This window comes from Lactuca saligna, chromosome 9 (genome assembly GCF_052625555.1).
Source record: "Lactuca saligna cultivar CGN05327 chromosome 9, ASM5262555v1, whole genome shotgun sequence".
In the NCBI taxonomy this organism is placed as follows: domain Eukaryota; kingdom Viridiplantae; phylum Streptophyta; class Magnoliopsida; order Asterales; family Asteraceae; genus Lactuca; species Lactuca saligna.
Genome location: NC_136425.1, coordinates 181,755,768 through 181,827,856, shown reverse-complemented (window position 1 = coordinate 181,827,856; position 72,089 = coordinate 181,755,768). Strand labels below are relative to the sequence as shown.

At 35.3% G+C, this 72,089-nt stretch overlaps 3 protein-coding genes across 6 annotated transcripts; 2 read left to right on the top strand and 1 right to left on the bottom strand.

Moving 5' to 3' along the window:
- Positions 1–12,843: 12,843 nt before the first annotated feature.
- On the bottom strand, positions 12,844–15,061 carry LOC145015754 (tubulin alpha chain). 2 transcript variants are annotated; one of them, XM_078974227.1, is made up of 4 exons: positions 14,849–15,061; positions 14,072–14,306; positions 13,160–13,991; positions 12,844–13,077 (listed from the first exon to the last, which is right to left on the bottom strand). In XM_078974227.1, the coding sequence occupies exons 1-4, from the start codon at positions 14,939–14,941 to the stop codon at positions 12,879–12,881; spliced, it is 1,359 nt and encodes a 452-aa protein (XP_078830353.1). In that variant the 5' UTR covers positions 14,942–15,061; the 3' UTR covers positions 12,844–12,878. The 2 variants fall into 2 exon arrangements, with proteins under 2 accessions (XP_078830353.1, XP_078830352.1); XM_078974226.1 differs by having other exon boundaries at positions 12,844–13,991.
- A 20,124-nt stretch (positions 15,062–35,185) lies between these two features.
- Positions 35,186–38,241, top strand: EGY3 (ethylene-dependent gravitropism-deficient and yellow-green-like 3). The gene is made up of 6 exons (XM_078976408.1): positions 35,186–35,916; positions 36,011–36,208; positions 36,286–36,510; positions 36,598–36,836; positions 37,008–37,162; positions 37,702–38,241. Exons 1-6 carry the CDS (start codon positions 35,359–35,361, stop codon positions 38,055–38,057), a joined length of 1,731 nt encoding a protein of 576 aa, XP_078832534.1. The 5' UTR covers positions 35,186–35,358; the 3' UTR covers positions 38,058–38,241.
- A 5,800-nt stretch (positions 38,242–44,041) lies between these two features.
- LOC145018821 (methyltransferase) lies at positions 44,042–47,236 on the top strand. 3 transcript variants are annotated; one of them, XM_078976667.1, is made up of 8 exons: positions 44,042–44,262; positions 44,367–44,440; positions 45,123–45,265; positions 45,359–45,405; positions 45,668–45,776; positions 45,855–45,916; positions 46,664–46,778; positions 46,866–47,236. In XM_078976667.1, exons 1-8 carry the CDS (start codon positions 44,110–44,112, stop codon positions 47,012–47,014), a joined length of 852 nt encoding a protein of 283 aa, XP_078832793.1. In that variant the 5' UTR covers positions 44,042–44,109; the 3' UTR covers positions 47,015–47,236. The 3 variants fall into 3 exon arrangements, with proteins under 3 accessions (XP_078832793.1, XP_078832795.1, XP_078832794.1); XM_078976669.1 differs by having other exon boundaries at positions 44,242–44,262; positions 45,128–45,265; XM_078976668.1 differs by lacking the exons at positions 44,042–44,262; positions 44,367–44,440 and adding an exon at positions 44,504–44,945.
- The last annotated feature ends 24,853 nt before the right edge of the window (positions 47,237–72,089 follow it).

Below are 72,089 nucleotides of genomic sequence, written 5' to 3'. Positions count from 1 at the left end.
CCACGATAACACAGACGTCCCCTATCGCAATCGGGACCAAATCAATAGGAAACGTAATGCCGAAGATCTCGAGTAAACATCCTCGAAAATCACCTCAGTGGCATACACTGCTCTCTCGTCAGCTATGGAAACTCTCAGAGGTCAACTCAATGCCTCTCGACTAATACTAATGTGCTGACTAAAGGCTAAAGATACAAAAGACCGACTCGCACCCAAGTCAAATAACACCAAGGCAGGTACAAAATTCACAAGAAAAGTACCTACGCATATCATAATATAAGCACAATATCTCAACATTAAAAATAGATACATGAAAGTATACATACCATCCACAACATCGGGTGCTGCGCGGACCTCCTCTGCGGTCAACTGGAAGGCTCTCCCCCATGCCTTCGATGCCTCGGCCTTCACCGACCGGCTCTCTGTAGCTCTGATAGGAGCAGGGGTAGATCCCTGAGATGCTCCTTGTGCGGACCCTCACAACTGCGGACACTCTGCCTTCCGGTGTCCGATCTGGTTGTAGTGGAAACAGACTGCAAACCCCTTGGGGCAATCCTTGGCCATATGCCCCTCCTTGCCACATTTGTAGCAAGACCCTACTCTGCACACCCCATCATGATTCTTGCCACACTTGCCACAAGTGCGACCCTTCTGGTTCCCTATCCTCGAATCGGCAGGCTTGGCCCACTTGGCTGCCGGCTGAGACTGTGTCGGTCGCCTGTCCCTCCCCTGAGACTCCGCCTCCTCCTTAGCCTGAGTCTCCAGCTTTATCTCCCTCTTCCGAGCATTTGCCTGAAGCTCGGAAAATGTCAGGTATGACGAGTTCACTGCGAACTCTCGTATATCCCTCCTCAAAATTCTCAGATATCGGCTCATACGTGCCTACTCGGAAGACACGTGCTCTGGGCAGAACATCGCCCTATCATGGAACATCCTGGTAATCACTGTAACAGACTCAGTACCCTGCTTGAGGGTCAAAAACTCCTGGGCCAAACGCTCCCTCTCCACCTGGGGAGCATGCTCCTATCGGAACATAGCGGTGAACCTCTCCCAGGTCACTGCAGCAAGCTCAGCAGGCGAATAGTGCGCTGTCACAAACTTCCACCAGTCCTTCAATCCTAACTGAAGCTGGTTCAGCGCGAACCGAACCCTCAAATACTCTGGACATGAGCATGTGAAGAAACACCCCTCAATGTCCGAAATCCACCTCATCGCCGCAATCAGATCATGCGTCCCATCAAACTCTGGTGGTTTTTTGTTGCTGAACTCCCGAAACAACAACGCATCACCACCTTGCGGTCTAGCTGCAACTACAGCTGCAGTGGCCACAGAAACAGCAACATCAGAAAGAGCAACATATCTCTCATCAAAATTCTCTATCAGCATGGTCTTGGTAGACCCAAACATCTCTGGTATCTCTGCCCTGATGACCGCAGCCACCTCCTCGTGAATGATCCTACGAATCTCCTGATCATTAGCACCGCTGCTCTCTGGTGTAAGTCGTGTCCTAACCATGATGTCTCTAAAATACAACATAAGAAAATATCAGGGACTCACTCGAGTATACATGCACTCGATAACTCTACCCTACTTGATCTCTGATGCTCCAAGGATTCTTACTTGGACTGTGCACCGCTCCTGTGTCTTCAGTAGTACGGGGCCGATACTACTGTCCACACCGCGTCAGTATACACACCAATTCCTCCTACTAGGATCCCAAATTCCAAGTACTCTACTCTCACTAAGCATAGTCTACTCTCCAGCAGATCTCTCATAAGCCTCTCGCTGCTATCTACCTCCTCTCAAGCATCTCCTAGCAGCAACCCCTAGGCTAAGGCATCACAAATCAGGCCACTCTAGTCCTAATAGAAATACCTAGCCTTCTCTAGCATGCAAAACATATCATATCGTCTCATAAACATATAACATAAGGGTCTTTTGTGAAATCACCGTTCGGGCGCTGGGTGATTGTACACATGGCTCTACTCTACTCTTTTCAAATTCTTTTACTCTTTTAGAAAGCTTTGTTTCACTTTTTGAAAAATATCTCTCAAATCCTCAGTTTGAGTTCAGATACACCCGAAGGTGTACCCGAATCCCTCAAACCAAGGCTCTGATACCAACTTGTAACGCCCTAAAATTTCAAACGAATTTTCACATTTTAAAAAAACATTTTATTTCACAATATTATAAAACTCATTGTTTCATATATTCAAACATAAGTAGAAATCCCAAGATCATAACATATAAATAAAACTCCGTGTGTGTGTGTACTGATCATGTCGGCACTTTCCCACGATCCTCACTAGTACCTGAAACACATAACACAAAACACTGTAAGCACGAAGCTTATTGAGTTCCCTAAAATACCACATATAACACATATTAGCCACTCAAGGATATAACTCTTGTGGGCCCTTGGGCCCTAACTCTATGGACCCCCTAGTCCTAGCTCTGTGGACCTTCCGGTCCTAACTCTGATATACACACAGCATAAGTCACATAGAAATAATGCAGTGCAATACATCACTTAGATAGCATACAAGATACTCTATCACATAACTATGGTTACCTACTCAAGGTAAAGTATAGTGAGAAGACTCACCTCGGATGTCTTGGGTAATACCTCGCTCGCGTATACACTAATCTAGCCTCTGCCTAAACACATAACAATCATCTCAATCGATAACAGCTCTCCAGGATAGACTAGACTCTCACATGTCCTTTAAGAAGGCTAAAAGACCATTTTACCCTTCAAACGGTCCACAAGTCCAATTGTTAACCTAACCCAAAAAGTCAACAAAAGTCAACAGTCAAATCTTGACCAGACTCACTGAGTGCACAATTATGACTTGGCGAGTTCAGTCATGAACTCAAGTCCTCTAAATCCCCAATGACTCATTGAATCTATACCTTAAATATGAAGTCCCTGGGCTCTGAAATCTACAGAATAGCACCCTCTTCAGCTCCCTCTTGCCTTGGTCACCTTCTTCTTGCAAAAACACCAACACAAGGATCAAAAATGGCCTCTCCTCCCTCACAAACGTCCTAGCTCTCTTAGGGTTTCTCTCAAGGGTCTGGTAGCCACAACTGAAGGCTATAAGATCCCTTAAATAGATCCTAAACCCGAGAAATTAGGGTTTCACTTAACATTGTGGACTCGCCGAATCCATGAGTCGACTCGTTGAGTCTGGTCACCAATCTGGATAAGAACCCGCGGTCCTACTCGGCGATTCTAAGCATCAACTCGTCGAGTTCCTCCCCAAGCTCAAAATAAATGAATAAAATAATATACCTGGAAATTCGGATGTTACAAATTTAATGGTTGTATTATAACCACAACAGTTGCAAAATAACTTGGCTTTAGCTTTTCCTTAAGGTCGATCCTTTGAGTCTGAAGATGTTAGCAATGGAAATATCACTTCCAACAAGCTATATATAGGATGTTATCATTTATTAATGGATGAATAAAGAGGAGAACAAAAGGAAATACGACATCTTATAGCTAGATGTTTTAAATGAAAGAACTCACCACTAGTTTCATACAACACTTAGTAATCAATTGCTAACCTCTATCATTTTTTATGTTATGTTTTTAGTTTTTAGGTTCGTTTTATGCACACATGAAGTCGTTATTATAGTATTATTGTAGATTACAAGCTGATTTGACTAAATTTCGGTCCAAGTAATTCAAATACAATTTAATTAGGAGTTTACTTATTACCCATGAGGCCATGATATCATATTTCATAATTTTAAAGGCTAATATTTATTTTTAATCAAATGTGATCACAATATTAGTTTAATAGTTTGATATTTTATTACCCTAACCATGGCAATTTACATGTTTTGTTTCAGAAAATATCTCAACCGTAACATAAAAATAGCCAAAATAATATATGTATCTGCTAAAACATATAAATTGATTAAGGTTCATGAGATATTTGATAATTTAGAGAATGCTAGATTATGCATCAAAGGAATTTTATTTTGTTTTTTGTTAGTTTTCGATTACAACTGCTAACATGACAATGTTGAAAGCATTGATTTCAAGGCAATGCAAGATTGCTTGACTCGGCCGTGAGAACTTAAGAAATCAGAGATTTTTCCTAAGGGCATCCACAATGTATTGAACTTCACAGAGTTCAATGGAATGTCACATCATCTTTCTACAATTCATACAACTCTATCATTTTTTTCCTACAATGCATTGAACTTCACAAAGTTCAATAGAATGTTACAAAATGTAATTTATAGTAAATATTTAAGAATTACAAACTTTATATTTTCCCACTGAAGAGTTCAGTGGTCATTGAACCCCAAATCTATTGAATACCAAGGTGGCATCTCACAATGGTAGAGTCTCATCCATTTAATGACACATAAACTTGTCACATCATTCAACTCTCGCATTAAACTCACCATTGTGGATACTCTATGAATTAAGAGATTTGTTTTTCAATTTACTTATGTAATTATTTGAGCGACAAGTGTTAGGTGGTTTTTTTGTCTTAAATTTTAAAAAGGGATAATGATTTAAAAGGATAATATAGTTTTCAATTTGTACACATTTGGTCATAGAGTTTTTTTTTCGTCCACATTTGCACCTTCAACTTTTTTAACTATATACATTCAGTCCTTATGACAGACTACTCCAGGTAAGCTGGAGAAAATAACTTAATAAGGTAATATATTTCTCACTTTATACACATTTAGTCCTTAATACTATTTACATATTTAGTCATTAATATTTTTTTGTTGCAAAATAAGTCATTGTTGTTTTTTTACACATTCATTGCTGATGACCAATTTCTTTATGTTTTTCTCACGGTATCCTACGTGGGACAATCATTATAGATGTGTTCGGGGATGTTGATGCTTATAGCCACCATGTCATCGCTTGCTTGGTTGTTTATGTATTATGGTTTAGCTTAGGTCTTGTATTCTGAACGTCATAAATTCTTCATACGATCTCAGATTTTAACGATTTTTATATCCATGCGTTCATATTTGAGTCTGCTATAATTTTTATTTAGATTACTCTCGTTAAAAAAGTAATATATTTTACTTATGATCATTATATACATGTGTTCTTTATAACTTTATCTATAAACATTTTTTTATAAAATCGTAAGCAGTGTTGTAAAACTCGCCGAGTTCCCCGATTACTCCTCTGAGTACTCGCTATTCGGCCCCTTACCGAGGAGAGTTGCAGAATCCCGAGTACTCCCCGATCAGCTCCTTACTGAACTGAGTAATATTGCAAAACCCGGTCAGTTCGGTGATTAATATGTATAATATACTTAATGACATTATTTAACACACACACACATGTGATTATTGCTATATATATCTTAAATTTTCAACAATTATTCATGAAGTGAGACCATTATGTATTTTTGTTGTTTTTGTATATTCACATGTATCTAATCTTGTTATATATTTCAATCAACTTTTGATTTTAATTTATGATTTCGACATATATAATTCCCCTAAAGATATTTCTACATGAATTACCGAATCCGAGTACTCCCCGAGTACTCGTTCGTCGGTAGTTGGCCGAACAGATAGCGAGAAACGAGTTTTACAACCTTGATTGTAAGTAAAAAATATATTACTTTTTAAAGGGACTAATCTAAAGGAAAATTATAGTAGACACAAATACGAACATGTGAATATAAAGATCGTTAAAATCTGAGATCTAAGGAACCAGGCAGCCAAGGCTGCAGTGCCCATAAGTATTAACAACCCTGAACACCTTATTGTTTTGAAAAAAAAAAACCCAAAGAAACGTGTCATAAGTACTGAATGTGTACAAAACAAATAACTTATTTTGCAACAAAAAAAATATTAAAAACTAAATGTTAAAAAAATATATTAAGGAGTAAATGTGTAAAAAGTGAGAAATATATTACCCTATTAAGTTATTTTTTCTAGTTTCCTTGAGTAGTCGGTTATAAGGATTGAATGTGTGCACCTAAACAAGTTCAAGGAGAATATGCGGATCAAAAGAAAAAATAAATGATCATATGTGTACAAATCGAAAAGTATATTATCCTTTACTTTTATGGTTAAATTTGAAAATATTGATATGTGACGATTTTTTAGTATTTTCTTAATATCTACGTTTTATATTTGATGTAAAAATATAGAATATAAATTAAGGAAAAAGTCAAAAAAAAAATTAAAAAAAAAAAATCATTGATAATTTAAATTTGAAAACCGATATTTTTTATGTTTATGTATTTGTTATAAACATCTAAACCAAAATGTAAAGAACTAAACATTATTTACTGCTGTGATTCACGAAGTCATGGGGGTTTTCAACTTAGTAAAACATCACGTTCATAAATTTTAAAAATATCTTTATGTGCCTTTTAGATGTAGATATTTGTTTTAAGAAATTTGATCTTGTAATTTTTTTTTCCAAACCTCAACAAGTTTATAATAATCTTAAAGTTTATGAACTTAGAAAGATTAAAATATCCAAGAAATAACCATTAAAGAATACAATGGAAAGCTAATTTACCACAGTCGCAATGGACCTAATCATCAAAATATATATTTTTTTTTAGGGAATAATGGAGTAAAAAGCATTCGTTTTTATTTAGAAAATATAATTAATCTCTTTTTTTTTTCAGATAATGTTTTTTGTAACTTTAAACTAACCAAACGTTTGACAAACTGTACATGACCATTTGTCGGTATGTTCGTTTATGTTTGTTGTTTAATAAACAAATGAACATGAACATGAACATGATTTGTTTGTTTAATTAAACAAACAAACATTAACAATGATCATGTTCGTTTACTTAGTTTCATGAATGTTTGTTCATGTTCATTTATGTTCCTTTGTTTATGTTTATTTGTTAACATTTGTCTTTTTCGTTTATGATATTATATATGTTCGAACTTCCATGATTTTTAAGGATTGATGAGTAATGATGATCTTAAATGTTAGACCATGCATTGAATTGTTATTTATCATTAATGGCGTGGTGAATTTATATGTTACGAACCTAAAGTCAGAAATTTTTAAGCTTGACTTTTTGTGAAGATATTTGGATGGAGATGATATTTAAACTTTATTTTTGAGTTATTTTCGGATTTTGGAAGTTTTACATTTTAAGATTTATGTATAAATATTTTATTGATATATTGTTGCTCGTTTGAATGGTTATGCTAGTTATATTTGGTAATCTTCATTTATATATGTTATGTTATATTTGTTGATGCTCGTTTTGTGTTCGTTCGTTCATTTATGTTCGTTTAACATATTAATAAACAACCACAAACAAACATAAACAAGAGATATTTTTAAACAGACAAACACAAACAAAAAAAAATGTGTTTGTTTATGTGTTCATGTTCGTTTGTTATATTAAAAAAACATCATTATCATTAGGAATAACATGTTTTAAAATATTATTCAAAAAACATCATTATCATTAGGAAAAACATGTTTGATGTTGATTTGATATATGTTTGATGTGTTCGACATCCGGTTACCAACCATCTTCTTCCATACATCGGTATGCACCATTAGGGCAAGAACTCCCCAGCATTGGACAAAATTAGAGCACTAAATTTTTTATAATTGCAATGTCTTGTTCCTTAAAGTTGCATGTCTCTAACAAAAAACCACATTTCTTCAAGCCAAATACGACAGATGGTAATGCAAACCCTTGCTATTGTTGCTATATTTATCGAATTTGGACATCGTGGACCAAGGATATTAACGACAAAAGGTTTATGCTTTGTTCTACAGTTTTTTTTTTAAGGAAAGAATGGATTAGGTAGGAAAAAACCTATTCTTGAATTTTTTTTAGGGGAAATGAAGGGAATGAAGGGATTAGGAAGGAACACGTACCCATTCATCCCCTCAGGATGTATTCACCTGAATTTGGGATGATAAGGAGAAGGCAATGAGAGGATAGAATTAGACGGAATTTACCCTTTCCTCCCTTAAAAATGTATCATTTTCTTCCAACCTAGGATTATAATTTTCATGTTGTTTCATTCCAACTCAGAGACACACCTAATTAATTATTATTTTTCTCTTCTTTTTCCTTTATTGTTTCTTTTCTTTACCTTATCTTAAATTTTAAAACTCCATCTACAACCTAGATTTAAATTTAGAATTTCAACAATGAGATAAAGTACAACTCTTTAATGCATAAGTGCAACTCAACTTCAAGTTAAGGGTTATGAATCCCCACATTTCATCATTGAATATGGAATCAACCATTCCATGGGTTGGATGGTGATTCCTTGACGTTCTAAAACATGGTACAAACATCAAAACTCAATCGATTTACAAATCAATCATTAAATTCATATTTAAGATGGTATACGGTTAGAAATACCATAAACTTCACCAAAACTACAATAATTCATGAATTTCAATCTATAAATCGGATTTGACTCTATCACTCAAAACTTTAGAATGAAATTGGTAGAGAAAGGAAGATGAATATATTTTCCAAAGATAGATTATGAATGGAATTCATTAAGGCCTTAACCAATATTTCAAGCTTCACACATTTACTGTTTTGAGAGAAAATCGCCATGGAGTAGGGTGAGGCTTGGTTGAATTGTGAATGAGGAACAAGAAGGAAAGAGCCCAAATATCACACAACTATGGAAACTTGACAGCTATAGTCCTTCCTTACTAAACCTTTACTTACTTGTTCTCATATGAATTAGAAATCTCGCCTACCACCATCTAATTTCATTGGGTAAATTACACCATCGGTCCCCCGTGCACATGCCAGAAAGCATTTTTAGTCCCTATTTCCAAAATTTAACTTGGACAATCCCTTATTGTTATTTATCTTGCACGATTAGTCCCTATGCACGTTAACCGTTAAATGCTTCCGTTTAAGCTACCTACGTGCCTTGCACACAGGGGCATTTTTGCCTTTTCAGGGTTTGTATACATGACCCATTATTGTGCGACTTCGATAACCAATCATTTCTCATTTCATCCTCCGTCGACCCTTAGCATTGCACAAGAAAACCCTAGTTTTCTACGACAGTGAACTGGAGGATTAGGCAAGAATGGGAGGAATACGATCTCCAAAGATCATACGGTAAAAAAATTTACATTTTCAGTTGATCATCCATTAGACGTTCCTAAAAGATAATAAAATTTAATTTTTGTTTTATTTTTTGGGTTCGCACCTGACAATCCATCTATGTTCTCGATACGATTCAACTATGGTGGAGTTTTTACGAAGTTTTCAGGCCGTAAATACATAAAGGGGAGATGAAATATATTGATGGCGTTGATAGTGACTTTTTCCTGGTGCATGATATGGATGAGATAATGGAATTGCTTGATTGTGTGGAACCAGGTAAAAGTATTTACTACCATTTCATACGACCAACTTGGGATTTAGATTTTGAGTTGTATGCTTTAGGATGTGACGAAGATATAAACCACTTTAGGTCATATGTTTATGAACACAAGGTGATAGAAGTGTATACTGAGTTTTGGGAAACCAAGATGCATACGTATCAAATGTCCCCAAACCCTGTAATGATAAAGATACAAAAAATTCATGAGTCCCTTTGTCGTAAAAGATTGTTATTGACATGGTCAATCTCAGGGGATGGTCCTAGTGAAGAAGCCCATGTTTTTTAGAATGTAGAAACTATGGACCAGCCCCTAGTACATTACCTGAAAAAACCTTGGAACGACCCCCTGTTACATTTAGTGAAACAGTTGAGTCAACCCCTGCCTATATACCAAGAATTGAAAGCCCTTTGACTGAATCAATGATGGGAAGCACATGTCCTAATGTTGATATTGTGATGATACATTTGAATGGTGTGAACCTTTTGGTGGGACTCCTATGGAAAAAGATGAACCAAATAGTGAAAAAAGCAGATGAAGACAGTCAAGCTAGTAAAGACAGTGATGATAGTGAAGACAATGAAGATAGTGAAGACAGTCAAGATAGCGATTACATTGTTGATGAAGATAATTTGTTAAATGATCCAGAGGTTGATATGAAGAAATTTCACCTTAACATTGACAAAGAGGTGGAGTGGGTTAGAAGTTTTCCTGATGATCGAGATGAAGCAGTAGAAGGTGATGAAGAATTAGAGGTTATAGACATTGAAGAATTAGTATCTGCATCTTCATCAGATGAGGGTGAAGCTAGTGAAAAATGGAAGAAGATAAGAGATTTACAAAGAGCACATAAGAATGAAGCAGCTGCTGTCAAAGATCCATTTTACATCCACCAGACTTTTAGCACAGCCAAGGAAGTTAAACAAAAAATTTATCTTCATTCCATACAGAGTAGAAGGGAGTTAGACTTCGTCAAGAATGATAAAAACAGGATTATAGTGGTTTATAAAGGGATAATACCAAACCTTGAGATATTAGAAACATGATTAGAGTGGTCCTATTCCACCTAAGCATTGGTCCAGATCCCACTTCTCAGGTATATAATATTATGTTGATAAGTGTATAATTTCTAAATATAATCTAATACAGTTGTGTTTTATCAGGGAGGGCACATTGTGATTCTTTGTTGAATAATATGTGTGAAAGTTTGAATAGCAAGATAATGAAGGGTCGTGATAAGCCAATTGTCAGTTGCTTGGAGTTTATTAGGGAGTATATCATGAGGAAAATTGTCATGGTTCAAAAAGAAATTGACAAAACTAATGGCCCATTAACTCCTACAGCCACTAAGACCCTTGGAAAGAAATGTATGTCTTCAAAGTTGAACCTATTAATGGGAGGTTTTTATGGGAAAAAAGCACATGTCCTACCAAGTTGATACCACCAAAGTATCGTGTCCTTATTGACAGACCAAAAAAAAGAGAAGAAGATCTGCAACAGAAGATGATGGAGTGTCCACAAAATGGAAATCTGTAACATGCACAAAATGTGGAAATGTGGGCCATAATGGAAAGACCTGCAAGGGACAATCACAGACTGGGAATGGAACAGGAGAAGGTGCAGCAGGGAATACAAAAGGAGAAGGTGCAGCAGGTTGCAATGTAGGAGTTAACAAGAGTGTAGGAGCAAATAGAAGTCAAGGTGCAACAGGTAGCAGTGGTGGTGTAAAAAAAGGAGTTGGGAAGAAGGGAAAAAGCCCCATGCTTTGAGAATTTGTAGTTTGGTATCATGATTATGAAGGATAACTATGTTTTTCTTAGGTATTTATTGTCATATTACTTTGTTGTTATGTTTTGTATTTTGATACTTTGCTACTATCTAGGATAACTATATGTATGTCATAACACTATGTTGCTATTTTGGATGTCCCTTTATGTTAATGGTAAATGGTTATCTTGGATATTTTAAGTTTTGTCCTTTATATTGTTATATTGGATGCTACATGTATTGAATGGTATATTGCATATGTTGCAAATACCACATTTTCATTAAATTTAAACACCAACTGATAACATCACATCATGATTACACAACATATTGTAACTGGAATTGAAGTTTTTTAATAATACAAATAACAATACAAAATACACATAACAAAATATTAACAACTTCATTACTAAACCTACATTTTATATACAAGGACTGGAAAAAAAACAAAAAAACAAAAAAACAAAAAAACAAAAAAAAACAAAAAAAACAAAAAAAACAAAAAACAAAAAACAAAATAACAAAATAACAAAATAACAAAATAACAAAAAAAACAAAAACAAAATAACAAAAAAAAAAAAAAAAAAAACCCCAACAACAACTAATAACTAGGTAAAGCTTCAATTTGCAATTTTGTTCTTCAAGTTTCATCATAAACACCATACAATCCTGATCATAATCATTCACCCATCCTATGAACTTGCATAATGGTCCCTAAACCAATTAAAGTAGATGAAGAATTACGGCAAAATTAGAGAAGATGAAGAACAAAATTAAAATCATTAACCTTACCTTTACTGTACAAGCATAGTAGAGTTTCCCAGGGTTTCTTTTGCTATAAGATGTGTGAATCACTACAGTGGCTCCACAATTACATTTAATATCGATCATTGTTATCTATTTGGAAGAAATCGATCGAACAAGGGGAGGAGACGAAGGAGAGGATAGCAGAGGAAAGAGGGTTGCAATGTTTTATAAGATTTTAAGGTGCAACGACATTAAGAATGGACACAAACCCTAAAAAGACGAAAATGTCCCTGCGTGCAAGGCACGTGGGTAACTTAAACGGAAGCATTTCACGGTTAACGTGCATAGGGATTAACCGTGCAAGATAAATAACAACGAGGGACTGCCCGAGTTAAATTTTGGAAATAAAAACTAACACGCTTTATATCATGTGCACTAGGGACCAACGGGTGTAATTTACATAATTTCCTTTTAACCCTTCCCTGCCATTAATATAACATTACTACTTTTTTATTAAATGAACTAATCAAAAAAGAAAAAGTGAATCTCAAGTTTATATCCATAATTTAAGTAATATTTTCATTTTGTTCGTTTAAGTTATGAAATAATTACATGAGTCTTTTTATTCAAAAGTTTATCATTCAAAACATTATTATTTTAACATTTTAGAATATATTTTTATTTTAATATAAATAAATTTTTCAAAATTTTCTACTTTTCTCAAAAAGCTCAAACTTTCTAGGACTAAAAACATGATGTTAGGATTAACATATTTTTTCTTCCAACATTGTTAAAATGAGTTCCTTTCCTAGCATCTGCAATATCTGCAACTATTGCATTGAAAGATATGAAATGTCATTCTTTATGACATCGCAATCCAAATCCTCTTCATGGCTACACCATATTTTAGGTTGTCTTTTCATCAAATGATCATAAGTAGTTGTCACATAATATAATAATATTCAACAAACTAAAACACTAGAAGACACGGTAGTAGTATTACTTGTCACATAGTCACAAACACACAAACCAAATCCAGATAAAAACTCATAAAACAAAACACAAACAAACAAAGAAACCATTCAACTTGTCTCTCAATACTCCTCACCTTCATCACCTTCATCTTCAGCACCTTCAGCACCAACCTCTTCATAATCCTTCTCAAGCGCAGCCAAATCCTCTCTCGCCTCACTAAACTCCCCTTCCTCCATCCCCTCACCCACATACCAATGCACAAAAGCTCTCTTCGCATACATCAAGTCAAACTTATGGTCAATCCTCGAAAACACTTCAGCAACTGAAGTCGAATTACTAATCATACAAACAGCTCTCTGCACCTTCGCTAAATCACCTCCGGGAACCACAGTAGGTGGCTGGTAATTAATCCCACATTTGAATCCAGTAGGACACCAATCCACAAACTGAATCGTCCTCTTCGTTTTGATAGTAGCTACAGCAGCATTCACATCCTTGGGAACCACGTCACCTCTGTACATCAAACAGCACGCCATGTATTTCCCATGTCTGGGGTCGCATTTCGCCATCATGGAAGAAGGCTCGAAAGCACTGTTGGTGATTTCCGCGACTGAGAGTTGCTCATGGTAAGCTTTTTCAGCGGAAATCACAGGGGCGTAAGAAGAAAGCATGAAGTGGATACGTGGATATGGGACGAGATTTGTTTGGAATTCAGTCACGTCGACGTTCAGAGCACCGTCGAAGCGGAGGGAGGCGGTGAGGGATGAGATGACTTGGGAGACGAGGCGGTTGAGGTTGGTGTAGGTCGGGCGTTCGATGTCGAGGGAGCGGCGGCAGATGTCGTAGATGGCTTCGTTGTCGAGGAGAATGGCGACGTCGGTGTGTTCGAGGAGAGAGTGGGTGGATAAGACGCTGTTGTAGGGCTCGACTACTGATGTTGAGACTTGTGGAGATGGGTAGACGGTGAATCCGAGCTTTGACTTTTTTCCATAGTCAACGGAGAGACGCTCGAGGAGGAGGGAGCCGAGACCGGAGCCGGTACCACCTCCGACGGCGTTGAAGACGAGGAAGCCTTGGAGACCGGTGCAGTTGTCGGCGAGCTTTCGGATGCGATCGAGACAGAGGTCGACGATTTCTTTTCCGACTGAAGAAATGAAAGTAGTTTAGGGGGATTGAAATAGAAGAAAAGGGATTGAATTTGGTGAAGTGAAGATGTGTTCTTACTTGTGTAATGACCACGGGCGAAGTTGTTGGCGGCGTCTTCTTTGCCGCTGATGAGTTGTTCGGGGTGGAATAGCTGACGGTAGGTTCCGGTTCTGACTTCGTCGATGACGGTTGGTTCTAGATCGACGAAGACGGCTCGGGGGACGTGCTTTCCGGCACCGGTTTCGCTGAAGAAGGTGTTGAATGCGTCGTCGCCTCCTCCGACTGTCTTGTCACTGGGCATCTGACCATCAGGCTGCAAAGGAGATCAGAACATTAGATGCCGATCAGACATTAGACAAGAGTAATTGACCTTTTTCATCAGAAAATGAAAGATCCGATGAAGACATAACAAAAACTTCGCAGACGACAAATAATCATAGCCAATGGAACAGTAAATTATCTTAGATCTAACACGAAAGATAAACTTGCTAAAAGATCGACTAGAAACTCAAACGAATCAGAAATTCAGCAATTTGTTCAACATGAAAGTAAAAATAAACACTTTCGAAACATAAAACATGCAGATCCGTAAGTTTCTAGTCTCAAAAGCATGCAGATTTGAGTTAACAATGTCTGATATTATAAAAATATATTCAATTGGCATAAGATTCGAGATTGGCGCCAGATCTAATGAAAAAACACCAAATTAATGAAAATGACAATCGGAATCACAGATCCAATGCAAGAAAATCAGATCTACAAATAAAATCAATGCGAGCGACCAAATCTTGAGAAATCCCGCAAATTCGATGCCTTACATTGCATATACAAAGGAACAGAGAGATCGAGACAAACCTGAATGCCATGCTCGAGGCAGTAAAGTTCCCAACATGCATTTCCGACCTGAATACCGGCCTGACCGATGTGAATCGAGATGCACTCCCTCATGGTCGCTGATGAATTGACTTGAGAAGATTAAAATTGAAAAATGTTGATTTGATTTGATTGCGAAAAACACTCAGGATCAAAAGGCGTTTATCAAGACGCCTTCAGATGCAAATTGATGCGTTTCGAAAACCTAGGGTGTCGGTATTTATAGCTGGAGATATGGGTGAGTTGGAGGCCAACCATGGTTAGATAACGGACGGCAGATAAAGGACATGATTGTTAACCATGGTTTATATCAGGTTGATGGTTAAGTATGGCGCATGTGAGTCTGGGTTGGCATTTTGATTTTTAATAACATGCTTTTGCCGCTTGTTTTAAGGCCTTTCATTGACACCCCTCATGTTTCAACAAATGTTACAAAACACCCTTTTACACATATTTTAAACTTGTTTTCATGTATAACCGGAGTTGTGGCGGCCCTGAGGCTATGCGAGTGGTGTAGTCACATTGGGTCTCCGATTTTAAAGGATCTCTGAATTTATGGACAGCTATATAGTTATTGTGTTTGTATTTTCATAAAATGCATTTTTACACGCTATTATTTGAGAAAAATTGACAGTATCGATTAGTTATATACATAACGTAACATTTGCTTACAATCTTGAAGTAATTTTAAATACGAAAAAAATCAACAAAAATCATCAATCAAAATCTTGTCATAAATTGTATAACTTATCAGCATATTAAAGAAAATATTTATATAAAAAATTGCATATATATATATATATATATATATATATATATATATATATATATATATATATATATATATATATATATATATATATATAATCTAAGTTATAGAAAACGTTTTAGCTTTTTACAAACTCACAAAAAAGATCAACCCTAAAAAACCTAATAATAATGTTTGTAGATTGTCAGTATTGCCCGTCTCTCTCGCTAAAACTTGTGGTTTTGCTATCTTGAACCATGATACAATGTTGAGTTGTTGGTCGCCGCTTTTTCTCCTCTAAGTCTTTTATGTGATTCCTTAAGTATAGGATGGCATCTTTTATCTCTTTAAATTTCTCAACTTCCAACCGTACTTGTCTACTTTCCTTCCTAGGTTAAATGTTAATTCTTATTTGAATAATTTATCTCTGAATACATAATAAAGTTAAGGAATAATAAAGTAGAGAAACTCAAAAACAATGTTCTTGGTTTGTCTTTTTGTATAGGACAATGTTTTGTAAGTTGTGTTTATTAGTCTATCACTATGCTTTATTGATTTAGCATTACAATGTTTGGTATATAGGGATCAGAATAATGCATTAACGGATTTTAAGGTTGGGGAGGGGGGATGGATTTCTCATTTTTTGGCTTCTAATATTAATATAATATAGTATAATATTTAGAAATATTAGAAAACAAGAAACTTGTTTGATGCCCTAATTGTTTTAAACAATAACTTGTTACTATTTTAAACATTAACTTTTTAATAATAATACAAATATACATTGTTAAATTCGAATTTCAGGTTGTTCGCACGACGTGGCAGAGGACTAGCCACGTCGTGACAATACATATTATCAATTTGTTTTTGTTTTTCTAGTTTCATATTCTATATGCAATTAATAGAAAAGCATAGATCTGATACCACTATTGAGAATTTAGGTTACAATCAATATGTACGTGTGGAATTTCACTTAACTCTTAAGGGTATATGTAACCTAATGGATACATGTCTTTTCTCAAATAATAACAACATACTTATGAAACAAAAACTTTAAACCCTATGAATCAAATTCATGAACTGAACCGCATACCTATAGCTTAAGTCGAATTAAGCTAATAAAAAACTCTTGATAATCTCCTTAAAAAACTAGCTTCAAAAGTATGTGAGCCTCTAATGCATCACACCCAAAACTCGAGGAAACCCTAGAATCGAATAGAAAAGAAGGGAGAAGGAAGAAATTTGATTTCTTTAGGTAGCTAGGGAGGCGCCCTATTTATACTTGCCAAATACCTTAGAAACCCAAATTTTGAATAATAAAATAATAGTACTTTATGTAACGCCCGTAGATCCGGACTAGTCAATTTAGAGACGATAAGCATCAAAAATGATTTTTTGATGGAAGATTATTTAGAATGATTAATCTTAACCAAGTTGTAGTATATTCCACAAGGTTTCCGTGCATATAAAGAACACCAAAATCAGAGTTATAATAGAGAAGTGATGACCTGTCGAAGTTTCGCGACAGAACCGGCACGACACAACGTAACGTAAATAGTGAATTTACGTTAAGAGCGATATTTATCCAAAACAATCTAAATGATAATTGAAGATCTCATCGATAGTATTCCAACAATAAAAAGACAGATGAAAACGGAGTTCAGATGAAGGAGTTATGAGTTTATAACAGAGTTTTCCTGTTCCGGCCTACTAAAAATAATATATAAGTAATATAATTATAATATATTAAAAATAAATTCACCTTTGCATCGATATAAAGAATATCGAAAACGGAGTTCGTATGCGAAAGTTATGAATTTCTGAAGTTCGGGGCGCGAAACCCCAAAACTGTCAGAGACCACGACGTGGCCAGCAGTGTCACGACGTGGCAAGTCTCCTGGCACCTTTGGGAGTCTCCCAGATGCAACTTGGGATGACGCATGCAGTGATGATCAAGCCCACGACGTGGCAAGGGCCAGTTTTGCCCTATAAATAGATTTGAAGGGCCAGTCGAGTTTGGTTGCTCATTCTCTCATCTCTCTCCCATATTACATCATTTTACGTGCAATTTTAACCCCCTAAAGCCCCGGTATCAACCCCAAGACCCGAAGCAAGTCCCAAAGCCCGAAGATCCCGAGAAGAAAAGAGTTCCGAGCCGAAGCTCTGCCCGCGAGAAACCCGGTGTGTGAAGTGATCCCGGTTTCACCGAAGAATACTACTTCTACAAGTTGTAGTGATGTCCGATCATCTTCTGATCAAGTGAGTGTATAGTCACTTTCATCTTACAAATAGATATGAAGTATTTTATAAAATACGTGTTATGTGTATATATATTGTTGTTTATACGTGTGAGTATGTGATCACTTTCTTCTAACATATATATATAAGTCTTTGCTATGAAATACGTGCTATGTGTTTATATATTGCTGTTTATTTGAGATGAGTGCGGAATGGATGTTTTATATAGGTATTAAATGAGTTAATATGTATATGTATTTTATATCTACAAATATGTTGGGTAGAACATGGGTAGATGAATTAGATGATGTGTGGTGATAATTAGGTGATGAGAAATAGGTGATGATAATTAGGTGATGAGAAATAGGTGATGATAATTAGGTGATGAGAAATAGGTGATGATAAATAGGTGATGTGAGATGAGAGGAGATACCATAACCTTGATCGGCGATGTGGTAATTTGGCGATGTAGTCATATACCAGAGTATAGATGGCTACCACGGACTATTCTAGATGACCCCGTGGAAACACCAGCAAGCTCATAACCTGTAGGTGATGAATTACGAGTCCAGGCGATGTTGTGGCTACGTATTCATGCGATGATACTCTAACCCTTACTATGAATTACGAGTCCAGGCGATGTTGTGGCTACGTATTCATGCGACGATACTCTAACCCTTACTATGAATCACGAGTCCAGGCGATGTTGTGGCTACGTATTCATGCTATGATAGACTAACCCTTACTATGAATTACGAGTCCAGGCGATGTTGTGGCTACGTATTCATGCGATGATATTCTAACCCTTATTATGATTTACGAGTCCAGGCGATGTTGTGGCTGTGTAATCATGCGATGATACCCTAACCCTTACTAGACATATATTGAGGGAGTGATCCCCGAATTAGTATTGTCTATGCAATGTAGGCGATGATCCTTAGGAAAAGTTCTTAGGAACAAGCATATAAGGATATAAGATGTAAGGAGATTAGCGGTAAATATGATATAGGAGATGACCCTTAGGATAATATCTTTAAGGGAAATTAAAAGAAGATAATGGGGATGGGTAATTGGGTTGATTGTTTGATGATTTAATATATATGATATAATATTGTGGGTTGAAAACCCTATATGCTCACCAGGCTCCCAAGCCTGACCCACTCAGTTTAATTGTATCACAGGTATCGATACGAAGCTGCTTTGCACTGAGAGATTAAAGGAGATGTAAATCACTAGAGTAAATGAATGTATGGTCTGTTTATGCTTATGTGTCTGTATTGGAACATCACATCCCGAGGTTTTATTATTTAATGAAAATACATTCTCTTTGAGAAATGTTTTGATAAGTTTTTATCATATCTTGTTTTGGGAACAAATTCCGCAACCGTTTTCTTTAAACGATTACTCTGATTTTAAAAACAAAGCATAAAAAAAATCGGTCTTTTCTGGCCATGAAATTGGGGATGTCACAGTTGGTATCAGAGCATTAGTTTAAGTGAACTAGGAATTTGTAGGAAATTTCTAGACTTAAACTTAGAATGCTAAGTAATGATTGTGAGGAGTGTGTCTAAAATATGTTAGGTAGTACACCTAAATTGACACAAGCACTAGTTTATTTTAGGAATGATGCCTAAAATGCTTTTATGTGCTAATTGTTTTATGTGATAGCTAAACTGATGCTATTATTTGTTAGGATCTATGGTCTTTTGCCGACCGAATCTGTAAACCTTATGTGTATAGGATTCTAAGCGTATAACTACGATATTAGAACTAGCATGTAAACGTTTCGAGGTGATAAGAGATTTATACGTTTATCGTAATAAAAAAAACTTTCTTATCTTAAAAATTCTCGCTTGGTACACCAAATGTCTGCTTGGATGTACAAGAGGTCATGGTGAAGACTCGTAGATAAATTGAGTAAATGAAGGAAATGAAGAAGGCTTATGATAGTGGATGACACCTATCAGAAGATATCGTAAGACTGGTATCTTGCCTTTAGAGTATGTCTTATGAAATAACAGTACGTTTAGAGGAGTACGGTACTTCTGAAGTACACCTTCGATTGACAGGATGATGGAACGATTGGCGAAATTCTTGAAGTTGTCTCATCGTTTGGTATTTCCATCACCAATTGAGTTGAAGTAGAGTTGATGATTGAAGATTGAGCAATGAAGACGTCCTAGTAGAGTCTAGGGAAATTGTTTATGACTATTTGGACACATTCGTATGTGTTAAATTGTTTTGTGATTTTTCTTGTATGGTGACTTGGTCGACTGCGGGACAATACTTGGGACGAGTATGAGTAAGTGTGAAAGGTAGTAGATGCATATACTACCGGAAGCACATGACTCACACTTGGATCAGGGAAAGTCACAAGGTTACCAAGAAGCTAATAATTGATTCCGTTTTGTTCAAGTGTGTCATTACCCTTGTTTCGGTAGTGACTAGTGAGATGGTTGTTATTCCGACCCTAGTGGTCATATCAAATTGAGTCCGACTACGATGAGTTTGTTACGTGGTTCATAGAACCAAGTTCAAGGTAGCATCTAACTCAAGTCAGAAGATTCAAATCAGTGCGATCGATAGCATCGCACTCGTTGTTAAGGAAGCTTGTAGCTAGAAATGCTACATGTTAAAAATGTGATTATATCACATTAGAATATGAAGGAAGGTATATTCCATTATGGAATTTGACTCTAAGAGACATAAGTCTAAGCGTTGCATCATACGATGAGAGGTCATTAGAACACGACCCATCGATTTGTTACAATAGATAAATGAAAGTATTTATCCTGAGAAGAAGAAGGAGTCCACAATAAGGACTTATTTTGTAACTTGGAAGTTATGATTGAAAGTACAACATAGTACGATAAGCAGATGCAAGATTGGGCATCGTCTGCGGTCAAGGAAGCCATATAGTTACATACTCTTTCGAGGAAACATAGAATTTACGGTTATTACCTAGGATGAAGAGATAATGTGTGGAATCATTATGCAAACCCTATTTCGTTGATGATTCCGGGATGTAATCATCCTAAGGGGGAGATAATTGTAACTCCCGTAGATCCGGGCTAGTCAATTTAGAGACGATAAGCATCAAAAATAACTTTTTGATGGAAGATTATTTATAAGGATTAATCTTAACCAAGTCGTATTATATGTCACAAGGTTTCTGTGCATATAAAGAACGCCAAAATCCGAGTTATAACGAAGAAGTTATGACCTGTCGAAGTTTCGCGACAGAACCGGCATGACACAACGTAACGTAAATAGTGAATTTACGTTAAGAGCGATATTTATCCAAAACAATCTAAATGAGAATTAAAGATCCCATCGATAGTAGTCCAACGATAAAAAGACAGACGAAAACGGAGTTCAGATGAAGGAGTTATGAGTTTATAACAGAGTTTTCGTGTCCCAACCTACTAAAAATAATATATAAGTAATATAATTATAATATATTAAAAATAAAGTCAAAATTAGCCAATGGATTCTAAACGAGAGTTGTAGATCATAATCTCACCTTCACGTCGATATAAAGAACGTCGCAAACGGAGTTCGTATGCGAAAGTTATGAATTTCTGAATTTCGGGGCGCGAAACCCCAAAACTGTCAGAGACCACAACGTGGCAAAACTATCGAAACTGCTTTGCACTAAGAGATTAAAGGAGATGTAAATCACTATAGTAAATGAATGTATGGTCTGTTTATGCTTATGTGTCTGTATCGGAACATGAAATCCCGAGGTTTTATTATTTAATGAAAATACATTCTCTTTGAGAAATGTTTTGATAAGTTTTTATCATATCTTGTTTTGGGATAAATTCCGCAACCATTTTCTTTAAACGATTACTCTGATTTTAAAAACAAAGCATAAACAAATCGGTCTTTTCTAACCGTGAAATTGGGGATGTCACACTTTATCCCTATTTAAATGGTGTTTCCTTATATGAGTTGGAGACTTCTAAACACCCATAAGAGGGGCTTCAAAACCGCCCACCTCATGGAAGGCTCTGTTGTAACCCTCGCGGATTTGGGCTAGTCAATTTAGAGACAATAAACGTCAAAAATGACTTTTTAATAAAACATTATTTAGGATAAATAATCTTAACAAAAGTTATATTATATGTTATGATTTCATACATATAAATAACGTTGAAATCTGACTTATAACGAAGAAGTTATGACATGTCGAAGTTTTGCGGCAAAATCGGCACGACATTGGGAATCGTAAAAAGTGAATTTATGTATACTTTTTAGCCTCGAAGATCTAAACAAAACTCATAGTATACATTAAACCGAGGGCGTGCATAAAAAGAATGTCCAAAACTGACTTCGTATGAGGAAGCTATGATTTTTCTAAGATTTAGCATAACAGTGCACAGCTCGGAAATCGAATTTTAAATTGGTCAATTTTTAGCCAAAACAATCTAAACAAGAACTGGAGATCTCGTTAATAGGAGATCAACAATAAAAATACAGTCGAAAACAGAGTCCGTATGCCAAGGATATGGACGAAACTTAGTCGCTAATCTTCAAGCGCGCTAATTTCGATACAAAATTGTAAATTTGAGATAGAATGAGAATTAGCCGACAGGGTCTAAATGAAAGTTGTAGTACTCGTAAATACCAACGCGTGTATATAAAGAACGTAGAAAACGGTGCTCGTACGCGGAAGATACGAATGAAACTTAGGGTCTACTCTATGATCAAGCCCCTATAAATAAAAAATGAATTCTTCATATTTTCTTACACCATTCCTCTAAACTCTCTCTAAAATCCGTATTTCTTTCTTGTTCAATTTCTCCAAGTTTTAGGGAGCGATAGAGAAACTCTGAGTCGTCAAAAAGCCGACAAATGAAGTTTTTAGAGTCGGAGTTCTGCCTGCGTAATTTCCCAGTTTTAGTTAAAAACCTGATAAGTTAAGTTACACTATTATGTTTTCAACGTAACTTATATTTATAGTCATAAGTCGTTATTATGAACCTATAAAAAATATATGTGCTAAGTATTATAAAATATAAAGTGTTATTATAATATCTTTTAACTACTTGCGATACGGGGAATCTGGTTTGAATGATCGCATAGAGTTGTTGGATTTCAGAAGTGTTATAATGTCAACATGGTCCTACCCTCCGGTGTTTCATGCCCGGGCCTTGTCTGTACATAGTGGTTGAAAAGTATTGTTTAACACTTATAAAACAATGTCGCTTGTAAATAGTTGCTATTAAATGTTAGACTAAAATCTAGCGGTAATGATACTAAGTTTCGTCGAAGGAAAATAGAATTGTTAGAAGCGAAGTGTTGCTTGAGTTTGGAATGATCATTTTAAAAAATGAGTGCATAGTCCCTTTCATGAACATGATCTTAATACAAGTATTGATTAGAGTATTAAATATATGTTTGTGTGTGAAATATTTGATATTGCCTGAAATACATGTTAAAAGCATATATGATAAATATGATGATTTAGGATACAGAGTAAACCTAAATTAATTAAGAGGAATATTGGGTAGTATCTCCTTATGAGTACGAGTGAGATATACATAGAGAATAGAACTTTAAAACTTGGCATTGATCCGAGAGCATGGATTTGACTTAGTCATTCGTCCTTGGTCTGAGAGTATGGAGAGGACATAGTTATTTGTCATTAATCTGGGAGCATAGATTAGACATAGTCAATCATCCGTAATTTGAGAGTATGGAATGGGCATAGTTATTGATCCAAGATCATGGATTAGATATACGCGATCCGACAGTATGGTTTAGGTAAAGATGTTATTTTTTGATCTAAGAGTATAGACCATGTCGTCATAAAGATCAACGGGGTGGGGTAAAATTGTTTATATGAGGTAAAATTGTGTATATTGTAAGTTCTAATATATAACGTTGTGAGATTGAAATCCATATGTACTCACCAGGTTTCCTAACCTGACCACTCAGTTTATTTGTATCACATGTGTCGATACGAAGCTACATTACACTGAAAGATTAAAGAAGATGTAAATCACTAGAGTAAATAAATTTAAGGTCTGTTTATGTCTATGTTTCTGTATTGACGATGACATCCCAAAGTTTTAATATAAACAAAATACATTGCTTCGGAAATGCCTTAATAATATATTTATCTTATTTTCTGAGAAAAATTCCACAACATTATTCTTTAAAATTAATGCTCTGATTTTCAAATAAGCATAAATAAAATTTTTAAAATGACCGTAATTTGGGGATGTCAAATATGGATTGTCTCTTTTGCTCAACTATTGAATAATTATAGTCCAACCCTTATACCTCTAATTAATTCTAATTAACCTATAATTAATTCTTAATTATTTATTACTATTTTTAATTAATATATTAATCATATAATATATTAATAAATCGTTTTTTTATGGAAAACACAATATATTCCTAAACTACTCTTAAATCCACATATGTCTCAGACGAGACTTGAACCCTCATCCTCAAGGAGGGAGGGCAACACTTGATACCGCTAGGCTAGAAGTCCTTTGGTTAATCAATCATTTATCTCTCTCGTTTGATCAATCCAAACCATTTTTCTAGTTATGAAGGCAACCTAAAAAGGATTTTACTTTTGTTCATAAGTATTATACCAATTTCGTTATAATCTTAGACACTTAAATTCAACATATATTTTTTTCAAAGACTGTTACTCGCTTTTTTGTAGGTGTTAGTGACCATCTTCACAAATTGGTCCAGAATATTGGTTGATTTGCATGGTTAAGTTGTGTCATCTATAGATAATATAGAAATAACATTAGAACATGTGTTTTATATCCTAAAAATATAAGGAAATATTACTTATAATAAATATTAAAATTTTAAAGTAATGGGGATAACAAGGGTAAATAGGTCCTCGAACTAGCTATTATAACGAAAAAAAGTAAAAACTAAGCATACTATAAATTTTATTAAGTGATAAATGAAATATAAAATAACTAGAGGTTATTGGTATGTAATGTAGGTGTTCAAAGAGGTGCGAGTTCATTTTAGCCTACATCAATAGTATTACTCAATTGATTGTTGGTACAAGTAAGTTACATTAACTTGTTTATTATGTTAGCTATATTTGTGTATGTGTTAGTGTTCTTGACCATGATAGATCCTTCAGGGGAAATGGTCAAGGCTTAGATGAGCATGATAGAACCTTCAAGGGAAGTGATCGGTTCCCATAGTTGTAGTGTTTAAGATAATGAGATAGATCATTCGGGGGAATCAGCCTACTAGTATAGAGTTGGTACCAACAATCCTATAACGTCCCAAAATTAAAAAGAGATTTTCAGTTTTAAAATCAATTAACCCATTAAATATTTGTCTCAAAAACCATTGAAAAACATTTGATTAATTGAAAACCATACATTATCATAGTTAAGTTAACAAAATCGTAAAAACGAATATCTTTGATGCGTGTGTATAGTCTCGTCGAGCTCTTCTCACAAATGACCTACAAAAATGTTTAATCCACAACTGTAAGCATAAATCTTAGTGAGTTCCCCGGTATATCACATATTCCACCATAGATACAATGCATCCACATAAAAATCCTCGACTCTAGTGTCGAGCAACCAATCTCATATCCACATACATATACCATACCCAACGAGCCCATCCCAAGAGTTCATGGGCCCAACCCAACTCACATAACGGGTCTTGCTGAAGGATTAAAGGGGCCCAACCTAGACTTCACTGCCAGGAGCTACATCATGGTCTTCCTTACTATTGCTAGGGGTCAAATCCCGGTCTTCCATACAATTCATAAAGTCTTATATAGTCATGGATAAGATAGACAGTCGAACAGATAATCTACTAGAGAGCGAACAATTAGACGAGAACATCGCAATAAGGCATTAGACTAAGAGTTCTTAGTCTATCTAACATAGACTACATAGGAAGCAAACTATCATTATCACATAATCATGCAATATAAACACATAACATATACTAGCATATTGCATACCCTTGGCAACTAACCTTCCTTAGTTACCCTGCCATTAATAACTTCTCAATCATGTCCTTTGCTGTTTAATCATACATAAACTTGATAATTGACCTTCCCCTATTATCCTCACTAAACATAACTCTTAACAGTATCATATAATCAATAGGCAAGACCCTACAAACCTAACATATCATGATACCAAATGTCCTACTCCACACATGTATAACAAGGAGTTCACCTAATCAACTAGCATACATGTACTCAAATAGTATATTTATACTACCATGCAAAGGATATATAATGGGATACATAGCATAGTGAGAAACTCACCTAAACCAAAGAATAAAAAAAGCACAACAACACTTTCTTTCCTTGCATTTCTCAATCCCACGAATTAACTGCTACCAAAAATAGATGAATCCTTAATCAACAACCCAAATACTCAAAGTTTGACCCTAAGTCAACGGTCAATGGTCAACAGTTAACCAAGTCAACAACCACCACGACATGGATACCTCTTTGCCACGTTATGTCATAGGCATGACGGGACAAAATAGACGACATACGGGACATCACTACGTCATGGACCCTCATTGGCCACTTCATGAGCATGTCCAAACAAAACTATCATGAAGTTGGGCTCCTCAACATTGTGATCATTCCTTGGCCACGTCGTGGTTACTGACAGATTCTACAATTCTTCATTAAGAGCTTAGTCCAGTCACACCCCCAAACCAGAACGACGGAAACGTTCGGGGGTGGTTGACGTCATGCGTAGTATCACAACAGTTGTATCATAGTAAGCATAGTAAATGATGTGTGTGAACAAACTAGTTTTAATCCTAACAATCTCAAATAAAAAAAACACACGCAGGTAGTGTACCTATCGATAGCAGTTTAGTTCAAGCAAGTAGGGTATTGAACACAGGGAACGGTAAACAATTAAAATAAATGCTAATATTATCTAAATAAAACAATATAAAAGGGGATTTCTCTAGTTTTGCAAGACTAGAAACTTAAACAATCAATTAACACTCAAACAAAGACAACTAACAACTAAGAAGAACAAGAAAGGACAACTAGAATCTATGATAAAAGAGACTTCTGTTCAAATTCGATTTACTTATTCCTATGGTTGATTTCGTGGTAAGTGCAATGAATTAACATGTCAATGGTCACCGATTCCTAATATGATTGGGTTCATGTTCATTATTACCAATCCTTTAGTAGACAAGTTAGTTTAAAAGTGATCAAGTGATTAAATTAACAAGTTTCCTAGTGTTCAGCTCGTATCAAGACTTATAATAATAATTAATCAAATTTGTTCAATTCAATCAATTCATGTATGGTTGTTCATCACACATGCTTACACATTGTTTTACATTTTTCCCAGTTAACCCTAGTTTCATATTTACTATTCCTAGGCTTACAATCTTGTTTTCACAAAACTATAAGAATCAAGTAATCAAGAAGATATTCATGCAACTCAATCACTTATTTGTTAACTAAAAACATTTATCATCAATACATAAGGATCTTTAATAAGCTTAACAGGATGAATAAATAAATCAATATTAATCCAACCACTCAATCAAACCATGTTCATAAGATTATCTCATCCAAACAGAAGTAAAAAGCTTTTAGCTCATATCTACATCAAGTAATAACCTAAAATCAAAATCTAATGATTCAAATATGGTTCAAAACAAATATTAAGAAAAGAAGAATGATTATTTGCCTTTGATTCTATTGTAAATTGTCTCTTATGTTGTAATCTCGAAAACTGAAGCTTCAAGAACCCTTCTGGTCTTCAATAATCACAGCTAGCCTCCAGAAAAAGTTAGGGGTCGAATGAGAAGTGTTTCTATATGAAAATTCTGAAAACAGGGCCAACTCGACGAGTTTTCACCACAAACTCGTCGAGTTTTTTTTTGATAATCCACGTATACAACGTGTATGGCAAGGCATCTTCGAATCTGGAACATTCTGACCAACTCGTCGATTTGAGGCCCAACTCGTCTAGTTCTCTTGGAATCAACATTTTCTCAAAACACAAAAGTCGTCCGAAATTGTGTCTAGTTTTCATAACATTTTGAATCTCGTCAATCGGAGTTACGGTTCATGAGATATGGCCAAAAAACTGACGAGGGGTCAAGCTGTCCATCAACATCCTTCTTTCTTCAAAATTCAAGATCCAAGCTTTCAATCGCCAATTCTGCTTCCTTTTCCTTCTGAGCATGTCTTTATTGCTGAAAATGAAATATTTAAGCTAATTAAGCACCTTTTGTTCATTAAATGAGATAAAAACAACATAAAATATTAAGATAATGCATGAATTTTATAACTAAATATGCTCATATCAGTAAACACAACCAAACATTAAATACATATATGAAAAAGATTTACATTGTCTTAGTACAAAGTTTTATTTATTAGTAAAAGAAAAATAGAAAAACGTGACTCTACGCGCCGACTTCACCAAAAGATCTGGAAGTACCTGTCTACTAATTCCCTGAGAATACAAGCAGTTTTGAAAGAATATCAACATAAAGCTAGTGAGTTCATAAGCATATAGTTTTGGTGGAAAAATGTTTCTTTGATCCTTTTGAAAAGTATTCCTCAAGAAAATTCTATATTTCTTATGAAAAGTGAGTTTGAAAAACCGAGTTATCCTGGGAAAATCCTATATTTTCCCTAAAAGTTGATGGTTGGTTATCCGTTCTGAGCCGAGGTGTACAAGTATCCACCATACTTATATCGATAAACGTAGTTTTCTTTTAAAAAACCCTGGTTACTCCCAGGGAGGTAAGTTAGCCTTATTATATAAATGAAACTAGTAAAAGAAAACGTATTGAACTAAATCCTGAAGGTACTATCAATACCCTCCAATAATCAAATCGGTTATTACTTTGAGGTTAGTTCATTTGATTCATAATTACAAAATTAAATCTCTGCTATCTAGGTTGTGAGTTTTATAACCATACATTAACTTGATATGGCACGTAACGGGGCCGGTATCCTTTATGAATTTTTTCACCCCAGGCATGTCTGCCTAACTGTAGATAGTGTTAGTTAGTCCCGTATAGATCTATGCACAACAGTCACGCTCTCCCTCCAAGAGATTCTGGTTACAAGAGGTGGTCCTACACTCTCGAATACGGTGGGAGTGTTACCAAGGACGCGTCTCCAACTTAGACTAGCAAATTTACAAGTAATAGTATAGAAAACCCTTTTTCTGATTAATATGAATCCTTTATAAAAAGATACATTATTCTACAGGATTCATAAGTTCATTACTCTAGTTTTGGAAATTGTTCTACGAGTTGATTTGTTAATCATTTGGTAAAACTGTTTTCCATGTTAAAAGCATTCTGAAATATAATTATCTTAAGCAAAATAATATATTTTGTGCACAAGTTTCCTTGTACTTTTGCTTGTATCCCCCCTGAAAAACATGAAAAACTCAGAAAAAACGTAGGGGGTATGAACTCACAGTTTGAAGTGGGATTCGAAGGTAAGTCGGTAGGAATACTGAGTGCCAAAAGAAACCTCGGGCACAAACGGATCCTATTTAACATGTAGTAGCATATACATGTATTAAGTGAGGTAATAACACTTATTAGTTACGGAAGGAAATCACCATAAGGTCTAGGAAACACTTGAAACTAAGTGTTAGAATCGTATGTGATTTGAAAAATGGGGAGTTTGCGGCCGTAAAAGGAGTGTACGGTCAGGGGTTTGCGGCCCAACAGGGTTTACGGTCCATGGGTTTACAGCCTATGGGTTTTCGGCCCATGAGTTTACAGTCGTAAACACTCAAGGAAAAGTGTGATGTGTGGCGTTTCTAGGTCCTTTCTATCCGCTTGGAAGTGTTCTAAGTCCCATGCATGGCTTAAGGAAGGGTTTAAGACCAATAATTGACCAAAACTGGAGTTCTCGGCCAATGAAGGGTGTACGGTCGTACACATGGTTTACGGTCGTAAACCCTCTGTGTTCATGTGTTTTAGGCTGATTTCTAGGTGATAATCAAGGTTTTCTAGTAGATATCAAGTATAGAGAGTAGTTACTTACGATTAGGAAGCTTGAAATGTGGTTTTTAGCCACCAAGAACTAGTGTGTGTTCTTGGTGAAAGAGAAAATCTAGAAAGAAGATGAAATTCATGAGATGAAACATGGATTCATCACTAGAATAAGGAATGTAGCAACAATCAAGGTGGGAAAACACTCACATCTTGAAGATCTTGAAGAATTTTCGATGAAGGTAGAGAGAGAGTAGAGAGAGAAAGCCTTTGGAGCGTGTAAAGTGTGGAATGAAGACCACTCATCCCTTATATAGGGGTGAGTTTTTGGCCAAGGGGTTGGGGTAGGGGTGTACGACCGTAAACTCGAGTTTGCGGCTGTACACTCCTCTCGAAGGGGTGTTCGACCTGAATGCTACGAAATGACTCGGAAAAAACTCGTTCCTGGACCCAAACCTTAATTGTACTGAGCTTAGAATATTCAGTTAGGCCCAAAATAATACTAACGAGAACAAAAATAAATCCGAATTGATTTATTTTTAAATGGTTCGTGCAAAAGAAATTTCGAGTTGTCACAAGTCCTTACAGGTTATGGCTCAAAACTTTAGATCTAATCCTTCTTATTGACTTAATGGATAAAGTTTCCATCCTTATCCACTAGGACCTCACTCCAAGGTAAGATCTAAAACTCTAAGTCCATTAAGTTCTTATGATGTCCAAAACTTTTTCATGAACACAAGATTGTCCCAAACATGGCTCCTTTCTCATTCTCAGAAACCTAATGATAGTTTGAGAGCCACAACAAGCTCAATAGTTCCTCAAACTCCAAGCACATCCATGGAAGGGAAAAAAAATCAACCAAAATGAAATCAAACTTGAAATAAGAAGAACAAAAGGTCAAGGTATGAATTTTATACCTTCAATAACTCATAAATCAAAAGAGGGCGATCAGTGATGGGTCCAAGCTAGCTCTTTGCTTCCTTGCACCAATAAAAACTTCCTTCTTCCTTAAGCTTCACCAAAATCTAAGAACAAGCTCTTCAATCAAGCAAACAAGCTCTCAATCATGTGTGGAGCCTAGGTTTAGTAATGAAGAGATAGGGACTGATGGAAAAAACCTAATCCATGAATTAAGATGCTTAATTATGAGAGAAACCCTAAAAATTATAGGCTTAGGCTGCTACCGCCACGACGTCGTGGTATCCAATAAAGCACACGTTCCTCGGATGTCATGCCACGTAGTGGCATATCATGCACTACGTCGTGACATATGGTTTTCCTCAAAAATCATACCTTTGACTCCTTTAGGCTACCAACTCATCCATTTTGGAAAACGGGTGTTACAAATATATGTCAGGAACTTATATGTTTTGTGCTTATATGAATGTATATGTTATGTGGAGGTATATGATTAATATAATAGATAAGTAATGTGTATCCTCAACTTGCCCCTCTTCCTGAAACGGATCACTCCTTTCCAAGGAGACACCTTCAGGAGCATAAAATCCCCGACCTAAAACTCGAGCTCCGACCGACGCCTATCCGCGTAACTCTTCTGGCGAGTCTGAGCGATCAATAACCTCTGTCTGACCCGCTGTATCTGCTTTGTCTTCTGAAGCATTATCTCTGTACTACCCATCACACGTTGCCCTACCTCACCCCAGCAAATGAGGGTTCGACACCTCCTTCCATACAACAGCTCAAAGGGTGGCATACCAATGCTCGAATGATGGCTGTTGTTATAAGAAAACTCAGCCAAGGGCAAATACGTGTCCCAACTTCCGCCGAAATCCAGTACACATGCCCGAAGCATGTCCTCGAGCGTCTGAATCGTCAGCTCGCTCTGTCTGTCAGTTTGTGGGTGGTATGCGGTACTAAAATGCAGCCTCGTACCCAACACATAACACATACGCCACTCTAGGCTACTATACAACCCTCTGATCGATGTGTCTCAACGGGACCCTCTAGTCCCGTAGCTCGTTGGACCCTCTGGTCCGGTCATAGCTCGTTGGGCCCTCCAGCCCGGTCTAAATCGTTGGACCATCCGGTCCGATCTACACAATTATACATCATACATACAACACATATCACATAATTGCATATATGGCACATAATCTCATACATAGCACATAAGACCTTCCGGTCAAATCATAATACCACTCTAGGTAACGTATAGTGAGAAGACTCACCTCGTGTAACTCGGTAACTCGGAAATCTCGGACTCCATGAAATAGGATCTAGCCTCAGCGTAATCATACGAAAATAAACATTCGGCATCAACACATTTCCCAAGGCTAGACCATTCCCTCTCTTAGCACTCTCAGGAGGGTAAAAGACCATTTTACCCCTCTTAAGGCTCAAATACTCTAAAGTTGACTAAACCCTAAAAGTCAACAAAGTCAACTGTCAACCCTTTGACCAGACTCGCCGAGTGCACTAATGTGACTCGGAGAGTTCAGTCATGAACTCCCATCCTTAAAATCCCAAATAACTCACTAAGTCACTTCCCCAACTCAACGAGTTACCATCTGTGTGATTTATGGGGAAAACCTATCCTACTCGCCGAGTCTGTTCTTGGACTCAGAGAGTTTAAGCCATGCTCAAACTGAAATGACCTTCTGAGGTCAGATCCGCTCCTCTAATCCATAGATCTAACCTCCCCAAGCTCAATAAACACGTAAAGATTCAAACTTGATATGCATGCAACATCCAAATGACACTACTTGATGATTTAGACCCAAATACAACACTCTAAGTTCATCTCTTCCATAACCCAACATAAAGCAAGATGGATAACCTTCTCTGGACCACTATGGGTCCATATATGAAATCTAAACATGATAAGGGACCTTATTCTCAACAAATCAACCCAATAAAGGGCATAAGAAACCCTAGATCCATGGATGCTTTAACAAAATAGAAAGCGGGTCGATATGCTACCTCAAAGATGATGCCCTCTGCTTGAAATCCACGAATATGTAACCTCCTTGGCCTCCTCCAAGCTGGAATCAACTTCTTCTTGCAAAACAAACCCACAAAGGTCCAATAATGGCTTCTTCTCTCTCACAAACGTTCAAGCACAATAAGGGCTTCTCTCAAGGGTCTGGTAGCCGCAAATGGTGGCTATAAGCCCCTTTAAATAGGTCTCAAACTCTGGGGATTAGGGTTTCATTAAACAGCGTGGACTCGCCGAGTCCGACATTAAATCAGTTTGACCATCCGTGCTCCTACTCGGCGAGTCTGAGCGCCTGCTCGCTGAGTCTGTCTCCAAAAACTCAATATTAAAACATAAAATAAGATACCTGGGAGAACGGATGTTACAGTTATTTTTTTTATAACCGACAATCGTGTTGTGCTTTAGTCGAGACAAAAAAAAATTATATAACACGAACACAACAAATACGAAAATGATAAAATATAATAAACGTTTAATTGATTTAATTTATAAACACGTGTTAATATTATGTCAATTTCGTGTCGAAGTTTGAACACTAAGGTAGTGTTTGTTTTTTGTCTGCAGATCTGCGAGACGTCTTCTGTCTGCGCCGCGCAGACCACGCGCAGACATTAGTCTTCGCAGATTGTTTGTTTTTTTGAAGACTGCAGACCTAAAAATGTCTGCGCGCACTCTTCTTGGCGCAGATGTGGACCAGAGTCTTCTAACATCTTCAGACATCTTCTAGCTTAAAAAAACATATATATCTTTATTTTTTTAAGTTTTTTTTTTTAATTTATATTTTTTCCAACTTTCTTAATGATAAACAATATGAAAAAAAATTACAAAACTTAAAAAAAAACATTTGACGATACAAACATGATATTTTTAACAAATTTATAAATAAAAATTTATTATAATAATAGTCGTTGAAGTTGTTTATATAAATATGAAAAAAAAATCATAATATATTCTTATATTTTTTTACCAAAATTTTGTAAAACTTTATTTAATAGAGTATCATCAATTTCTCGAGAAAATATTTATCGTACGTTTTTAATAGATTTATTTGAAAAAATCGAAGTTTATTTCCATCTATTTATGTATCAAATTCTTTGATCACTAATTATAATGTTTAGTTATAACTTTGCAATCAAAGTTGTTGGTTTTTATCAAATATGTATATGAATTAATACCATTTTTATTTTTATTTTTTATATAATAATACATAAAAGTTGATCTAGATTCGTTATATATTTATAATAAAGTCGTAAAGATATATAAAAAATTCGCTTTGAAGTTTTAAAAAATCAGTTTATTTAGATTTCAGTTTATTTTAATAGCCCGCAGATGTTAAAAAACAAACAGTCTTCTTTTTTCAGACTGCAGACGTTTGGTCCACCTCTTCTACTGTAGAGATCTACAGATGTGGTCCGCAGACTGCAGACATTTTGCTTCAGAAAAAACAAACAGCACCTAAAAGGGTGTTTGAGATTTTATTTTGAATCTTAAATGGAATTTTTATGCAAAATGACTTGTTAACTTCTGGTGAAAAAACTAGTTTTTTAAAAAGTGTTTGTCTTACCTTATACATGTTTTAAGGAGAATTTAACTTCCACAACTAAAAAAAATCATAAAGATCTTTAAAAAGTTAGAAATCGTAACTTATTACAATCTCTTTTTTGAAAACGCTTATAAGAAGTTATTTTGAAAATCCTTATTACATTGTCAAACACTTTTTTTTTTAACTTATTGATTTTTCAAAAAATCAAAAAGTCAATAAGTTGTTTTTAAATGAAATCACAAACACCCCCTAACTCGACAAATACGATCTCGTTATGTTTTTTTTAACACTTGATATGAACATAAAACAAACAGCATCGATTTTTTTTTTATTATTTTGTGTATTTTATCGTGTCGTATTATTTTGATTGACACTCATATTTTTTCAATCTTATGTGCTATATGGATACCACATAGATATTACGTATATACCAGTCGAATGTTAACTTACGATATAGATATAATTTGAATAAAATTAAAAAAATTAATTATTGTTTCTTTTTTGACTTTTAAAGTTTTTATTCATTAACTTTGATCTTAAGTATTTTTATTTGTGTTATATATTATTTAATGAAACTTATAACAATAAAAAAAGATTTAAAACACAATTCATATATTATCAAGTATTATATATCTAAAATAAAATATATAATGATAAAGTTAAAAAATAAAAACTTCAAAAATGAAAAGTGGACAGTAAATATAAAACGGAGATAATAAAAAATAACAAAATATTAAAAAAATAATAATTGATTAGTGTTAATCATTTTCCTAATTTCACTAGGAGCGTTCATATTTTCTATTTTAGCCCCTTAAATAAAGCACACAACAATTGCAAATATAGGTGCGGTCTTTGTCATTTTCTTGCGGATAGCCAAGAAGCAGACATCTGTAACCTTTCTCTAACATTCTAGAGCAATCGGATTTCTAGATCAATCTCCGATCGATCCAAAATCCCATTTCCTTTAATTACTCCATCATGTTGCTCTGCTGTTCTCGCCTCAACGATTCTCAAGTAATCTTGCAACAATGGTCGTCAGTTGCTCCATTCCAGCGATCACCCACTCAGTTTCTTCATTGTCAGGCACACAACACAAGAAAACTAATAACCCACGAATCATAATCAATTCGCTTCTCAAACATCCTTCTCATCACAAACCCCATCGTATTTTTACTCTCTACAACCCCAAAAGACTCAAGATTTCAGTCAAAGCCGAGAGGGAAACCGAAGAATCAACTGTAACTGTAGCTTCGGTTGAACGCGAAAACGAAAATGGTGAAACCCATTTGGGGTCTAAACCCAGCGAAGAAAATGGAGCTGAAAGTGAAGGGAATGAGGATCAGCAAGAATTGGATTGGAAGACTGATGAAGATTTCAAGAAATTCATGGGTAATCCGTCGATTGAAGCTGCTATTAAGCTCGAAAAGAAAAGAACAGATAGGAAGCTAAAAGAACTCGACAGAGAAAGAAGCAGCGATAATCCACTAGTGGGTTTGTTCAATCAAGTGCTTCGTGATAATTTATCTAGAGAGAAACAGAGGCTCGAGAAAGCAGAAGAGAGTTTCAAAGCTCTTGATCTCAACAAGGTGAAACCTTTCTCCCCCAAACGAAACAATCACGATTCCATCTTCAAAACCCATGTGAAATCTGATCATATACTATATATTTTTTGAATTGCAGCTAAAAAACTGTTTTGGGTTTACTACATTTTTCGCAACCGATGCTAGGAGATTTGGCGATGGGGGGATTTTTATCGGGAACTTGAGGAGACCCATTGAAGAAATAATCCCGACATTAGAACAGAAACTCTCGGAAGCAGCAGGAAGGGAAGTCGTGTTGTGGTTCATGGAGGAAAAGTCTGATGACATTACAAAACAGGTAACTCGATTGCTGATCATATCATCACATTACTTCTTAATGATTGAATGCTTATTCGCCATTCGTATTGCCACAAGGTGTGTGTTGTTCAACCGAAATCAGAGATCGATCTTCAATTCGAATTAACCAAATTAAGCACTCCTTCTGGCTACATCAGTGCAATAGCTTTAGCAGTGACCACTTTCGGGACGATTGCTTTAATGAGCGGCTTCTTCCTGAAACCCAATGCAACTTTCAACGACTATTTAGCAGACGTTGTGCCACTTTTCACCGGTTTCCTAACAATTCTAGGCGTTTCAGAGGTACCAATTCTCTCAATTTCTATCATACTTTGTCAAATTTGACCGATTTAAGTACCCAAATGAATGTGAATTTGATATGTAATGCAGATTGCGACTAGGGTTACAGCAGCACGTTATGGTGTGAAACTTAGTCCATCGTTTCTTGTGCCCTCAAATTGGACAGGGTGTTTGGGGGTTATGAATAATTACGAATCTCTTCTTCCTAATAAAAAGGCTTTGTTTGATATTCCTGTGGCTAGAACAGCTAGTGCTTATTTGACGTCACTAGCACTTGCAGTAGCTGCTTTTGTTGCCGATGGAAGCTTTAATGGAGGAGACAATGCCCTGTAAGACTCTGTTTTTTTTTTCTTTTTCTTTTTTCATTAAGGGGTTTTTTCTTGACTTAATAGAGTTAAGCACTTAATCGGGACAGCTATACATGGCATTATCTTTTTGACTTAATGAGTTAAGCCAAAAAATAAATCGACCTTACTTAATTAAGGATTGTTTGTATGCAGGTACATAAGACCTCAATTCTTTTACAATAATCCGTTGCTTTCTTTTATCCAGTTTGTAATTGGTCCATACACAGACGATTTAGGAAATGTGTTGCCTTATGCTGTGGAAGGTGTTGGGGTTCCTGTGGATCCTCTTGCCTTTGCGGGGCTTCTAGGTGAGGCTCCTTGAAACTTTTTCATTATCGGATAAAAGGGTATTTTGGTCATTTTCTAAAGTTCTACGAGTTTAACAAAACTCAATTTTGAATGGTATTTTGGTCGTTCCCTAATATTCAACATTTCAATTTAAAAAGTAAATTACATTTTTGGTTTCTGAATATACTTGCTTTGCAATTTTGGTAATTATTTGAGATTTCTATACAGCCTTTGTTTTTGTTCCATGTGAAATTATTCTATTTTTGGGTACAAAAGTTTTAAAATTAGCTACATTTAGCAAACAAAATAGTCATTTTATTTGACAAAATCACTACAAACTTTAAATGATATTTAAAAAATATTTGACAAAATCGCTACAAACTTTAGGAAATGTGACGGAAAAAAAGGAGGGAAAATTTTAAATTTCTAGAAACTTTTAGGACTTAAATGGGAAATCATAATTCCTTTTACTTTTTCTATTATATCGTTCTTTTTGTATTAAAGTAAAAAAGTAACACTCATATATAGCTTACCAGATAAAATTTTATCTGATACACAGGAATGGTGGTGACTACATTGAACCTGTTACCAATTGGAAGACTCGAAGGAGGCCGAATAGCTCAAGCCATGTTTGGTCGGAGCACGGCGGCACTATTATCATTTGCCGCCTCATTCCTTTTAGTCATCGGCGGTTTTAGCGGTAGTGTCCTTTGTCTAGCTTGGGGGCTATTTTCGACTTTTTTTAGAGGTGGTGAAGAAATACCTGCAAAAGACGAAATTACCCCTCTAGGGGATGATAGGTATGCTTGGGGGTTTGTTCTTGGGCTCATATGCTTGCTTACACTTTTCCCGAATGGTGGAGGGACCTTCTCTAGCACGTTTCTTAATGGCCCGTATTTTAGGGGCGATTTGTGAATCTAGTAGTGTATGTTGTTGGTTGGTATATTTTTTGTTGAAAAGTTTCGTGTCTTTTTTATTTTATAGGGACTTATGTTCTCTCATTGTACTAATACAATTGTATCATGTACAATCTTTGTACATAACTTCAAAAAAGTTTTATGTCCGATTAATATTTTTACAATGCACATTGAAATGAAAAGAGTTTATTCTATAGGGGATTAGTATTTTTATAATATAAAAATCTATGTATATAGTCACATTTATTAAACACTTCTATGAACATCTAGTTATATTTTAGAAATGATTTCGAATATAGAGTTTAAGAATTATGAATAAAAGAATATGAAAGTGTGGTGTGATTTTAGCTTCAACGTACAAAATGTGTTTAACTGGATAAATAAAAATGAAATAATCTGGAAGATAGGCAACATGCTGCTTCCTTCAACCATTTGGGAAAATGTTAATGTACACTATTCTTGAATATCCAAATTATTATTTATTATTTATATTCTAACCCTTGTTTATGTAACAGCTGTCCCATACTCCCATCAAAATATTATAAAATAAATGATTTGACATCAAAAGTTCCCATGTTTTGAGCGCACGATATTGTACCAAATATGTGACCGACAAGTATATATGCCTTAAAAACATGTTTGTCGTTGCCTGCATTTGAAGATTAGAGTTTTTATTGAGTTTTGATTTAGATTATGAAGAACCATCCTTTGATTCCTCATATTTGAAGTTCAAAAATGTAATTAAGAGGTGTTTGGCAAGGACTTATTAATTTGTGAATTTTCTAACATGAGTTTTTAAAAAATATTTGGATTAATTTTGTGGTGGAAAAAATCAATAAGTTAATAAGTTAAAAAGTGAGTGGTTAGCTTATACATGTAAAATGACTATTTTCAAAGTTAATAAGTCAATAAGTCATAAGAAGTTTGCACAAGTTAAAAATCTTGACTTTTTAAAAACTCATTTCAAATGCTTATGTAGAAGTTGTTTTAATAGCCTTTTTTTTCAATGCCAAACATTTCTTAAAACTTATTGACTTCATAATAAGTTAATAAAGAGTTTTTAGATGAAATCTCAAAGATATCCTTGATGTTATAAAGAAGTTAAGGAAAAGTTTCTAACAATTACTATCCATTCAATCGAGGAAAATCCATAGAGTTACTATTTTTTTAACTGGTAAACCTAATCTACTCTTAATCTAACACTTAATACATCTATGTCTAGGACGAGACTTGAACCTTCGACCTCAGAAATGAATGACAACATTTGATACTGCTAAACTAAAACTCAGTTTGATTAAATGAAGCTTGAATTGTACTCCAATGGAGTTAGTGTTTTAATCATGATTTTTGGATATGAATTTCAATGTTAATTAAAGATGATTCGTGTGTCCGATACTTAGTGATGTGTGTAAAAACCAGCTAGTTTTAATCCTACTAGCTTAGACACAAAATAAACACACGAAAGGCAGTGTACCTATCCATTAGTAATATAGTTCAAGCAAGTAGGGTATCGAACACAGGGAACGGTAAACAATTAAAATAAATGCTAATATTATCTAAATAAAACAAATAATAAAAAGGGGTTTCTCTAGTTTTGCAAGACTAGAAACTTACCAACTAATACTTAGACTACTTAACTAAAAACTAGATAAGCAAAGATTCAACTAAATTCAATAACGAAGGGAACTTCTGTTTAGTTCAACTCAATTGATCCTATGGTTGATATTATGGTAATAGTGCAATGGATTAATTCTTTTATTGGCTACCGATTCAAGTGATTAGATTCACGTTCGCTGCACTAATCCTTAGAGAACAAACTAACTCAAACAGTGGTCAGTTGTCTAATTTAATTCAATTCACTAGGTTATTTATTCGGGTTAATTTAGACTTGTAATGGTTAACTAATTTGGTCCTTTAGTTAACCTCTTGTTGATGGTCATCACACAAGCTCACACATGATTTTACCTATTTTTCTATTAATTCTAGTTTCACAGTCGTTAAACTTAGTCATATAATAAAGTGGTCACATAAATTATATGAGGTAGCAATTAAGCGATGTTCATACAGCTTAATTAACTTCCTAATAACAGAAAAAATAATTTTCAATCACACATAAGGTTCTTTAACAAGCTAGAATCAACAAAATCACCAATATTAAATTAATCCTACCATAAAATCAAACCATAATCACAAAATCATCTATCCTAAACAGAAGTTATGAGTTTTTAGCTCATATCTACAACAAATAACAAACTAAAAACATAATCTAATGATTGAAACATGGTTTATGCAAAAGATGAAGATGAAAGTAGTGTGATATTGCCTTTGATCTTCTTCCAAGTTGATATCTAGGTTGAAATCTCGAAAACCACAACTTCTAAGAACCCTTCTGGCCTCCAAAAATCGTCCTAAACTTCCCCCATTCGTTAGGGTTCGAATGAGAAGCATTTCTATATATATATATTTTATGAAAACAGGGGCTACTCGGCGAGTACAGTGACCTACTCGGCGAGTCCATCACTTAAAATCCCGTGTACGGCAAGGCAAAGTCAAGAATTGCGAAACTTCTGACCAACTCGCCGAGTTGATGGCCTACTCGCCGAGTCCATTTGGAATCAGCATTTTCTCAAAACACGAAAGTCGTCCGAAATTGTGTCTAGTTTTCAGAACATTTTGAATCTTGTCAATCAGAGTTAAGGTTCATGAGATATGACCAAAACACTGACGAGGGGTCAAGCTGTCCAACAACATCCTTCTTTCTTCAAAATCCAAGATCCAAGCGTCCAATCGCTAGTTCCGCTTCCTTTTCCATCCGAGCATGTCATCATTGCTGAAAAATGAAATTCTAAACTAATTAAACACATTTTGTTCAATAAATGAGACAAAAACAACATAAAGTATTAAGATAATGCATGGATTTTATAGCTAAATATGCCCATATCACTTAGTTATAATATATTAAGCCCATATTAAGTCGGTAAAAGTCAAGTTATAAATGTTAGAATGGAACTGGATGAAGTCATGTAGCATCTTTTAGGTTTTTAAATGAAGTGAGTGACCTGCAGGTTTGACAATGATCGTGTCAAATGGCCACACGACCATATTTGTCCATCACACTTACATATTTTTAACTTCTTCATTTGAAAACAATGATCATTTGGCTGCTTCATGTTGTTCTTAATGGACAATATATATATATATATATATATATATATATATATATATATATATATATATATATATATAGGAGTAGGATCAAATGAGAACACCTAAAAGGTTGAGAACGCGAGAACAGATCTGGACCATTTAAATATTTAGATCTAAGGTTAGTATTAAATGGATGATTTATGAAAAATTCTAAAACTACTGGCATTAAAGTGTAACTTTTAAATGGCCAAAAGGGCATAATAGGAATTGCAAATTTACATATTTCCTACAATTTCTCACCCTATCTCATCTTTCCTATCATATTCACGTATCTTTATCCCCTCTCTCTCTTTCTCTCTCTAGGGTTTTATAGTAAGTCGCCTCCCTCTATGATTACAGTTGCCTTTTCTTTCCTCTCTTCGGCCGGCAATCCAACACCAATGACCGGTGAGCCAACATGGGTTATATCGATGGTAAAGTCGAGAAGCATGAAGCACCACCATCTGGATCTGTAGTTCATGACGACGCATCTTAATCCTCTTGTTATGCAACTGAAGATGACGAAGAAACCCAAATACATCTGGGTCCCAAAATTAGCATCAAAGAACACCTCGAAAAGGATAAGGTCTTCCTAAAATTAATACATTTTGTTTAGGGATTTTTCGTAATTTTACTATTTTGGATGTCTTTTTTGATTATGTGTTACTGGTTCATGATGAGAGTTTAAGGAGGTGGAAAGAACGGAGCATGAAAAAGTATCGCCCCTGTCTTCATCGATGATACAAGGTGGTACGTTCGATTGCCTATCATAACCCCCTTGTTTTTGTTTTCGCTTTCGTTTTCTCTCTTCGGTGACATCTTACCCACCTTCAACACCACAACAATCTCATATTCATCCACCCAAACAGATGAATTTCAGAATCCTTCTGATAGTGGTGCCTTTAGAAGAACCCTACCTAGGGCTAATTACGAACATCAACAAGATCGAGTGCCCAAATGGTCCATCTGTGAAGTTTTTAGTGAATGCAGGTAATCTCGTTCCCAAAATTTCTAACTGATTCCATTATGTATCTTGGTTCTTAATCGATTAAGTTGAAGATATGGTTATATTTATTTTGACTTGTGAATGTTTTATAATAGTTCACACAATGGAAGAATTAAAACTTCCTGGAAATCATCTGATTTGGATTAGTGTTAAATTACAATTTTGGGTTGTGCAAGGTGATCCTGAAGCTTGGTTGTGGTGACATGGAGCTTTAATACGCTTTTAACCTTCCCCTCGCAAATCAATGATTTGAATCGTGGTAGTTGTATATTTTTCTTGTAGTGCTTGTTTTAGTTAAGCAATTGAATGCCAATTACATTTTCCTTTTTGTCGGGTTGGGTTAGGATGGACTGAAGCATCCATGATTACACTTGTTATCATCCATTATTACACTTGTTATGCTGATGTGTATTTTGTATAATCACTTATGATTATAAACATGGTTGTTAATAATCATTTATGATTATAACAACATATGCTTTTCTACTAATCATTCATTTTAATATTTTGTTGGTCTTTTTATTGTCTTTACATGCTATTATCATTTTTGTAGATATTAATAAAAAAAAAAGGAATGCTAGAATTTTTTAGATATCGTGTCTGTTCCTGCTCGTTACACAAGCTTGTGAGCCATTTGATTCAAAGAGAAGGAAGGGGTTGCGACCAATTCAAGAAAATAGCTGATATAGGGATGAATTTTGCAAAAAAAGTTTCACTTGAAGTGGTTTAATCATTATCGAATATAATTATGTATAAATGTATGAAACTAGTATTGACATATTCTTTTATGAATATAATTATATAAATGTATAAACTCAATATTTGAAATTTTTATTTGATGAATATAATTTTTAATGTGTTGATTTTTTTTATTTGTTAGAATATTCATGTATGATTTGTAGTTTATTTTTATTGATTTATAAATTTTATCTATAAATTATGATTTATTATTTAGGATTACAAATATTTATTTTTATAATTACAAATGTTTTAGTCATATATGATTGAAAATATTTTGATGAATAAAAAATTAGAAAAAAAAGGATTTTTTATTTTACAAAAATAATATAAATTATATTTATCATCCATTAATAAAAGAAATAAAAAAAATCGGTTCATATTCTATTTTAGGTAGATAATCATTATCGCTAAATTTTAGGAAATTAAGATTTGAATTTAATTTGTTTAAATTTAAAATAAATACACAATTACTAATATAGCCTTATAATTTGATTGGTCCAGAAGTGTTCTCGCGTTCTCAACCTTTTAGGTGTATATATATATATATATATATATATATATATATATATATATATATATATATATATATATATATATATATATATATATATATATATAGAGAGAGAGAGAGAGAGAGAGAGAGAGAATGGGAGTGTGGACCCTATTTTATTATTAATAAAACATTAAATTAAATAGAAAAATATAAAAAATATATTAAGAGAGCAATTTAGTCATTTCAATTTTCGGAGAAACCATTTTTACATACAAACTAATTCAAAAAGACCATCAATCAAAAAAATCAAAGTATTAGCTAAAATCTTAAAAAAATACATATCAAGGACCATTTTTACAATTTTGTAAAAAATAAATAAATAAAAAATAACCTTTTGGCTAACTAATCTAAAATGTATTTCGATTATGTTTTAAATCTAATTTTCAGTTCTGGACACTATGTTTTGGTTATCATACATTAGCCTCACAACTTTATGTTATTTCCATTTGAAACCCTTGAACACATTTTTTTCCCCTAATTTGTGCAAACGTTACAGTGGCTATTTATCCAACTTCCACTAACGTCTGTTCAATCTGACTGCAAAACCCTTCTAGAAAGCATCAAATGCAAGCTCTCAGTTGGAGCCCTCGCTTCGCCGTTGCTGTTAACAGGTCATGCCGGAAAGCCTCGAGCTTCCGAGCATTTTCATCAGATTCATCTAATCAATCTCGCGGCGGTCTCCCTCGATTCTTCTCCGATGTCCTCCCTCCCTCCAAGGCAAACACCTCTCTCAAACGAACACAATCACACACCGGTGAACTTATTATCCATCTCATTCTGGAGCGTATATAGTCTGTTAATTGTTTTGTTTAATTGGTTAGGGTTCCGCTGTTCGTGTGCAAGGGGATGAATTCTGGCATATGACTAAAGTTCTAAGGCTGAACACAGATGACAGGTAATCCACGAAATCCAAACTGCAATTGCTTCCTATTGAAGATATTCCCATTGACATGTACGCTTTACTTTTCTTAATCACCAACACTTGTGTCTTACGCATTACATCATATTGCTTCTGAACGACTCAATATCTTTCTGCTGCTATCAGAAATTGATATTCTACCTGAACTTGTAGTCGAACACTTGAACTCAAAGCAAGTGTAGTAGATAAGACACATAGTCACCATACATGGAAGATACACTTGACAAAAAAGTGCACTCAAATTAAAGATTATGATACTACAGGATACTAAGTGCACACCTAATTGCCATCTAACATCTATGTAAGGCCATCAAAACTTCCTGCCCAAAGGAACTCCATAGTCACATGACTCTGCACTCAAAACAGCCTTTTTAAACTGAAGTAGACTGCTTGAATAAGAGCAACAATAAGAAGTTCATTGAGATCTTCATGAACTTATTCTCCTCTATCTCTGTATCTCCATAAGTAGAATCATGTTAAAGTGAGTTCCTGAGTCATCAATGACATCACTTAAGTACTAACATTTGTTTTTAATTTCCTGTTTACAAAAGGTTAAGTAGTGATAGAGGAACAATAGTCCTCCACATCTTTTTGTTATGAACTTGGATGTTTTTACCTTGAGATTTATTTGTGTTTTTTTTTATCATGATTTTGTAAGGATAGAGCTTTTTAATGGAAAAGGAGGTCTAGTCAAAGGGTGCATAGAAAGCATTGATAGAACTGGAGCAGATGTAGTGGCACTTGAAAATCCAAAATTAGTATCTACAAATACAACCCAATGGCATGTATTTGCAGCTTTCGGTGGGCCCCATTGACCATAAACATAAATACATAAATACACAAATCATAATTTAATTTCTTAAAATCACATTTTTTTTTTCTCTTTTTGTATAGGTACTCTAAAGGGTGGTCGATCTGACTGGCTCATAGAAAAATGCACAGTATGTGTTCATCGTATTTACCACAACTCCATATTTTATCAATAAACCCATCTAAATTCTGTTTTTGTGTAAATTACAAGAATGGTCCCTGGGTTTCTGGATTTTATATAGTAATCAAGCAATTCATTAATCAATTAATAAAGTAAGAGTAAGTCATTTTACAAAGTTGCAAAAATGAAAGCTTAGGTCCTAAAATTGTAAAAGTTCACAAAACTCAGGGACCATTGTTGTAATTTACTCTTTTATGTTTTTATAATCTTAGGAGCTTGGAGCAAGCAGTGTAACACCGCTTTTGACCGAACGTTCTCCTTCAATTTCTGACAACAGAGTCGATAGGTTGCAACGAGTCATTTTGGCTGCAGCTAAACAATGTAATTTTTATATATTTATTTATTGAATTAATTATCTTTAGGCATTTTTATATTCTAAATGTTGACCTTAAATTGTAGGTCAACGTCTACATGAAATGACCTTAAACCCTCCTTTAAAAGTTCGTGACCTCTTACCTATCGTAAGTCACTTGTAATCTCATACATGAATTTGTTTAATATTATTTGATCGAGTAAATTACATTTTTGGTCCCTCAAGTTTTGGTCTTAAACAGTTTTCTCTTGCAATTTGAGTTTTTTGTAATGTTTTTCATCCTGTTATAATTTATAAGTAAAAGAGTAAATTACACGAATGGTCCCTATGGTTTGGGGTAATTTGCTCGTTTGGTCCCTAACTTATTTTTTTTAATCGGAAGGTCCCTACTGTTTATATTCGTTGCACGCTCGGTCCCTGCCTTACCTAAAAAGACTATTTTGCCCTTGATTTTTCAATTTATTTAAATAAACACACTCCCAACCCCACTTCTACCTCACATTACCTTACCTTACCTATCCCATCTTATTTAAATAAATTAAAAAATCAAGGTCAAAATAGTCTTTTTAGGTAGGATAGGACCAAGTGTGCAACAAGAACAAACTCTAGGGACCTTCCGAGTTAAAAAAATAAGTTAGGGATCAAACGTGCAAATTACCACAAACCATAGGGGCCATTCGTGTAATCTACTATAAGTAAAATGACTATAATTTTGGGACCAAAGTTGCAAAAATCAGTTATGCATCCCGATCAAAAATTGACATTTTACGTGGAACAGGGACCAAAAACGTTACAAGAACCTAAAAGAAGGACCAAAATGTAACTTACTCTTGTTTTATGAATTGATTTGTTATAAAACTTATGTTTTCATTTTTTTTTTTTTTTATTCGCTTAGGTTTCACAATCGAAACTATCTTTTATAGCTGCAGCTGAGGCAACACCGGTTTTGAATGTTTTGACTTTATCCAAACAAGAGCCTATTGGGTCAATCATTGTGGGACCCGAAGGCGGTTAGTAACTTACTATCTGAAAATCTATTTTGGCGGTTACGAGGCTGTTATGGTCTGAAACAACATTGTGATGTTATCATGTTCCAGATTTCACGGAAACCGAGGTGAAACTGATTCTAGAAGCGGGAGCTACAGCTGTAGGGCTGGGCCCACATCGCCTTCGAGTTGAAACCGCAACAATTGCACTTTTGGCAACAACAATGTTATGGTCTGACACCTGGCGATCGACTATCTGATTCTTAATGTGATTTTAGGTAGCAACTGATAGAGTAGAGTAGACTTTCTATTATGGACTTTGTTATATGCCTTAGACAAAGTTGAATGAATGATCCACTCAATCTTATGGAAGATATTGGATATTTGATAATTCTAACTATGTCTCCGTTAATCCTCGATAGGTGAACTAATTTTATGCAAAAAATTGTTACACTTAATAGCTCTTATTTATCCGATACAAAGTAATTTTGTTGTTGGATTTGTGGCTTTCTTGTTTTTATTCGAAATGATTGTGGATTTGTGGCTATCATGAAATGTAAATGATGGTGTAGGAACCTCAAAGAAAGTTCTATTTGTTATTAACAATCAGATAGTTATTAGTATTACTTATGTATTTTAAAAACTTGAGCTATAATTGATAAATGTTGTAACAACTAGAACATAACTTAGGTCTAAATATTAAATTTAACATATGGAAAAAAGGATATTGATAGTACCCTTTTGATTATTTCCATATTTTCTGGGATCTCTATATTATATATGTTCTGGAAAAAAAAAAAAAAACAACCGCTTATGTTAACTAACCGGATGAGACGATAGGTCCTAAATAAATACCACAAGACAGATGAATATGCTGATGAACCTGCCATCATTGCAGAAATAATCCAAGAATATTAGAGGCGGATATATTAGATAAGGATCTTTTATAATTTTTTTGAGTGGAATATCGCGTCTTAGATCAATTATCACTTTTGGTCATTGGAATATTGTCAAGTTAGTATGTTTTAGAAATTCATGGTCATTTGAACTTGACATGGACTCTAAAAAAAGAACTTTTATAGCATTCTATTTTCAATAAAATGTCATTTTTAACATTCTATTTTATAAAATGCACCTTTTCTGCATTTTTTAATTAGGGACAATTTCTTCGTTTTTTTTTTAAGCAAGGACCATTTATGAACCTTTTATAAACAGAAGCAATTTCTAAACTTTGAAGTAACTATTCGGTCTCATGATGGCTCCTACTACCTCTAAGTATATCTTTGAAGTTTATATGATGTTAAAGGGGGTGATATACCTTTCCTTTGTAATTAATATTTACCTTCTATGAGAATTGGTATTTGCTAATTTTTCTTAGAAACTATAAATAGGTGCTTAACTTAATGCAAAAAAAAAAAGACTTGGTAAAGAAACTATAACCTTGATTTTTTTCTTGTTAAGATTAATGCTTTGAAAGTTTGTTCTCTATTCTTTGATGTTATTTATGTTGTTTTTCATTATTCTTTTTGTCCATGTGTTTTTAAATGAAGGGTATTGTAACTATTTATATCAAAGACTATAATTAAAGTGGGATTCAATGACTTTTAATAAAATAAAAAGTCGTATATCTTTCTTTTATTAAACTGACAATCTATTCTTCCAAAGGTAGCACATTTGTGGTTACCTTCGAGATCTCATCCAAATATCCGTATGAGCTATTGCTAGGTCAAAAATATGGTTTATACTTTACTTTTATAGAAAAATGTATTTTTGTGTTTTGGACCGTAAACAGCTTGGTGTTTACGGCCGTATACGTGTTTACAGTTGTGTTTACGGCCGTAAACCCATTTACGATCCATGTTCACCAAGCCCATATTCCCTAATATATATATATATATATATATATATATATATATATATATATATATGTGTGTGTGTGTGTGTGTGTGTGTGTGTGTGTGTGTGTTAGGGTTGAGGAGTAAAGATTGATGAACACGAAGGAGTGTACGGTCTAGAGAGAAAGAAGAACAAGTGTGTTAGTGTGTGTGAATCTCTGGTATTCGGATCTTCATTCTAATCAATTCATACATAGATTCATCATATTCATATTCTTCTTCTTTTCTAATTGATCTGACATCATCCGTTTGATTGGGATTCCGCATCATCAAACGGATCTGATTGATATACAGACAGATTAGGGACTTACAATTGGTATCAGAGCCTAGTTGTATCAGTTTGTTTTGTCAGATTTGGAGCATAATTTGATCTTATTTTCGAAATATTCTTGCGTTTTTGGATAGATCTCTGAAAAATAAGGGGGGTTTGTTCTTCGTGTTTTTCATAAAAAAAGGTTTTTGACGAGTTTTGGAGCTTCAAAGTTGAAAAATCGTTGTTTTTTGTCGTAATCAGCGAGCAGTTTGCGGCCGATGGCTAGGGTTCCGAAGAGTTTGCGGTCAGAGGTTACGGTCCGAGGCCTCGCACATTTACGGCCCGAGCTTGCGGCTCGGAGTTTACTGCTCAGCATCGTTTCCGGTTCGCACCTCGCATGTTCAAACTCACGAACTCTGGTTCACCAGACAACACTTCTTCCAACTCTTCTAGGCCACAAGTTGATACTTTCCTTCCCCATTTAATTCATAAAGCATCTTTTTCGCAGCAAGTTTCATTATTTTTACACTTTTAACCCCAAAATTCAATTCCTTTTAATTTTAAATTCTTTTTTCATCCAAATAAAAAATTAAAATAAAATAATAAATAAATAAATAAATAATAATAATAATAATAATAATAATAATAAAATAATTAAAAAAAATTATTTTTAACTTTTATTTTTGATTTTTTATTTAAAAATTTGATTTTGACTTTCAAGTTTGACCTTTGATTTTAAACTTTGACTTTTTCGTTTAACTTTTAAACTTTCAAATTTAGCTTTTCGGTTTGACTTTTCAAGTTTGACTTTTGAGTTTAACTTTTCAAATTTGACTTTTAAGTTTGATTTTGGTTTTTAGTTGTGTTTTTTTAATTGATTTTAAGATCTACGAGGGAGTTGAAAACATGAAAGAGAGTCGTCAGGATATGTTAAAACAAAATTTCAACATTTTTTATTATATCCCTGGAAAAACCCTCGAAACTTAGTTGCAGCGATTTACTACATTTACTACTGAGATGAATATAGCTGAGATCTTCTTATCTAAGTTTGAGATAAACAAAAAGCTACTGAATTCACTTCCGAAATCGTGGGATATGAACGTGGCTATCATCAAGAAGACAAAAGATCTCAATCATCTTAGTCTTGGTGATGTAATTGAAGAACTTGATGCTTTGAAGTGTAGAAAAACAATGAGTTCTGAAAACATTCTGATCACTGAAGTTACATGTACTCCAGCTTGTGAAACTACGATTAAATTTCTTCGGGAACAAATTGATTTATTAAAAAGAGAAGTTGAGGACCTGAGATATGAAGGATATCAACTCAGGAAAGGATAGAAACCCCTGAAGGCTGAATTAGAAGCAAAAACCAAGGACTTTAGGAAACTTCAGGAAGACTACAGTAATAAATGTGAAAACTATGACTATATCAAGAGACAAAATGTTGAGTTACTTACTGAGCTTGATACATTAAAAGGAAAATTTGAAACCCAATTAAATTTCAAAGATAATCAAAACAAGGGTCTAGGGTATGATAGTGTTCCTCCACCCTTCAATCATAACTACACATCCATCCTCATGACACAGAAAGAAATTGATAGGGAGACACATCTTCAATATGGAAAACCAGCTTGATTTGTGTCAGGAGGTATTCAGGTTGAAAATATTAATGTGTCTACTTCATGTACAGGTAAAGTAGCAGAAGATATGAACAAGGAGAACACTACTGAACAAACCAATGACTCCTTGAACTGAGAATCTGTTGCTTCGAATTCTGTTACTCCTAACAAACCTACCATTAAGAAATACAAACCTCCAATTCCAGCGCAACAGAGTGCCTATTGCAAGTGTGCATCTGGGATCAATAACAGACAAGGCATGGATACGCTACCAGGGGCAGGAAGAAATAACTTTACAGTGAAGAAAAAGACATGTTTTCACTGTGGAACACCTAGACACATTGCCAGAAATTGTCCTAATCGCGCGTACGCTTGCTACTACGCACAAGGATGGAAAAACGCGCCAAGTGGGAGATACTTCAAAAGAAATCTTTCCAGGTCATGTTGAGACAATGGTGACTGGAACGCGTGGAAGGCCAACAATCAAACCCACAAGGCAAAGAATCTGAATCCCAAGCGGAAGAAGGGAATGCTGGCCGAGAAGCCAAATCCAAGAGATGCTCTTGTGAAGCCAAGACCGGTTAGGTTAAAGTCATCTCGGCAGCCGACTTCATGCTCCAAAGCAAGTGCCGAGGCACCCATCGGATCGAACAAGAAATGGGTTAAACCCAAATATAGATGGGTACCAAAGGTGAAAACTCCCAAATCTTCTAATGACTATAATATTTCATCATCTTCTATTTGTGATAAGCAGGATATGTCATGGGAGAGAGTACCCTGCATTGATGACAAAGGTCGACCCAGTTTCAAAATGGACTGGGTTCCAAAGACCAACTAATCCCGCTTTGTATTGGAGCAGCTATGGAGGCATATCATCAGACTTTGGTTTGTTGGTAGTGGCTGCTCCTGGCATATGATTGGGGACATCTCTCAACTGTACAACATTCAGACCTTTGTTGAGAGTATGTGTCCTTTTGCGGGAAAGGAAGAAAGGAAGAGATCACAAATGGGGTTAGTGCTTAATGATATGAAGAATTTTCGGATCTGTTCTGGGATTATGCTTGCTGTTCTCAGACCTTCTAAATGCAGATTCAATTGGTGAATTACGGTTTGTGTTTTCTTCTCTATACTCCTGAGTTTTTCTTAAGTTGATTCACTTTAAAGACTAATTTTTGTTTTAGGATAGTTTAATTTGCGCATTTACTTTCGTTTCTCTCCTACGCACAAATTTAGGGGGAGAAATAAAAACAAAACAAATATTAGAAAATTTTAATTTAAAAAAAATCCAAAAACATTAGAAAATCAGAAAATCTAAAAATATGGTGTTAATGAAATGTGCTTGCAGGAGATGTTTTGGGAAATGAAATTAGCAAGTGATAAAGGGCAATCTGAATCTGCGTAACGTACCTAAATTGAATCGTCTACGCTCTGTGCTCGATGCGCTGGTAGGCACGAAAGATTTTAAATGGACTTGACTAGGGAAAGTTGAATCTAATGAATTTAAGGACTTGACAAATTTTGACCTAGTTAAATCCGTTTAGCCTGACATCACGACGCTCAGATAGGTTGAGCATGGAGATATACATGGGAATCTACCGGTCACATTAAATGAACCCGTATCTAGAGCTGTGGATTAACTTTTTCTCGATGTGCGAATTTTGTCCTTAATTCCGGTTGGATGGGGTGATTGGGGAATTCCGATAAGCTAGGTCTGTAGAAGGTTATTTTCTTTCTTTCTATCTGTTAGACATATGTTGCCTCCTCTGCATGATCGAGAGATCCGACCTGGACTATAACATATGCAATTCTATCTCTCTGCATCTTCTCTCTATGCAGTTCTTTCTATCTGTTAGCCATATACTATCTCCTTTGTGTGACTGAAAATCCGACCTGGTACACAGTATATGCACCATTCTCTTCTCAATCCGTCTAAAACTTCAGTTAGTCATATGTTTCATCCTTTGCGTGATTGGAAGAGATCCGACCTGGATGTACAGCATATGCATTCTAAATCTATGTTCTCTCTTAATAATTGTCTGCTCACTCGGTGTAAGGAGTATTCTGGAAGTCCTTGATGGCTGGGGCATATCAAGAAGTGGGAAACACGTTCTAGTACATTTAAAATTGAACAAGCACCAGATTGTCTGTAGATCTCGCTGCTCAATTTAGGTGGACAACAATATCTTTGGTCGTCGTCAGCTGAATGGTCCTTAAGGAATATTATCTAGGAACTTAGGATCACATTGTCTTGTCACTTATAGTATGTCCTAATTTTGTCACAATTTCTCGTGTTTAAGTGAACCACAATACCAGCGATTGACCAGATCTATTCATGAAAGGAGAGGTATTGATAAACGGATAAAGGTTGTCTAAAAACTTTGATCCCAAATCACTCTTATAGTTAGTTATTATTTTTTTTAGTTTGTTCATAGTGTTCTTCTAATTTAAATATTATGGGAGAATTAAATTAAAAAAAAAAATCAAAAATCAAAAATCAAAGAAAAATCAGAAAATTAAAAATCCAAAAATAGTGTTATTTTTGTTTGATTTCTTGTTCAAGAAAAAAAAAATCCAAAAAATTTTTGTTTCTATTTTTTTTTTTCAGAAAATATGAAAAACCCAAAAATATTGTTTGCTTAATTTTCTTTTAGTTTTGTTTTGTCTTGAAAAATGAATTCAGATGAAGATGAAACTCATGGAGTTTGTGTCGAATATTTCTGAGTCAAGGCTTCGTCCGTGAGCATCGAAGAATTCTCATTCGAAGGAGCAAGAAATGAAGATTATTCTTTCAACGTTCAATCCTTCAACCCCAGAAGCAAGGTGAAGCAGAAATTGAAAATTATATGACGGATTGTATTGAAGCCTTCTCAATCAATCTGCTGCTATCTATGAACCTGCTGAAGTGATCCAGAAGATTTGTTCTCTCTGATGTTCTCTCTGAAGATTCTCAAGCTGAAAGCGCCATCTTTCAAGAATCAGTACAAGAAGCCTCCTCACCCAATGTGCGTTCAGAGTCAAATCTTGAAGAAAAGCTCAAGTGCTCAAGATGAACTCATTCATTGAAGATTCATCAAGTACATCTTGAAGTTGTGAAGAATTTGAAGATTAATGTTGAAGCCAAGCTCTCGATGAAGATTGATAAGAAAAGCTAGCTACTTTTTAGGGGGAGCTTGTTGGGTCAATTAAGAAAAGAAAGTTATAAACCAAGGGGGAGATTGTTGGGTCAAAAATATGGTTTATACTTTACTTTTCTAGAAAAATATATTTTTGTGTCTTGGACCGTAAACAACTTGGTGTTTATGGCCGTATATGTGTTTACGGTTGTGTTTACGATCGTAAACCCATTTACGACCCATGTTCACCAAGCCCATATTCCCTAGTATGTATATATATATATATATATATATATATATATATATATATATATATATATATATATATATATATATATATATAGGTGTTAGGGTTGAGAAGTAGAGATTGATGAACAATAGAGAGTGTACGGTAGAGAGAAGAACAAGTGTGTGTTGTGTGTGAATCTTGTAAGGGAACTTCATTATAATCAATTCAAACAAGGTTCATATTATTCTTTCTCTCCTTCTCTTCTATTTGATCTGACATCATCCGTTTGATTGGGATTCCGCACCATCAAACGGATTTGATTGATACACAGATAAATTAGGAACTTACAGCAACCAAATGTCAAATGCAAAAAAAAAATGACAAAAATTCATCGTAACTATATTGTTCTTTTATCGTTTTGGCAAAGTTCATCTTTAACATCTTCGAAAGACTCCAACAAGCAAATTAAAAGTGTACATGATAGTTATGAGATGAATTTTAATGAATATATTGTGAGGTAGAAAACATAGTCAATGAAGTGGTTGTTGTCCCTGAAAACTAATTTCTCATTTGAATTAATAGATATTGCTGTTTTGAAATTGTATTGCATATTAATTAAAAATAATATTAAAAAACAGAACATCTAATGTTGTATAAAAACTGTTTATAAAATTATAATGAATAATTATGATTTTTATAATCTCTTTATATATATATTTATCAGTTATGGATTCTACGGGTTATAACCTAGTTGCAAATAAAATAAAAAGGTAATTACGACAAAAGATTAATCTTAGGATCAAATCGGTAGTTATTCCTCAAAAAGTTTCTATCCATCTAGAACTTCTTTGAGTTGGTAGAAATATATTAGCTTCTACAACTTCATTAATTAATCGGGATTTTTTTAACTTTTATTGCACTAGGTAATTGCTATGAATATGAGAACATGAAGCACATCGTGTTTGAGTTTGGGCTTGGACAGAGACTAGGTAGTTTTTATCTTAAGCCTTCATGGCTCCACATAACATAGTCAATGAGTTCAAAATCCACTTGTCTTGTAGTTTATATAAAGAAGTTGATACTTACACAATATATTTTTTTTTGATTATACAACAATTATGCTTTAAAATAGTGCTGTATAATCCTATAAAACAAAATTGCCGTGTATATACGAATCATATACCCGTTTACATAATATCTTTAGGCATATATTTGGTAAATAAATCCGCTAAATTCCTACATGAAATGTCAACTGTTTCACGTAGATATATCTAATAACATATTTATCAGTGTAATGCCATTGATTCAATGCATAACCCACACTATTGCTTCTAACTTAATATCTAATATGGTATCACCATCATTTAAAATTTTCAATTCTAAAACATGAAGTTTGAAATCTTTTAGTTGCGACTCTTTTATTTTTATTGGTTTTATTTTTTATTAGGAATTTATATAGTTTTTATGCTCTAAATCTACTTAGAAATTAGAAAACCCATTTCATCATTGATTGCAAATCGGGCAACGAATGCGTGATTTGGACTTTGGATTCAGGACCAATCCAACACGTGTGTTTTCAAAGGATTCACTTTCATTTTAATTTCTGTTTTGAAGAACCATAAAGTCGACAACACTTTTTCAACTATTTAGCATTTTTTTCTGAGGTAGGTATCAAAATTTTCATAAATGTGATTTTGTCACTTTGTTGATTTTTTTATGCCGGTTTTCTTTTCAACTCTTGTTTCAAAGGTATGTATTTATAAAATAATAAATTTAGCCAAAGATGATGAAAAATGTAGACATGACAATTCCGTTAATTAAATGTATTTATAGCATGGATGCACCGTTTGACTTTTGGACCGATATCTTTAAATGGCCCATATCAGATTATCAGAAAATTTATTAGCAAAATTGAATGTGGACTCTGTAATTTGTCGGAAACATCAAGTCCTTTGGTCTACCTTGGCTACCTCTTTTATTCAAAATCAAACAATAAAGTTATGAGTAGATCCCAATATTTTATAGAGAACTTTTCATTAATGATTTTTTAAGCATAAATTTTCATGTATTTATAATATTAATAGCTTTTATGATTACTAAAAGTTAATTTTTTTTTGAAACTCGTATTTATCATTTAATTTCTATAAACTTTTTATTTATTATATATTTTATTTTTTTATAATCAAATAATAATACAAATATGTCAATTTTTTTTATATATTTTAATATTTTTTATATTTTAATATTTATATAAACCAATAAATAAAAATAAAATGATATTAAATATTTAAATGAAAACTAAGTAATATTATTATATCGTATTTGAAGTCACTTATTATTATGCTTTTATATGAAAATGATTTTAATAAATTGCACTAAAAACCGAAAATAAATTAAAAATTTTTTTTGTTTAAAATATTTTATTTTGTATATTTGAAAAAAAATAAGTATATTTTTATTTTAATACTTATTTATAAAAATAATATTCTTTTTCTATAAACAAATCTTTATATTAAGCCATTTTATTATGTAACAATTAGTTTTATTTAAAATAAAATATAAAATAATCATGAGGGTCTAATATTATGTAATAATAATTAATAAAAAGATAATTATTTGGTAATGATTAGCTTATTTTAAGAAAAAAGTTAGAGTAATTATTAAAGTAATTATTAAGGGGTCTTTTAAAAAAATAAAAAGGGTCCAAATACATTGGCTTTTAAGGGGTCTTTTAAGAAAATTATTAAGGAGTCTTTTAAGAAAATAAAATATAAAATGATTCGCAATAAGTTCAATTTTGTTTTAAAGAATATATATAATAACATATGGATCTACGTTGGCTTTGAAAATACATTTTTTTCAAGATAAAATATATATTATAATTATACAACTTGTTATAAAATTATAGATAAGTTCGGCAACGAGTTTTAAAAAAAATTTAGTTTTTAGTTTTTAAGGAAAAAAAACTTACTTTTAAAGTAAGAATTTAAAAAAATTATTTATGTTCGCCAAAACTAACGAGTATTTAGAAATTAATAACTATTTTTGAAAAGCAGTTAGCTTTTAAATATGTGAATTAAAAAAAAAGAAGCTAAAAAGGTCAGTGACTTTTGGATTATAAGTTTTTTTTTTTTTTTTTTTTTTTTAAATTAATAATAAAAAAGCTAAAAACTTGTACCGTAGAATAGAGTTTTTTCTTTAATTCGTTTTTTTTTTTTCTTGAACCTAAAAGTTCTCAAAATCTCATTAGCAAACTCACTGCTAATTTTTGAAAACTTCTAGTTTATATGTTTATATATCATTTTATATATTTCACAAATAAGAATTATTATTTCCAGCTTCTGGTTATCATATTCTAATTAACGGCTAGGTTTAACAAACGTATCCCATATGCGATTTTATTTAGACTTTTTTCCTGGTTTAGATAGAAAAAAGGGGCAAACAGTTGACATATCACAACAAGCAATTAGGGCAAGGAAAACGAGTCACAATGGCATCAAATGCAAGCAAAACGAGTTTAGGGAAAGGAAGTCAATGAAAATAGAGGACATCTTTTATCTCTATACTATTTTAATTTGTAAATGAACTTATTTGGTCCCTGTGGTATTCTTTTGACATTTTTTGCTCCTTCAACTATCGTTAATACATTATCATGTATAAGCCCATGTCACGAAACTTGTTTTTCATGGGTAACTAAAACCGGTTGGTCCAGTTTGTCTGTTTGTTTTTTTTTTTTTTTTTTTTTTAACCTAAATAAATATGTAATCAATTAGGCACAAAAACAAATCTAGTCTTTGATGTTAAAAGAAACAAAAGAAAAAAACTAACCAATATTATCTAAAAAACACATTTCTAACATGAATCACGACTATGTTTTTTAAAGAATAAAATGCAAATGTTAAAGTAATCATTGTAAATTAAGATTAAAAAATCATCGTCACTTTGGTAAACTTGACTCGCCAATTAAGAATTTAAGCCAAGGGAAAGTTATACTTATACCCAAAATATAAAGAAAACTAAACAAAATAAAAAAAGAATAAAAAAAATGTGAATTCTTCGCCAACGGCATCATCACTGCTGCACGTCTTATAATGCTCATCAATTTTGTCATTTTACAAAAGCTATTATAAAGAATTTTTTTAAATGTTAAAGCCTTATATAAACTTTTAATAATTAAATATTTTTATCATCTATTTAAAATATTCTACTAAAAATATTCTCATTTAATTATCCACTTTTAAGTACAAGTCAAATTTGATGCTAACAAGATTTTGATCTATTCAGTTGTAAAAATAAAAAATATAATATTTTGTTATAAATAAAAAACAATTATGATTATTATGTGTTTAATATTATATTTTCGTGACGCGCAATCTGTTACGCACCCGCTGAATCATCTCTATGATCTTGAGTACTACTTTATTACTCTCGTGACCAGATGCCCGACCTCTCCCCAACATGTAACATCCTTATGCTCATGTATTTCTAAATTTATCCTTTTAAGTTTATTAGATGGCATTTTGGTCCCTAAGTCCAAGAGAATGTGCCTTGAAGCCCCAGTGGTATTCTTGTAATTTGGACAGGAGGAGTACGCTAATCGTACATCTGTGTACGCTGAGCGTACTAGGGCACACCCTAGTATGTTGGGCGTACACTCATGTACGCAGGGCGTACTAAAGAAAAATGGAAACCCAAATTTTTAGGGTTTGGGTGGTATTTAAGCATGTTTATGACCTCATTTCTCTTCACCTAACCAACCTCTACCCTCTCTTCGTGATTTGAAACCCTAGAAGCACCTTGTGAGGACATTTCAAGCATTAAAGGGTGCGTTTGTGTGATTTAAAGAGGAAGGAAGAAGATCAAGCTCAACTTGGAGAAAGAAGCACATTAGATCTAGGATTTATCTTTCATTTGCAAGCCTTCCAAGATATAAAGCTTGCACCTTTGTCTCTTAATCTTGTAGATCTAGTTATGGGGGTTTTATGTCACCTTTTTGGTCCCAAAAGTATCATCCTGACCATGGCATGTTCTGGACATTATGAGTTGTCCTTTCAAAAACTAGGAAGGGTCCTTAGCCATAAAAATGAAGTCCCTTGGGTTAGTTTTGCTCCATGCATGTTGTAAGAGGTCTTAATGGATTAAGACCTTGTGTTAAGCTCTTATTTGGCATGTAAAGTCATAAAGTTGGAAACTTTATGACTCTAGGTTTTGTTTTAGTTGTGGATCTGAAATATGAGTTGAGTGCTTAATCCATTAAGCACTTAATGAAGATTTGGGGTTGCGAGGTTACACCCTGCATACTCGGTCCACTACCCCGATGGTGGTCAATGCGAGGCTTTGCGTACGCTAAGCGTACTCCCATGGGTCAACTTTGTGAGTGACTCGGTTGATTTGACTCATTCGGGTTGACTCATTTGGCTTAGTGGGTTTGACCAGTGGACTTTGACTTTGACCAAGTTTGAACGTGAGAGTATTTTGGGATTTTGATGGAATTGCTCATTTGACGGAATTAAGTATCGGTTAGAGAACTGAGACTCGGAGTCGGACCTTATCAGTTCTGTTCAGCTTGTGAGGTGAGTTTTCCTCACTATACTTACATGTCGAAGGCACCAAGGCCGGTCTTTTATATTATTATTTCTGTTTATTGTATGATTGTGTACTGTAGTGATCTGTTAGATCTGTATCCTGATAGATAGGATGATGATATGCTTAGTGATCTGTAAGATCTGTCTGTTTGTTTACTGGTTGGTTATTTGTATGCTTGTATATTATATATGTGTGTCAACATGGTGTATGTGTGGTTGGGTTAAGGTAGTCCTGCTTTATGCTGAACACCAATATACCAAGGGCATCCTGGATAGACTGAAGGCCAATAAGGAATGTCAGTTAGGTCGAAGGCCCGAAGAACGGTCCAAATAGGCTAAAGGCGCGGTGTGGCTTATCAGTCATGCTGTAGGTTCTGTGAGCGTACCAGGTAGATTGCAGGCTGGTGGGGCATTCCAGTTAGACTGAAAGGCTCTGTATGCATGTTGTTTATTGTTGTTATTATGATTACGTGATGTGTTGGTATTTTGGGGAAAAACTCACTAAGCTTAGGGCTTACAGTTTTGGGTTATGCTTCAGGTACCTCAGATATCGCGGGAAGGCAAAGGCGCGATTGTGCACCTCCTCGTATTTTGACTTATGATTTTGGGAAAACTTTGATATTAAACATGTTTTGGAAACTAAATTATAAATAATGATGATTTGTGGGTTGGCTTTAAAATTTTAAAATTTTTATGAATTTTATGGTTGTTATAAGTTGGTATCGGAACCTTGGTTTGATTGAATTGGAGGAACACTCGTGTGAGTCCAGTCTCAAACTAAGGAAAAAGATTTTTAAAAACAAAATTTCAAATAGATTTCAAAATAATCAAGGAGGATGCGATGTGTACGATCAGTCGAAACCAATAAGTAGACCTCAAATTACCGCACAATTATTTGAGATTATGCTTGATATGTTAGAACATCATGCTAGTATTAGATACGGATCTTCAGGAACTGTATGATAGAATTACCTGATATATGATGCCTTATCTCTTATAGAATCCTCGATTAAATATTGTATGACTCTTTCGCGTGTGAACTGACTATTGAGTGAATACGCTAAGTCACATGTCACATGTGTTAAATGATCTTAGGATAAGGGATTTGGTCCCGCTGCGCAGCTACTGTTTGAGTCTAACCGTAGTGGGATTAAATCTTTTAGCCTAATATTATTTAAACTGTACGACATGTGGTTGTATTCAAGTGATCGTCATTTGGCACCAATGGAGGGTTGTGTGGCAGTTAGTGGTAGGATAGGTTGTGTGGGGTTAGCCGACCAGTCTCAAGATGTTTAGTTTTCCTCTAGGATGTGAGGATCTCCTATGTGTATATGTGAGTATGTATTGTTGGGGTTGTTGTGATGGTCCTTGAGACAAATATGGGTAGGTGTGGAAGGTAGTATGGACCAGTACTACTGAAAGTACATGACCCATACACGTAACAAGGAAGTCACAACCCATAGGGCTTTGTTAGGAGTTGGTTCCCCTATTATGATATGCAGGTTATCTGATATCTCCCTGGTATATTTTCAGTATGGTGTCGACGAAGCGATTTGAGGCTGGATCTGGATCGGGATCGGGAGCTGGCAGTCAGGGTGGGCTAGTTGTGTCTGAGGAAGGGATCAGGGAGATCCTCCATTAGGAGGTTGTGGCTATTGTCCGGAGTCAGATATTGGAGCTTTTTGGGTCTTTCAAGACCACAATGATGGAGTTCTTTGATGATAGATATGCTGCTTTGTTTGAGGCTGCTGCTACCATCATATCTATAGGGATTGGTGTTGGGCGAGTTTTTCAGTATTGGGACTTCGACAATACGAAGCCCCATACTTTTGATGGAGTTTAGGACCCTATCATAGCGATAAGGTGGCTATCTGATGTTGAGGGATGCTTTTTCACCTGCTCTTGTCTAGCTAACTTGAAGGTCAGGTGCGCTTTGAACCTCCTGAGGTCCGGAGCGAAGGATTGGTGGATACTTGTTACAAGATTATATTATGTTGAGTAGAGAGCTATTGTATCTTGGGAGTAGTTCTCGGAGATGTTTCGTACTAGATATGTGCCTCGAGTGTAGTGAGAGAGGTTGGCCTAGAAGTTTTTGGACCTGAGGCAAGGGATGGAGTCGGTGACGGAGATCACTTGGATGTTTACTAAGAGGGACATGTTATGCCATGAGTTTGCTTCGGAGCAGGCTCAGATGACCTGCTACTTAAGAATACTCAAGACGTATATCAGGTAATTTGTTTCCACCCAACGCTATGATTCTTTGTTAGAGATGCAGGAGGCTGCGATGTGGCGTGAGATTAAGATAGAGCTAAAAACAAGAGAGCAGAGATCGTCCCTGGCATAGTCGTAGCCAGTGCCAAAGCGGTTCAAGGCTGTTGATTCTAGATCTGGGGGTCAGAGAGGCCACACTTATGGGAAGTTCGGTAAGGTTCATTACGGGTGTAACGACATAAAATTTTCAACCAATTTTTCATTTTTAAAACACGGTAAATTACATATCATATTTCTCCAAAACTTTAAGTCTCAATGTCAAAACATATTTCAAATTAGAACTGCTCACCGATCTGGTGTTTCCAGTAGTACGAGCCCAGTAGTACGGGCCCAATACTACCTTCCACACCGCATTTGCGCTCATCCTAAGTCTCCCTCCTAGGCTACTATATCACAAGTACTCTATATCTCGTCTAACGTTGACTACTCTCATAGCAGGCCTCTCATAAGATCATATTTGCTACATACTCGCACTCAAGCAACTCACAAGTAGCAGTAACTCCTAGGCTAAGGCACTACAAATAATGTAACGCCCCGTTCTTAAAGTATTTATGTATGAGTCCCTGAGATTTAAAAGAAAGGGTAATGTTGGTCCTTTTATGGGAAATGGGTTTTATCCGAGAAGGTTTCGGACTGGTGTGTGTGTTGATAGAAGCATAGGGCTTCTCGCCACCCTCGTGTGAATATAAAGTTTATCGGGAGCGGTTTTAGAGTATATGAGTTACGGCGTTTTGAAGGGGATATAAATTATAGCTCCTAAGGGGAAATTAGAAAAAGAGGTCCCATGCATGCCATGCATGCATATTTGAGTTTGGCTGGGTACGCCCAGCGTAAGCTGGACGTACGCCCAACGTACTCTCAGAATCCCTAAACCCTAATTTTAAGGGCAACCACTATATAACGAACATAATGGTTCCCTCCTATGCTTCCATAGACACTCTTTTACCCCCAGAAACCCTAGATATCCGTATTTCCTCCATTGTTGGGTGTGTTTGGTCTTGGAAAGCTTATTTTGGCAAAAGAGAAGCTAGAAGAAGAAAGGAGAAGTTGTCAAAGAAGGAGAGGAACGATTAGAGCTTATAGATCTGGAAAGACATCATCCTTTGGAGCCTATTTGAGGTATAAAGCTTCTTGCTTGACATTCATATTGTGTAGATCTATGTATTGTGAAGCTTTGACACCATTCTTATCCCAAAAGTCCTCATCTTGTTGCATGTTTCGAGTTGGTCAAGATTATTTGTCCTTTTAGACCTTAGGAGAGGTCTTGAGTGAGAAAAATGAGGTCCCAAGGGCTGTGGTTGTTCCATGTGTGAGATAAGTAGGTCTTAATGGATTAAGACCATAGATTAAGAGCTTTATGGACGTCCCAGGTGATAAAGTTCGAGACTTTATGGATCCTAGGCATATTTGGCCTAAGGATATGAAGTTTGGGCTTAAGAGCTTAAGCCATTAAGCAGTTGTATGAATTTGTTGAGCCACAAGGTTACGCCCCGCGTAACCTATGAGTACGCCCTATGTAGAGAGTAAGTGCCCCGATCCCCTTTGCGAATCAATGATGTACGCCCGGCGTACCAGAGAGGGTACGCCCAGCGTACTCCCCCTGTTGGATTTCCATTTTTGGGCCTTAGAGTTTGGGCTATTATTGAGCTGTTGGTTTATGGGCCATGACTGGAAATTTATGGATAGAGTATTTTGGGCCCAATTATTATTATGGACCTTGGATCTAGGCCCATTTGGTGAGGAGGGCCCAATTTAGTAAATTGGGCCAATATTGGGCTTTGTAGATGATTTGGACTTTGGCCTTAGCCCAATAAGTGGATGTATGTTTGGCCTAATGATTATTTTGTTATGATGGCTAGTTCGGGACTTTCGGTGAGTCGGTGATTCAGGAATCTGCTTCTTCAGTTCAGAGTTTCGGCAATCGCGAGGTGAGTTATCCTCACTATATCAACCGGGTCTAAGGCACCAAGGCCGACCCTTTATCGGATTGTAATCCGGGTATCGTTGTTATGTTGTTGCCTTGTTATGTTTGCATCCAAATATTAGGATGGTATATGCTAGTGACCTGTTAGGTTGGTACCCTGCTTAGAGTATGTTATGATACGTGATCTGCTAGATCGGTTTGATTGAATGTGAATTGTTATATGACTGTATGTTTATGTGTACATGGTTGTTGATTGGGGTTGGGTTGAGGCGGGACCTGCTTTGTGTTGTAGGCCAACATACCCAGGGGGGACCGGTTATTCTAAAGGCCCAACGAGCGGTCCGGATAGGCTGTAGGCCCCACGAGGGCGGACCAGACGTGCCGAGGCTCGGAGAGTGTACCAGTCCGACTGAAGGCCCGATGCGGGCGGACCAGTCATACTGTAGACTCAGAGAGTGGACCAGGTGGGTTAAAGGCCCGGTGCGAGCGGACCAACCACACTGCAGACTCGAGGGACATGACTAGACTCGGAGGGTGGACCCGGTGGACTGAAGGCCCAATACAGCGGACCAGTCACACAGTAGACCCGATATGCAGGGCTGTTCTGTGATTTATTATGATATAGCATGATATGTGTGTATGGTATATGTGGTTGGTATTTTGGGGGTATCTCAATAAGCTTTCGGGCATACAGTTGTGGTTTAATGTTTTTCATGTTCTTCAGGAGACCGTGGCAAGGCAAAGGCATGATCGTACCACTCCTCGTGTTTATGTTTTATGTTATGGTTCTGGGAAGACTCTGATAATAATTGTATTGAAAACCTTTTTGTAATAACATTATGAAAATGGGTTGTTTTTGAAAAGTTAAAGTTTATTGAAAATTTATGGTCGTTACAAATAAGGTCACTCTAGTCCTAAAATATGAAATACCTAGCTTACTCTCTAGCATTCACAATATATCTTATAATATCTCATGACTATCTCATAGCATAGAAATAAGGGTATTTTGGGAAATCACCGTTCGGGCTCTGGCTGATTGTACACACTGGTCTTCTCGTTTTTCTCTTAGAAACTCTTACTCGTTTTTAGAAAAATCATTTCTTTTGATTTTTTTTCTCAAACCCTCAGTTTGAGTCCAGACATACGTGAAGGTGCATTTGAATCCCTCAAATGCATGATCTGATACCAACTTATAACGACGCAAAATTTTCAACCAAATTTTCATTTTTAAAACACGGTAAATTACATATCATATTTCTCCAAAACATTAAGTCTCAATATCAAAACATATTTCAAATTAGTTTTTCACAAATCCAGGATCCACAATAAACATAAATCCAACTCAGGTGTGTGTGTACAATCAAGCCGATGCCTTCCCGCGATCATCAGAAGTACCTGAACCACATAACACATAACACAGTAAGCACAAAACTTAGTGAGTTCCCCAAAATACCACACACATATAATTAGCCACTCGAGGCTATAGCTCTGTAAGACCCTCCGGTCAATGTGTCTCAGTGGGACCCTCCAGTCCCACAACTCGTTGGACCCTCTGGTCCGGTCTAAGTGAGGACCCTCCGGGGTCACTACTCGTTGGACCCTCCGGTGTGGTCTAAGTGAGGACCCTCCGGTTCGGTCTAAATATCTCATAATATAGCACACTATATGTGACAACCCGATATTTCGAGGCAATATGATGGAACGCAAGTCAAATTTAGGTCAAAATTTAACTTTCCAAAAATCTTATTTGGGTTAAATAAAGTAGTAGGAATCGTGTCAAGGTTTTCATACATATAAAGAACCCTAAAATCCGAGTTATAACGAAGAAGTTATGACCAACCGAAGACTCTCGGCAAAACCGGCAATACTGATAAACGTAAAACGCAAAGTTTCAATACAATAGTTTATGGACTTAGGTATCTAAATGAAAGTTTTAGATATCATCAAACCGTAAACGTACATAAAAAGAATGTCCAAATCTGACTTCGTATGAGGAAGTTGTGATTTTTCTAAGTTACAGATATAACAGTAGACAGCTAAAAACTCGAAATAGAGATCGAGAGACTTTTGGCCAACACAATCTAAATGAGAATCGAAGGGCTCAACAATACTAGTGCAACGGTAAAAAGTCTGACGAAAACGGACGATGGATGAAGAAGTTATGGAACTTTAACGGACTTTTCCTGTCCCGACCTATTAAAAATATAATATTAAAAATAAATCAAAACTAGCCGACGGAGACTAAACGAAAGTTGTAGATCGTAGTCTCACCTTCGCGTGGATATAAAGAACGTCGAAAACGGAGTTCGTATGAGAAAGATATGAATTTTTGAAGTTTGTTAATTAATTTAAATATAAATTAAATTAAATCCCGGTATTATCCGAAGGAGTCACCGGTCCGATCCCTTGTACGCCCAGCGTACCGTCGTACGCCCAACGTACTCGGATGCTAGGCTCCGGTTCGGCCACGTCGCCCAATGCTCCGACCGAGGATGCGGTCAGCGATGACATCCCGTACGCGCCGCGTACGGGAGTACGCCCCGCGTACGTGTGCCCTCCAGCCCCTATATAAAGGGTGCGAGGGTGCCGGCCAAAGTTGCTCAATTCCCTTCTTTCTCGCGTCGAAACTCTACGTTTCAACCCTCGGAATCATCCCAAAGGCCCGGTTTTCATATCCAAGGTGGGAAGAAAGTTTTACACTCCCGAGACTCCCGAGATTTCCCGAGAATCTCGAGAGATCCGCTTTCTCGAGTAGAAGTTCTGCTCGGTTTTCGTCACGCCTTCTTCAATAAATAAAGTGAATTCATACCCCTATAAACTATACTTTTAAATGTTTTATAAATACTTTTATTTGCTTTTAAGGGGGGAATACAAGTTAAATACTCGACTACTATCGGGTGTTATATATAAAGATTATTATACACTTTTATTAAGTAGAATCATATGTGATTTATAAACCTTATAGGAAACTTTTGAATGAAAAATATATTACAACATCATTCTATCTTTGAAACTATAAATTGTTGTAATGCATGTATAAACTAAACATATTACTTCAAATGAATTTCCTAAACGTTTTTACATGATTAAAGCTCGTTATCAAACTATCTTACACACTGTAAGCTTCCTTTCAAACTCGGTTACAAAGGTGTTTTCAAACTGTGGTTTTCCGTGTACTTAAACTGTATTATCAAACAAAATACTTTCAATCATTTTATAAACTGACATCAAGTCACAAATTCTTTATTAGACTTTTCAACGGATTTACAAAACTTCTTTATGCTTTTATATTATAAATTGCATGCCTCTATATGTATAGTTATATAAGAAATGTTTAAAAGACTTAGGAAGGCTATCCACCCTATTTCCTTTTCCTCGATTTGGATGTGGTCTGGTGGGATATCGGGTACTCCTCCGAAGGTCATTTAAATATTAGTTATATATCATGTATACATATATGGTCATAAATGTTCTATTAGTAAATTTAGCTCCGATACTCTTGGGTAGCAAGGGGTATAAACCTACTTGGACACTCATCAATTACATTCTTGTAAACTATTATAGGAATAGTTTAGAGTAAACAAAACATTATCCCTACTACAAGAAATTACACCAGAGTCAGTTCATTCATGAGTCTAGACTACATGCTATATGATAGGATACTTTGAGGGACTAACCATTCCGAGAACCACTGTTAGCTACAGAGGTAAATAAACAATCTACGGATGTTTTAGGTTGATACCATTACAGGTACACTTAAGGGACTAACTATTCCTAAACCCGGCTGTTAGCAACAGAGGTAAATTCACATCTACGAATGTCTAGGTTGATCTGTTTATGGCAAGTTTCCACGCCGTGTATATCCTAGTACTAAAGGATACTTTGAGGGACAAACTTTTCTGAGAACCACTGTTAGCTTCAGAGGTAAATGAACAATCTACGGATGTTTTAGGTTGATACCATTGCAGGTATACTTAAGGGACTAATTATTCCTAAACCCGGCTGTTAGCAACAGAGGTAAATGCACATCTACGGATGTCTACGGTTGATTTGTTTACGGCGAGTTTCCACGCCGTGTGTATCTTAGTACCAAAGGATACAACATAAGTTATTATATTATTACTTTTAGAGTTTTATAATAAAAATAGTTAAACAGGGAAAAACCATCACATTTTCAAGTGATGCGTACTTTCAAAACATTCGGGTCTTGGTAGAAGACTAATTTTATACTAGTAGGAAATATGGGATTTTCTAGAGTTTTCATACTTATACTAAATGTTTCATCAATCATTCACTAGTCTTTCATATCAACTAATCAAAGCAATGACATTAAATACTTATGAACTCACCAGCTTAAATGCTGACCTACACTTTGAAAATAACTTGTATTCTCAGGTCACCGGCAAACAGGTACGATGACCAGGTTTTAGAGAAGACGGAGTAGTCAAGCTCGTCTTTCATTTTGATTTGTTATCATGTTGTCTTGTACTATGAAAGAACACACTTGTAATAAAAATTATACTATTAATGCAATGGATGATGTTGTTGCTTATTTACTACTTTACATTTGTTGTGATACATTACATGACGTCCTCTGCCCCAGAACGTTTCCGCCGTTATCGGTTTTGGGGTGTGACAGATTGGTATCAGAGCATTGTTTATAGTGAATTGAGTATATCAACCCATAAAAGATATACTAACTATAAATACAATGGGATTAAAAATACTTTGATTTAGAGTTTATACTTTAAATAATAAATTCTTTAAGTAAGTATACGTGCCTGCATTCATACTAAAACCAGTGTCACTAGGACAGTACAAAAGAATTACGATTGTTGGGCAACACAAGTGGGCTTAGAGACATATGGTCAAAACTGGGAAGATATAGCCTGATCACCTATATTATCCGAGGGTTGACTAGCATGTGCCTAAGTTTAAATTGGGTAGTTGCAACAATGCTAAAATCTTACCAACCCTACCTCAATGAGAGCAATAGAACATAACATTAAAATTAAAATACTATAGGAGTATTTGGTGTTACTATAAGTACTTTATACTTGAGAACTAAAAAATGGGATCTTCATCACTAAGTCGATAGTTGCTAAGTGGATACTCTAAGGCTATATGTAATTAGGATGTTATAGACTTAGGTGCTGTTTGTTTTTTGGAGAAAATCTCTTCAAACCTCTTTCTGCTGTGCGGTGCAGCACACGCGCAACACTTTTCATCTCGCAACTGTTTGTTTTTTTGAAGTCTTCTGAGTCAAAAACTTCTGCGCAGGCTCTGTTTGGCGCAGCACTTGTACTGCCTCTTCTAACCTCTTCCAACATCTTCTTCTTCTTTTTTTATTGCTGAAATTTTGATTATATGTTATTAAAATTTTATTTCACATTTTTTTCTGTTTTTTTTGTTTATTCTTATTGAATTTATTTTTCATTTTTTTATATTCAATAATGATAATTTGTTGATGAAATATCATTATTTTTAGTTGAAATATCATTCTTTTTTACTGAAATATCATTAATTTTTACCGAAATGTTATACATTATTAAATTTTACGTATTAAAAAGCTATTTTCGGTTTATAAAATTAGTTTATTTTAATTTTTTAATATCTGCAGCAGAATGCAGATGTTAAAAAAACAAACACGCTTCTTATTATAGTCTGCAGCCGTTTGGTCCACCTCTTCTACTGTAGAGGGTTGCAGAGGTGGTCCGCAGACTTCATGAATTTTTGCTTCAGAAAATCAAACAGCACCTTAGAATCTGTGAAAATTTTACTTCACCCCTATTCTGTGTGAATACGGAGTTAAGGTCACTTATTCGAAGGTCTGTCCCGTTAAATTACACATAGTTGGTATGCACTTCACAAATAGCGATGTAACTAATGAAGGTTTTCTAAATAATTATCTAGATAGTTCGTCTAATAATTATTCTCTTACCCTTAAATTCTCGCATAGAAAACATAGCTGGACTCCATCCCCACGGCAACCAATATCTTCCGGACGAAGTCATAGCTGGTTGGTTTGGAGAAGAACCAGAGAATGATCATCCTATCCCTTTGAATGATCACCATGATGAAAACCTTTCAGACGATGCTAATTCCGAACCAGAGGTGGAGAACCTACCCCGAGCAACTCCCTTTCTAATTCCTAACACTTGTCTGGCTTTTCATGGCTCGACGCCTGTGTCGGTGGAATGCATGGAAACATGGAGCCAAGGACAAGATCAACCCATGCCATTTATTGGCGACCGAAACTTTTACGACCTAAGCAATGGGGTCTCAGCATGCGGAATCTTGCCAATCTTGGTCCGCAGAGTGGCCCGAAATGAGATTCAAGGCAGAACAGCCCTACATCGGATTGCCAAAGTTGTCGCCGACGCAAGAATGCATACCCTCCGCACCATTCATCTAGAAGATGCTCACGAGAGATTAGAGAGAAACCATGAGACCATGTTGCAAGCACTAGCTGAAAACCTGAGCGAAAGTCATAGAGCTCCAAGTACACCAGAGAGTGTACGAGAGATACCTGCTTGATATGGAATGTCAACTAACCAAACTAAGGGTTCACCATGGGGGTGACTGTCGCCAGTAAGAGATAACTTACTTCCTTCGTTATTTTAAAGAACCGTGTTCCTATCTATGTTCTGTGTAGTATTTTTATGTGACTACCTTGTACTATAAGTACTTTTCGTTAAGTCTTTATGCTGTCAAATACTTTTCTACTTCGAATATGATGTATGACCTACCACAAGGTCAATTTCCCCAAACCTATTACATCTTAAACATCATTGATATCGAAAGTCGACTAACTTCCGTGTTACTCTTTGTTCAAATACCTTCATTTTACTACCGTTGGAGTCTATCTGAAACCCCATCTAGTCGAGTTATTGGACTATGATAATTTAACTCCAAAATCATTTTCAAGCCTCTTTTAAAGGTTGGATCATTTTATCCACCAACCTATAATACCTCGTCTTGAACGATAAACGTTTAAAGACCATTCTACAAACATACTTCTACTCTGAATTAGGACTGCATCATAGGGATGTAGGTCAAACTATCATGAACATACTTCTAATCTGTACTAAGACTGCATCATAGAGATGTAGGTCAAAACTTCAAGAACATACTTCTACTCTTTACTTAAGCGATCAAAGTACATCCAGGTTCAACCATTCTCACTCACAAATTCATTTTCTTTCCATGTAACAGAATCATGTCGCCAAAGAAAAACGATCAACCCATCAACCAAACACCAACTCTTCAGATTGATGCAGCTACCTTTCAAGCTGCATTCTCGGCTGCCGTGTCAGTTGTTCTGACCCACCTTAACGCTAACAACGCGAATGTTAGCGGGATTGTTAACAATAACTCCAATCCAAGTAACAATCAAATACCTCAACGGGCAACAAACTACCACGAAACCCCGAATCCCAAGCCTAAGAATAACAAACGAAAGTTCTGGGCTAAAGCTAAAGGAAAATCACCCCAAGGGACGAGCAGAAGACAAAAACATGTGGCAACCTTCGCAGGCACGACATATGTACATCCTACTACCATCCCTTCTGGTATCCCAATTGTCCCTACACCAACTAGGCAGTATGTCGGAAACCTACCGAAATGCAATAAGTGCGGTTTCCATCATCGGGGTAGTTGTCGTCCGTTACACTGCTTTAAATGTAACAAGAACGAACATACTACCAATTGTTGCCAGACTCGGACCCAACACATTACTTCAAACACCAATGTCGAAATCTCTCGAATATGCCATCTATGTGGCGTAATGGGACACTTCAAGAGGGACTGTCCAACAGAGAAGGACGACAGTGAATCCGGAGGAGTTTGACCTCAGAATGGAAAGAAGCAACGAAAGAACCTACTACAGTATACGTTCACTTCCAATCATCAGTATTATGTATGTCTTTTTAAAACATGTTTAAAACTAGTGCAACTAGAGTCTTATCTTTTGCGGGATCCCATCGGTATTGGGATGCTCGTACTGCGTATACTTACCTTTTGTAGTATACTTTATTCGCAGCAATAGTCTTATAGTAGTCTAAAGTGCTGTAACTCTGTTGATGGTTGCACGGTTGTGTTTTGTGTGTAGACATCTTACTTTCAAATCTAATGTCTTTAAGTTTCCTTATGATTTTGACATTATCATATGACTTGATTCAATTTGATCCTCACAAAAACAGCTTCATACGTACATCTCTTCCTCCGAAATTTTCTTTCTAGCAAAGCCATCATTCCAGAATACCAAAGTACTCGTGCATAGAGCACTTATTGTTTCTCATCCTTTCCGAAGAAAAATTAAACAAACTGCCCCGAAGTACCACTCGTGTAGTACGTCAAGTTCAATCCAAAAACCCACAGTTTAAAGCCTATTTATATACGGCTCATATACCCGAGACTATGATTGATGAACCTGGTATGGGTTCTA

Bases quoted from the DNA above. Each gene is read 5' to 3' on its own strand.
- LOC145018821 (XM_078976667.1), top strand. From the start codon at position 44,110: ATGCAAGCTCTCAGTTGGAGCCCTCGCTTCGCCGTTGCTGTTAACAGG. The intron at 44,263-44,366 runs GCAAACACCTCT...TTAATTGGTTAG, and splicing joins ATGTCCTCCCTCCCTCCAAG to GGTTCCGCTGTTCGTGTGCA. The intron at 44,441-45,122 runs GTAATCCACGAA...TGATTTTGTAAG, and splicing joins AGGCTGAACACAGATGACAG to GATAGAGCTTTTTAATGGAA.
- LOC145015754 (XM_078974227.1), bottom strand. From the start codon at position 14,941: ATGAGGGAGTGCATCTCGATTCACATCGGTCAGGCCGGTATTCAGGTC. The intron at 14,307-14,848 runs GTTTGTCTCGAT...TCTCCTTTGCAG, and splicing joins GCCTCGAGCATGGCATTCAG to CCTGATGGTCAGATGCCCAG. The intron at 13,992-14,071 runs GTAAGAACACAT...TCATTTCTTCAG, and splicing joins CGCCCGTGGTCATTACACAA to TCGGAAAAGAAATCGTCGAC.
- EGY3 (XM_078976408.1), top strand. From the start codon at position 35,359: ATGGTCGTCAGTTGCTCCATTCCAGCGATCACCCACTCAGTTTCTTCA. The intron at 36,209-36,285 runs GTAACTCGATTG...TATTGCCACAAG, and splicing joins CTGATGACATTACAAAACAG to GTGTGTGTTGTTCAACCGAA. The intron at 36,511-36,597 runs GTACCAATTCTC...TATGTAATGCAG, and splicing joins CAATTCTAGGCGTTTCAGAG to ATTGCGACTAGGGTTACAGC.